Here is a 72,089-nt window from a genome sequence, read left to right on the forward strand (position 1 = left end):
AACAAGTTATGAAGTGATAAAAGTAAGATCACGCTATAATTATACGAAAAGAGAAGCATGAAAACCTGAAGCGATTTAAGGCTGAGTTAATAGAAACTCTTAATGAGATCTATACTCTAAGTGGAGTGGAGTACCGAGCTACGGGAGTACTCTTGGTAGAGTCACCTATGTGAATGTGGAAGTGGGGCCGCTTCCTATGAAATTTTGGGCAAAATTTAAAGAGTTCACTATACTGGGATAGACGTGCATGGCCATTAATGCATGGGCTTTTGATTACACCCTTGAAAAGGTTGTTGCGTGGTACAATGTTAGAGATAGAGTTTAAGACTATGGGTCACTCTAGTAAAATCTAAATCATATTCACTATGCAGAGGTTCAAATCGAAAGATACCTTTGTTTATGCTCAATCTTATTGTTGAATGATACTAGTAGATGGAAATATTTTTAAAAAAAAAAATTCAAGTGGGGGATTGTTGGAAATTTTGTGAATCTTTTAACAAAATATATAAGTGTCTTAGTGTGTGTGAGTTGGAAAGAGTCCCACATGGGATATGAACCCTCATTTACAAGGGTATAAAGAGTGCAACTTTGGCATTTGGGTTGGGGCCCCAAGGGGTACCCAGTTTTGTGCGAATGGGTGAGGACACACACATTTGACCCACCACACACGCGCACCTTCCGTCCGAACTGGGCCGGGTCGAGTTGGGTTGGTTGGTTGGTGTGACACTATATTATTTTTTACAGAAAAATTATTTAATAAAATAATTATTTTTTATTTTTTAATTTAATTAAGAAACGTGTTTAATTAAACTGATTACTTAGTCGTATCAATTAACGGGACACGTTCAAAACCAACTCACCCCACGATTCAAAAAACGTTATTCTTCCCGTTATGTTTATTCAATCCATTCGCTTGTATAATGCGATTAAACTGATGGGAAGAACACATCTCTTACGTATCAGAAAAATACAGTTTTCATAAAATTAAAAATTCCATCTACGATATCAAATATTTTTTCTGGTGTATTCGACGGTGCTCTACAATGCAGTGGAGTTCCGATACAATGCGACGACTAGACTGTTTTATCCTGTGGACGACCGGCAAATTCCGATTGCTTGCACACTCCTGGGCAGTGCCGCGAACGTCTTAAAGAGAGCGACTTATTCCGCTACTCAATCCAAAATTTTTCATTCGGTAATATCGTTCCTCTTTTATTTTGCTAGCAGTTTACTCAACAACAGGTGATTAACTATTTTCTTTCTTTCTTTCTTTGCTGCCTATATGAAATATTGTATTCTATTGACGATTTTTGTTGTGCTTATTTTAAGAGAATTTATCTAATGGGTCAATCAGCTGGTGCACATATTGCTGGATGTGCTCTCGTAGAGTTGGCAATTCAAGAATCAATTAAAGGAGAGAATGCTTCCGTAAAAGTTTCTGACTTGAAAGCTTATTTTAGTTTATCTGTAGGGTAAAAATATGTTACTTTATCATAATTTATTATGAATGAAAAGTGTAAAATACAAAAATTACACTATTGTCTCTGTCGAAGCAAATGAAGATTTAAATCCACCAATGAGTATCATTAGTTTTCTTATCTACAATTTTTAGACACGTGCTATCTTCAATTATCAACAATTTAGAGATTGATTTTTAATTTTCTTTTTATCTTACACCCATTTAAGTAATGTTTCCTTAAATATTGGAACATCAATTTTTAGTTTATTTTTGGATTAACTTAAGAATATATTTTAATTATCAAGCTTTCTTAAACACTAATATATTGCATTCGATATTCACTTTTAATTGACAAAATTATAAACTATAATATTTAGATACACATAATAATAATCTCACCTAATAACTAATAATATTTTTTCTTTAATTTTTAATTGTATCACTTTTAAATAACATATAAAAAAACTAGCATAAAATTTAGTAGCTTTTTGCTAGTCTATGTATATATATTTATATATACTAGTTGATTGTTACGTGCCAAGCAACGTAGTGTTAGTTTTATTTAATATTTTAATTTTTTTTTATTTTAATTAATAATTAAAATAATATAATTATTTGACATTATATTATCTTTTCTAGACATTTTATCTATATTTTTCTTTTTTAAAAAATAAATAAAAAAAATTATTAATATTTTCCCAAGATAGGTTTGTTAGAGAGATGTGGGTAAGATGATTTTTTTAATTTAAAAAGAGATTATTAATATTTAAAAGATTGTTTAATTTAGGTTTGTTAGAGAGAGATGTGGGTAAGATGATTTTTTTAATTTAAAAAGAGATTATTAATATTTAAAAGATTGTTTAATTTTTTGGGTTTAATTATTGGGTTTATTTGTTAACGGGAGATCAAACGTAATCGTTAAATTTAACAGAATATTCTTTTATTTTTAAGTATATTCTGTTAAACCAAGAAATGCCGTTAGATAGACACTTTTAATATATAAAAATATAAAAGAAAAATATGAGAAGGTGATGTGTCAGTCTAAAATTGCTTTATTTAACTCTATCTGTTCTCTTCTTAATTTTCTCATTTTTTTTATTTTTTTTGTTTGATAAAATTACTTTATTTGCCTTTATTTATTATCTCCTTAATTTTCTCATCTTTATTTTTTATTTAGTTTAAAATTTCTCTAATTTTCTTTTCTTTTTTTTTTTAAACCACTTATATAACATTTGCTTTTAACGTATAGTCAAGCTGAAGTATTTAATTTTTAGGTTTTTTAATAAAAAAAAGTAAAAAATTTATATATAATATCAACATATTTAAAAGAAAATATTAATATCCAGTGTATAATTTTTTTCTATGAATGTATTTAGTTATATATATCAAAAAAAAAAATATATATATTTTTATATATTAAAAGTGTCTATCTAACGGCAATTCTTGGTTTAACGATTCTTGGTTTAACGATTTCTTTTTTTTATTTAGCCTTACACGATTAACTTAACAGACTGTTAACGTTAAACGTTAACAAATAAATAAACCCAATAATTAAACCCAAAAAATTAAACAATCTTTGTTTAAAAATATCTTACCCACATATCTCTCTAACAAAATCCTACAATTTTTGAAATTTTTTTACACTGCTTCATTCAAATTTCAAAAAATAAACCCAATAATTAAACCCAAAAAATTAAATAATATTTACGATTAACTTACATATCTCTCTAACAAACTACAATTTTTGAAATTTTTTTTACACTGCTTCATTCAAATTTCAAAAAATAAACCCAATAATTAAACCCAAAAAATTAAACAATCTTTACGATTAACCCATTCATCACCCATACAGGCAAACACAACAAAAGCCTCTCTCTCAATTTCACCTACTGAAACAGATTTCATATTTCTTTCTCATCGATTGCAGTTCTGTTATTTTACAAGAGTGTCCAAGCTAAAGGTCAGAATATACTTACTTTTTCTTTTCATTTCAGGCAAAGATCGCTCCTTATATAGGTTAATCTGCTCTAACAATAGGGGTGTTCGAGGAACAGAATGCAATCATCAGTTGTTAATTCTCATTGCTTTAGATAAAATTTACACCTTTAATACTTCTTTATTACTTTTTGTTGTGTTATTTTGAGTGACGGTGGTTTTATAATGAGCAGATGAAATTTTAATACTTATTTGTTACTTTTGTTGTGTTATTTTGAGTGACGGTGGCTTTATAATGAGCAGATGAGATTTCAGTTAGCATTGTTAAAATTCATGACTTCTGGTAGGCTGACAGTGGTAGCTTCTTAGGAATATACTTGTACACATTAATTTTGATTTTGCTCTGTTTTTGACTCCATATCTAAGATTTCTCCTTGGTAGTGAGAATGTTCCTTCAAGTGTTAGTTATTCTTAATTTTGTAATATTTGTAATATATATCTAAGATTTCTTCTTGGTAGTGAGAATGTTCCTTCAAGTGTTAGTTATTCTTAATTTTGTAATATTTATTTTTTCAGGTCAAAGATGTTCTTGCTGCTATTATTTTAAGAACTGGAACAAATGCAACATATATGGAATGCGCACATCTCATTCTAAAATGGTATGAACTTCTACCAAAGTCAGAAGTTATATGTAGTTCCAGAGAAAATGAGAAGTGTGAAATACAAACATTTTACCATTCTATCTACAGGAAATAGAAAATTAAAAGAATCTTCATAAACATTTCGTTTTAGTTTTCCCTGAGTAATGTTTTGTTTGAACTTTGTATATTCTTTCTATTCATTTTTTTTAAAACACAATAGAATTATTTCTATTAACTTTCAAAATTAGAAACAAAGATATCTATTATTTAATAATATTTCAGGCTACTCTTTTTAAAAACTTACAAAATTTATAGATTATTATACTTTTATATTATAATCTTATTCATTTCACAATATATATATATTATAACCTTATTATTATTGTTTCCAATATGTTCTTACTAACATTTGTAGTTTAATTTAAACTCCATTATACTGGACATAAAAGTTTAATTTAAATTTATTATTCAAATCTCTCTAAATTAAATATTATTTATTTTTGATTCATTTATTTCCTTCCGAACTCATAATATAATACTTAATATAAAACATAGCATACGTGCATCGCACGTAACAATATACTAGTATATATATAAAATATCTACATATTTGAAAGAAGACATTAATATCAGTATATAATTTTTTTTTTTCATGACTGTATTTAATTACAATATATATGTATTTTAGTTGTTAAAAGTTGTACTTCAAAATTTCAAATCACATGATAGCATATATATATATATTTCTTCAACAATTATATGTATTTAATTTATTAAATTTATAAATACCGAATAATATATTAAAAATATTTTAAAACTAAATATATATGCTATATTATCATATAGGATAAACACAGGATAGCATATTAAATTTATTATATATGTATTTGATTTATTAAATTTATTAATATGTATTTTTTTTTTTTTTTGTTTTGTTATGTAAATATTTTTCAGTGATAAGTTTGGTTTTATATTTTTGATGATGTATGATTTAAGAACTATTATAGCTGTTTTCAAATCTTAAAAATGTGTTAATATAAATATTTGAAATTTAAGATGGAATTTAAGATTAATATTGAAATTTGTGAAGGACTATCATAAACAAACCTATATAAATGTAAAACAAAAAAAAATTCATAATTAACCACTTAACATTATTAATTTATGTCGTAAAAAAGTAGATTCTTATAATTTCTCCTACAGGTACAATGTAATTTCTATTATTTAATATTGGTTCACACACAATTTATTTTAACAGCTAATATTAAAAAAAAAAAAAACCACTCCCAACCCACAGCATATCTGTATAGCATAGTGTGAAGCACCTTCAAATTATAACAATACTCATTTAATTATGCATGCCAAAATGAATAAATAAAAAAAACGTCCCAAGCGTAATTAATTTAATACTATATAAAGCAGCGATCCGGTGTTCTTCATCGCTGAAACATTACGATAGTACCTATAATAATACGCAGATAATAATAATAATAATAAGAACACAATACACACAAAGACGTACGTAGGTACAACTGGCTATCTATAAAAGAAAAATCCAGATAAAATAACAAATGCAGATCAGGGGAAATGCCATAACGGTTCCTGTTTATCTTCAATTCGTGTCAATTACAATGATTTCTCTTGTACTTGGAACATGTATTAACAGGCACTTTTTTTCCACCATCTAGGCAATACTGAGCACCAGGCTTTGTTTTTCCACAGGCCTCTACCGGTTTGTCCGGATCGCCTGATCCGCCAGTACCCTGTTCATGATTCTTTGTATCAGCCAAAATTCGACTGACGTGGGAATCCATCAAAAATTCCAACTCCAAATCCTCCGCAATGAGGCAGTTGTCGTTGAGGCAGTACCGATCATAAGTGACATTGCTCTTCAGAAGCATAGCTGCATCACAACAGTGATTAATCGTGTTCGTCATCAGCACTACTACTACTACAACCGCCGCCGCAGTCGTTAACATTGTTGGCTGAGGAAAACGAAATGATGATGATATCATTGCTCCCCCCTTACTACTTTTTGTACTGTAAAACATCAACATTATTAATGTGTTACTACTCCAACTCAACTCTCTCTCGATCACTTTTATCCCAACTTAACATGATCCGGCTCACTAGTACTTAATACTTATATAATGGTTAGTGGGAGAGAGTAAAAATGAGTAAAGCATAATAAAGAGGTCAATTGATTGAATAGGATTTTCTCTCTGAACTTTGATATGTACCAAATCATGTTCCTGAACTTTTTTGTTGTTAAAAATTCCCCTAATGAGATTGTTAGATTTAAGTACTTTTATCTAATTTCATTCAATTTTACTATTTTAGTGATTGTTTATGTACTAAACCATGCTCCCGAGACTTTAATATCTACCAAATCATGCCCTTTAAACTTTAATATGTACTAAATCATTCTGAATTTTTGTTCAGGGGAAATTAATTTTTAACGCGCATAAAAGTTCAGAAAGCATGATTTAGTACATGTCAAAGTTTGGGGAGAAAAATTCATCATTATCTAAAATTATATTGTTTATACGTGTAAATGACTCAGGTTATGGTTATGGAATAGTTGCCAGAAACGACTCAGGTTCTCTTATTGATGCCATACCTCATTGTTCTAACGGTGCCTTCACACCAGAGGTTGTTGAGATTATGGGTATCAAAGAGGCTCTAAGTTGGATCAAACGAAAAGGTTGGCAAAATGTGGTTCTCGAATCTGACAGTTTAGTCTCTATCCAAGCTATTCGTAGTCGCTCGTCTCTTTGTTCCATTTTTGGAAATCTTGCTCTAGACTGTCATTCTTTTATGCTTTCTATGCCTTTAATAAAAGTTTGTTTTGTTAAACGATCAACAAACCGCCTAGCACATGTTGTTGCTAGGATGTCACAGTACTTATCTGGTCGTAGTATTTATGTGTCTGATGCTCCAGCTGCTACTCTGGATGTTTTGTACTCAGAATGTTAATTTAATGAAGTTGATATTTCATATAAAAAAAAAAAAAAAGTGAATAATATTGTGTTGGAAAAAATGTGAATAAAATATATTTTGAATGGTGTTTTATCTTGTTTCCTTTTTCTTTTTTAAAGTGAATGTTGTGCTCTCTTTAAACAGAAAAAGAAAAAGTAATCTCCACTAAAGTAAAGCTTATAGGGAAGGAGCTTGTGCGTGAGCAGGTACCCTACCCACGTGAATCATACCCATGCTCATTCATGGGCCCGCCTGTGTGTAATCAGCTCCATATCATTCCTCAAGGGCCTCTTAATTAATTTCCACTATATATTTTGTCTTTAAAAAAGAAAAATAAAGGAGCTCTAAAGTATCCACGTGCCATAAAAACTATTTAATATCGGAACAATTTTACTGACTATGTTTTTGTCTCTATACTATACTTACACTTTCTTGACCATTCATCTGTATGACTTTTAAAAGTCAATATTGTGTAACATGTATTTGTTAATAGCTTATTAAATTTTTTATTTTTCTAAAAAAAAAACACCAAATTAAAAAAAAAAAATTAACAATCAATCAAAATTAACTTTATCATTCAAAAAAATAATTATTTAAATTAAATAATAACCTTCCACGTGTTTTAAAGTATTATTTCATGTAAATTTTCTAATTTTTTTTAAAAAAATTTATTACAAATCTTCTTCTAATCATATATTTTTTTCATTTAAATTATTTTCATTTCTCAAAACAATTCAGACAATTATTATTTATTTTGTTAAAATAATTAATTAGTGAAAACCCATCTTGTCCCAAAATTAAAAAAAAAAAATGAAATGGAACTGAGATACCATAAATTTTAACAAGTAAAAAACTTTGATTTATATCATTAGTACTTACCAATTACAACATCTTAATTAATTAATTAATGAAATATTTGTAGACAACCAAAAAAAAATATGTAAAAATGTAGATGAATAAATATGGTTCCCAAGCGGAAGAATGGGAAAGAAATATTGTATTTTTGAAAGTTTGGGTTTTTGAATGAAAGAAAGAGAAAGAGAAAGAAAAAAAAAATAATTAAATGGAGGAGATAAGAATAAATTAGTAATTTATTTAAATCATTATTATTTAATTTAAAAATATTATTAAAAAATAATTTTATGAATAATCTAGTACATTCTACATATTAACCATTTATATACACTCATCAATTTATTACCATTAGATTAAATATCTATGGCTATAAGAATATGCCTACCATACGGACAAAACTAAGGTGCTTACCATAGACATATCCTTTAATATCGGGGATTTTTACACTTGGTGTCTCATTTTACCATTTTTTTTTACATTTTTGTCTTTATTTAGTTATTTAAACATTTTTAAAAAAATTGTTTTTCAATTTTATATTTTAAAAAGTTTGATAATTATAAAAATACATATGCATGCCTATGTCATGGGTTTTCTCTCATATTACACTCCATCTACTTTCTTCTCTTTCATTCATGCTTATGTCATGGGTTTTCTCTCATATTACACTCCATCTCTACCACCTTCTTCTCTTTCATTCTTTTTTTTTTTTAATTTTTCTTTTATTTTCTGTTAGTTTTTTTTTTTCTTTTTCCATAACCCATTATCATTCCCTGTGAAGCCCTAATCCACGATCTCCCCTACCTTCCATAGCTGCATTTCTTTTTTCCTCTTACAGTTAATTTTCTTCTTCTATAAATGGCCACCACTAGGTCTGGTTCCAAGTCCCTTTCACCTGCTAAAAAAAATTCAAAAAATACTAAGAAACCTCCTTCAAAGTCCTCTAAAGTTGATCCTAAAATTGGTTTGAAAGACATTGCGAACAAGGGAATGGATGATGATGCAGAGCCATTTGGTCCAAAAAAAAGACATCTTCCAGCTAAGATTGAATCTCTAAGGCAAAGAGAACCAAATCTTCGAAATTTGTCAAGGATGTAAGTTGGGTTCCGTTATTTTTCGATTTTTTTTTAGTTTTTTTGTTGTTGTTTTTTTTATTCGTTTGCTGTTTTGTGTTTCAATTTTTTCCCCATAATATTTTAGGTTCTCTCCGATTCTGACTTCGAGGATGAAGTTCCTGATTTGGAAGTGAAGCCTAAAGTTAAGCCCAAGGGTTGTTTACCTTGAATTTTTTCATTTTTTCATTTGTTTTTTTATCTCATTTTTTGTTTTTTAGTTTTGTTTTTTTTTTTTTGTTGCTGCTATTAAATAGTTTTTAGCATTATTTAACCAAACTATGTCCTGTTTCTATTTCTCAATTTGGGCTTTCTTATTAGTTATTTTTAAGTTTTAAATGTGTTTTTTTAAGGTTTATTGTTGTTTTTATTCTCATTTTTTGTAGGAAGGTTTTGTGTTTTCATAACATTTTTTTTCTTATTTTTAATTCGTGGTTTGATTGTTCTTTTAGTGTTCTATTGACTTTTTCTGAACAGTTGTTTTAATGTTTATGTTTAATAGTTTTAGTGCTGTTTAATTTTATTTCCCAGTTAGCAATTTTTTTAGTAATTTTTGTTTTTCAAATTGTTGTTAATATGTTTTTTCCCAGTTGTTCATCTTTTAGGTTGTTTATGTATGGGTGATTTTAAAATATTATTTTGGTTGCGTTCTAGTTTTTTTCTGGAAGCTTAGATGATGTTTGTTTTTTCATATTTTTGTACCTTAAATTTTTTCTCTAATTCGATTATGGGTAAGATTCAATGTTTTTTTGATCTCCTTCTTCAAATCCTCTCCTCTGTACGCTTTCAGTTTTTGTTTGTATGTTATTTTTGTATTTTTTTTACAGCAATGGAGGTCGATATCTCTATTTTTTTCTTTTTCCCTTTTTTGTATTTGGATTTTTTGGGATTTTATTGCTTTTTCCTTGAGATCTACACCTTGATTTGAGCTAATTTACCTAGTTTTTGAAAGAAAATAGTGGAGATATGGTGGATTGGGATGTTTCGGCTGGCTCACGAAGAAGGAGGAGTTTCCTCCGTGTTTCTTGTTAAGCTGGTATTTTTGTAAATAGAAACTTTTGTTTTCTATTTATGTTTATTTTTCCTTTATAAGGTATAAATGTAAAATATTGCTTTTATTAGTTTATTATAGACAAATTCCCTTAATATTGATTATTAGATCTATAAGTTGAGTTATATTTTGTACAAAAAGTAGTGTTGTAATATTTTTACATTAACTTTTATTATTGTATTCCAATGCATAATTACAAAGTAACTCTTTCATTCTTTCGCTCATCCTCTCTCTCAAGGGTTAGCAGGTGGAACTTAGATCCTCTTTATGTTTTGGGATGGGCCTCTGTGAGGTACTCATTTTGTCCCATTAGTGTGTGACTTCTCACCAAATCGAAGAGATAAGGTCTTACATTTGTCTCATTCTTGGGAGGAAGCCATAGGTGAGGTGCCCCTTAGCCTGACATATTTTTGATGAAGTTCTTCTTTCACGTTGTGGGGTGTTCCCCTTGGCATGGCCCTATGAGGGGGATTAGCTCAAGCTGCCTTAAATGACTAAAAGGGCACCGGTTTAGTGATAGGTCATTCTTTGGTTGATCTCGCAAGGGGGATCACTAGCGGAGAACATGGAGTTCCCCTCGTTAGCATGTATGGCTGATTTCCCCTTCTTTGATTGTTTTCCTTTGCACTTAAAGAGTGAGGCATGCATTTTTCCTTCGATTACACCATTCAATACCCTTTGCATGTCGGCCACTTTTGTCTCCAACCTCTGGTTCTTTAGACTGAGGTCGTTTATCTCCTCCTCATAACAACGAGTTTAGAAGCTCTAACTCGCCAAATAAACTTGTGCACACACACTCCAAATGGTTGGGGTCTTGATATTCATAGCGAGGTGGGATGTGACATCGTGAAGGTGGTAGTGGTTGTAAATGTGTCTTACTTGTTAATGGTTTGGCAAGTGATGTTAGGATCCTAGTTGAGAGGAGCGCTCTGGTTGGTAGCACTTGGCCTACCGAAAGAGTAGTACACATTGTCGGAGATCCTACCAGAGGTGATGGCCTCATTAAAAAATGTCATTTTTTGGGGCTATATATGGTTGTATCCTAAGGGAAGAGACTTCTTTCTCTTCCCCTTCCCTTGTGCATATCTCTTTGGAACTGTTAGCCTTTGATGGTGGTAGATTTCTCCTCAAATTCATTGGTTTAACTCCATTGAAGTGCATCTTTATTTTTCTAAGACGCCTCAAATTCCTTGGCATGATTTCTTAGAAAAAGTTTAGGTTGAAGTTTTGTCTTTCTCACAAACAGTGCCAAATTATTGACTGTAAAAACTCATCAAGTAAATCTTAGTCATAAAAACAAACGTAAAGAGTTTAAGATAAAATATCTAAGAAATATTCATAACACTCAAATGATAATGGAGTGAAGAGAATATTATTCTATTGATTATCAAAACTCTTTTACAAGTGATCATTTCCCAACCCCATTACAAGAATTCACATGGGGTATTTATACTTGAACTCTAATGGCTTTGAAATACAAGTACTCTCAAAAATTGAGGAACAATGACCTGACAATATACTAGGGATCATTGTGTTAAGGAGGGTAGTGGAGGTTGTGTTGTTGGGGTGTCAGCCTATATTGAAAACTTGGTTGCCTTCACTACTTGTACACGTTGTACCTTCTTGTACAACCACTTTCTCTCATCGGGCTTTGGGAGAGGTGTGATTGTCCTAAAGGACTAGTGTTTACTTTCACGTTTAAACTCTTTGCATTCCTTGTTTAACACATAGGACTATTGCTTGGGAATTTTAATAAGCGTTGGGAAGTTCAAATCGTAAGAAATATGTACTTAATGTTAGAGAGAGAGAGGGGTCTAGGAGTAGCATGGAGGTCTTGCAATTGAGATGGGCTTATGAGGAGCTCTTGGAAGGATGAAGGTTGATACTGGATTGGCTTGGCTTGGGGCGGGATGCTGTCCTCGCCTAGGGCGAGTAAGGCTAGTCATGCCTTCATTTTATGCTATTATTCAAATGTAAACCCCTCATTATGTGGTAAAATACAATTAATTAACTGTAGGACTTTGCTAATCTAACCTGTGTGAACTTTCGCCTATAAATGGAGTGAAACGTCTATTTACGCCTATAAATAAGGTTTCACTCTATTGTAAAAGGCTCTCTCTTTTCAGTTCTCAAGCACAAACGTTACTGAGATAAAGAATTCGCCATTGTTATAAGCTTCTAGAACAACCCCTAATACAAAGACTTGTGCACTAAAATTTTTTAACACCCGAACCATATAAAATATTTTATCCTTCTTTATTTCTGAAGTTCTCAACATTACTATTTCTTTTATATTTGTTTAGTTGCAGAAAAATTCTGTCAAAACAGCTAAAAATATTTTTACCCATCTATTAGTAAAGCAAGAGAGACGTTGCACCAATCAACTTTGATGGATTCAAATAGAAGGGAAAGAATATCTACTCCCCATTATTTACGTATACATATTTTTCAACCAAATTAAAGAGAAATAAAAGAAGAAAAGTTAGATGCATGTCATTTTATAAGCTTCCAAGTTATGTGGTTCTGGATCCTTGTAACTGCCTACGAACAAGTGCAGTGTAAAGGCCATCATCTCTTCTGAGAAGTTCGTCATGAGTGCCACTTTCTGCAATCTGACCGTCTGATATGACCGCGACACTGTCTGCAGTTTTTACAGTTGAAAGCCTGTGCGCTATAACAAGAACAGTTCTGCCCCTCATCAAAGAATCCATGGCATCCTGTAAAAACACATCACCATTATTACTAATATCACAATTCTCTCTTTTACTTCCACAAACATGAAATGGTAACTAAGAAGCTAATAACTATATGGAATTTTATATCATTTTCTGAAGCAATATATGTATTACCAATCGGTCATGTTTGGATAGCGAGATTGAATACCATTGGATTGGATTGGATTAAAAAATACAAAGTTGTTAACTTTTTTAATTACCAAAGAACTACATAAAGATGAGGATTGGATAGGAAAAATTATCTAAATTTTTGAATGGTTTAAGTTAAATCCTAAAATAGGTGAATTATGTAGGGTTGTTGGGTTTAATTTTTCTATTTCTCTCTAATTTGATAACAAAATTACATTGTAAAAACTATGCAATCATATCTAGTGTAATACTCTCCAAAAGTGACCTTAGGATTATAGCAGATGATCATCATAGTCTCCAGTTATTACACAGCAGTGGGATTCAAGCCTAGGTGTATTATTACTTGTACTGTATAATATATCAATTTTATATTATGTTTGGTATATTGACTTGTATGTGCATATAAATGTAAAACATAAACAATAAAAGCATTTGAAGTAAGGATGTCTATTTACCTGAACAAGGAATTCACTCTCGGCATCCAGAGCGCTTGTGGCTTCATCAAGTAGCAAAACTCTTGGGTTCATTAATAGTGCTCTTGCAATTGCTATTCTCTGTTTTTGGCCTCCTGACAGCCTCAATCCACGTTCTCCCACAACAGTTTGATATTTTTCAGGAAATTTGTCAATGAAGTCATGTGCATTAGCCATTTTCTGAGATCAATCATCTTTATCAGCATGGAAACCAGGGGAAAGCTTTAAGCTTTCATTTCAATAGAGTTACAAACTTTATAATTGAAACTTACAGAAGCATTCTCTATTTCAGTCAAGCTAGCTTTTCCATTAAATCCGTATGCAATGTTCTCTTCCACCGAGCAATTGAAAAGAACAGGTTCCTGGCTCACTATACTAACCTGTAGTTTGAAAATCATGATAACATGAAGACTGTTTCAAAGTCATTCTATTGGCTTCTTGATAAAAAGGCCAACAAACAACAAATATTTTAGCTTTGATATGAAAGAGAGAAATAAAAGCTTACCTTTTTATGAAGATACTCATGGGATATTTCGACTAATGGAACTCCATTCAGTAAAATTCTTCCTTTAATAGGGTCATAAAATCTCTCAATTAAATTTGCAATAGTTGTCTGCAGTCAAATCAAGAGTGAGACTTCAATCAAAATTGAGATATCTATTGAAAGATGATACAGGAGAAACAGGCAGCTCTAGCAGAGAATGAGGAAAGCAATTCAAAAGATATCAAAATATTACCTTTCCACCACCACTAGGACCAACCAGAGCGATCTTAGAACCAGGACTCAGTTTCAAAGTTATCCCCTGCAGTTTCAGCATACTTGTCAGAATACAAAAAGAAATTGTGAAAACTTATGAACACCTTCCAAGAATGTTACAAAGTTGATTTTATGGGACTAAATAACCATATTATAACCTTGAGAATCATATGACTTGGGCGAGAAGGATAGGCAAACCAGACATCATCTAATTCCACATCTCCATCAGGGTCGCTGCCATCGAATACACAACATCACAAGTGAGAACATAAAACATGCATTAGTGTACATTTAGGTGAAACTGACCCTGTGGGGAATTTGAAATTTGCATGACACCAGGACACCAAAGGCATAGTGAAACTGACCCTGTGGGGCACTTATCTCCTGCTTTTGGCATGACTGAGACACGATCTAGTAGCTGGAAAACTCTTCTACTTGCTCCTGCAGCTTTCATTGCTGTCGTGTACAACCCTGACAAGGAGGATACCGATCCACCAACTGTTGAAAGAGATTTCATGAGACATAACAAGCAACCAAATACGCTAGTGTTTTGGATGGTTCAATTAAGAAAAGCAGCAAAACAAAATATGATAATTGATAAGCACGAGTTGAGTATGAAAATCTTTAGTTAGACATTCTTATATGTTTGACAATCTGAGGTAGAAAGTGGTGGCAGTAAACATTAGGAAAGTACCTGTAAGGCTATAAAGAATGAAAGATGTAAGGGCTCCTGCAGTTAGGGAGCCTGTAATTGTCAAGTATGCTCCATAAATAACCACTACAATAACGGAGAACATGGACGCTGCATTTAGCCCTCCGAAAAATAGACCAACTACTTTCTGAAGCCAAAAAGAGTAACTTCAAGATCAGAAACTACTACATTACTTTAAGAAATTTTGTGTGTGAGAAAATATTAACAAGAAAACTCACAGCTTGTCTGAGCCCAAGGTTTAGCGTCTCATCAACCTTTTCTGAGTAACTTGATATTGCATGGTCCTCTTGAGCAAAGGACCGAACAGTTCGAATAGCACCAAATGATTCCTAAATATTAATATTACTTAGAAAACATAAGTTAATGGAATCCTCCCAATATCAATTAGAATAATCATTTACATAACTTAATTATCAAACCTTCTGTATGTAGTTTTAGGAAACAGTACTTCATTCTTTTTTTATTTAGACAAGATAGATTTGGTCTGGTTAAAGAGTTATAGTGATTAAAGGATTCAAGTAAAACAAACCCTATCTCGTTGTGATTTAAAAGGTGTTCAAAGAATTTGAAACAGATGTGAAAAATAATAGATCAAAATATAAAGGCCTAATGTTATCAAAAAACAGACAAAATTTCCATATACATACGTATATAAATAATATTTTCCCTACAAACCTCTGCAATTGAGGCAGCTACTGCAGCTGCAGCCTGGGTTGTGTGCGAAAGTTCACGAAGATAGCGTCCAAACTTCTTCACAGCAACAGAAATAATTGGTACAACGACCAAAGCCAACACTAAAGGGGAGGAAAACAAAATCAATTGCAATGAGTATGATTTCTCCCTAACAAAAGGAGTCTTTTTATGGGAGAAAAAGTCAGCTCAAAATGAAATAAACTTACATGTTAACTTCCAAGAAGACGAGAACATGAAGAAAACACCAATAATTGCAGTTGTTACATTACGAAGTGCCTCAGAAAGATTGGTAGTTGCAGCATTTTTTATGATCTGTGTGTCTTCAGATAGCCTGCTAAGAAGTTCCCCTGTCCGAGTTACATCATAGAACGCTATCTCCTGTTGAATATTGTGGCATCAAACATGAGAAACTTATCCAGATTATTCTTGAATACCAAAGTGAAATGATAAGCACTGGAGTTGATTATATATAGAGCTAGTCTTTAAAATATGTTACCTGATCAATAAGGTGACTAAATAAGCTTTTTCTTAAACGAGCAACTACCCTTTCACTGGCAGAAGAAAACAACCATGCTCGAAGTGCTGTGCATACAGAACTTCAAACAAGGACAATAGGAAACACTATAGACAAGTTAAAAATCAAATCACTGACATAAAAATTGAGAAAGAGAAAAATACTGCAACTATTATAACTTATTAAAAGATATTTACTGGTAGAATCATCTATGTAGGTAACATATTAAAAGACAGTGAAATGCAAAATTATAACTTACCCAACTGCAACTATTATAATTATTTCTAAAATGGTATTTTTAACAGCGTTCAAAGCTTCAGTTTGCTCTTCAGGAGTTCTTATTTCTTGTGATACAATGTCAATTATCATTCCACCATATTTTGGCTGCAAGAAAAAAAAAGTAAATCAAAGCTTGAAATTTCACATTTCAATTGACAACAGTTAAAGAAAATGTAATCTTGAGGTGAGTCCTGAAGCCAAAAACACATTGATTCAGATGTTATTTGTCTAATAGATTCTCCAGAATCTCCAATACAAGATAGATAAGAAAATGAAAATCAAGCTATGATATATGCTGAAGGAAAGTTTTCAATAGAAAGATTTTTCTCAATAAATTGAAGCATCTATCATGAAAAACCCCAGTTCAAATTTGAACCAAGTAAGCCAAACTTTGCTAATTATCATTGGCACATTAAGAAAATTTCAACACCAGTCACCTCAAAACAGGGAAAGAAATAGAGATAGAATAAGCACATAATAATCAATAGCTGAAGAAACATACAATCAAAAGACTTGTGGTGGATGCAATCAGCAGTGCAATAGTAGCAATAGTTAACTTGCCAGCATCAGGTTTTGCCTATTCAATGAGTAAAAAAAACAAAAACAAAAAGTTAATCATCATGACCTTTTACTATAACAATAAAAAAAGTAATAAAAGAAATTATACAAGTGCCCACTTACAAGTGATAATATTCGAAGATATCCAACATTTGCTGCCTGAATTTTCCAGAACAAAATTAACAATTCTTGAAAAACAGACTGAAATTAAGGAGACAAGTATAGAGAGAGAGATCTATAAATAAAACACGATTAACAATACCTCTACCGCATCTCCATGTTCAAGGTCCGTGGCTGGACCATTAGCTGATCCCTCTTCATTTTCATTCCTCTTTGGCTACACAAATTAAAGAAAATAAACATCCTTTGTTTTCAATTAATCAATAATCTTTTCCCCATATTAAAAACCACAACCCAACACGAACATTAAGATTAAATATGATACTTTTCTGGGCATGTAGAACAGTTTGTTAATCATTTCAAAAGAAGAAAAACATAGACCATGTATTAGAAGAAGAAGAATAAACCAACATGTTTGTTAAGAAGAGGAGCTCTGTGAGAGCCAGAGACAATAGAGCTGGAGGTCCAATTGAAATCCCTCTTGCCCATATAGAAAGAAGCAACTGGAACCGTAGTGAAGGCGGGAAATAGAAGTGAGAAGCCCCCAAAAGCACAGGTGAAGTGGTTGTTTGTGTTTGTGTTTGTTGAGTTAAAGAAAGATTGGGTTTGCTTTACTTCCCCACCTATCACCTATGCCTATGATGCACGTACTCACTCACCACGAGTCTTCCTTCCCCACTAACGTCCAAACAAATACCTGACTAATATCGATCTCATGTCTTTTTAGGCCTCTCAGGTTTCGTCTGACTTTTTTTCTTGTTTTTTTTAAGGTCTTTCTTGGTCGTCCATTTTTTATTATGAATTAGTTTAAGCCACCAAGATACGACATGTTTTATTCAGCATGTTCTACCCCATTTTTCTTTTGTAATAAATAAGGTTAATTTTCCTAAGACGTTTTTTCTTCACAGTGTTTGAACATCTTAACCACTTGTTTAGATTGTTCTCTATAACAAAAAAATATTTTCTTGATTTGATTGGATCTTGCTTAACCACGTCTACGTACGTACGTAGTTATTTCCATCTTTTTAATTCCAAATTATATGAATTTATTATGTATAGAATAGGATGAAATATTGATCGTTACATTTTAACTTGTAAATTGCTAAAAGAAGACATAGTTTGCCGACAATTAATATTTCTTAAAACAAAAAAATTAAAAAAAACTAAGAATTTGTCTCAGAATATTGAACGGTTTCAAAAAGTAAAGAATTTGTTGTTTGCTATTTTTGATCAAATGGGAAATAATCTTTTGGAGGCAACACTCGAAACAACTATAGCTTAATTCTAGAGATCAAATTAAGACTGCAAGGTTTCGTAAGCGTTCGAACCATATTCATAAGCTTCAGCATTCGAATGGGAATTGAGTTGACTAGGATAATGGGTTAGCTACTTTAATTACTCATTATTTTCATGATCTTTTTAGTCACTCACATATGAATTGGAAAGAGGTGATAGATTATATTCCTAGCTCAATTACGGCAGCCCATAATTTAGAACTCATGAAGTCAATTTTAGAGGAGGAGACTAAGGAAGCTTTGTTTCAAATGTACTGATAAATCTCTTGGTCCGATAGTATGACCCCAATGTTTTTTTTCAGAAGAATTGGGTGGTTGTTGGAAGTGATGTGGTGGTTATAGTGCAGACATTCTTCAATGAAAGAATTTTGCAAGATGGGTTGAACAAGACAAATGTGGCTCTTATATCGAAAAAGAAAAATCCAACCATTATTTGGTGATTTGAGGTTGATATCCCTTTGTAATGTATTAGTGAAAGTGTTCACTAAAGTCCTTACTAACAAAATGAAAGGTTGTTGGATGCAGTTGTATTTGATGCTTAAAGTGTATTTATATTTTGAGCGTCTCATCTCACATAATATTATAGTTTCTTATGAAGTGATGTATTATTTAAAGAGAAAGCGTCGAGGTAATATTGGTTTCATGGCACGTAAAATTGATATGAGTACGGCTTATGATAGGATTAACGGGTCCTATCTCCAAGAAATTCTAAAAAAAAATGGAGTTTTATGATTGGTTGGTTCACTTGGTAATGACTTGACTACAAATTCCTATAGCATTATTTGTGATGGACATGAGATGGGCCTATAATTCCTATGCGCGTTATTCATCAAAGAGATCATTTGTCTCCATATCTAATTATCTTGTGTGATGAGAGATTGTTTGCTCTTATTCGTAATTTAAGTGTCCATGTTGGTTGCATGGTATAAAAGTGTGTCGTCGTCAGTGATATCGTATATATTTTTTTTTTTGCAGATAATAGCTACTTATATTACAAAGCCACCAATGTCAAAGCTTTGAATGTTTTGGAGCTTCTTTAGAAATTCGAGACTGTTTTAGGACAAAAGATGAAAAGGGGAAAATAAAATAAAAAGGAAATAATTATTTTTGAATGGATTGTAATTGTAACTGTAATTGTATACAAAGAGAAATATGACATATCCAAATCCAACGCTACTCTTGCTCCTTCATGAATCATGCATTCGTGCGAAAAATTAGAAAAGTTGGTATACAGTTATAAGGTGCGTTAGTCTTACACTCAAAATAGTGTGAATATATTCTCTTCTTCTTTTAACAACCAAAAGAAAATTAGACTACTAATATCTACGAGAATATGAAGACATCTCTCTTTTTCTTTTTTCTTTACTTTTTTCAATTTTCCCACTATCCTAATATAATCTTATTAACTTATTGATATTGGTTAATCTTTTTAGTTATATTTCTAAAATTAGTTTTTCTTTTTTTTTTTTATTAATAAAAGTAGCATTAGTGTAAATACATGTAGCCCACTCTACCTAATATTTATGATAAATGTTTTGGAGAGCATCTTAAAATACAAAACGTGACACATATCGATGTTAGTTCATTTTGATATCGAGTTCTATACATTTTAATTTAATAAATAATATAAAAAACCGCTAACTAATTATAAGATATCATATCAATATAGTATTAAACACCTTAAGCTGCAAATAAAATAAAAATGCTCAATATTTATAGTGAGTTGAATAGAACATTTCCTAATAGGCACAATTAGAAATGTTAGTGATATTCCATTATAGTTTTAAAATTAAAATAAGTGTGATTTGATATTTAGTTACACTAATAACAATATAATATCTTATAATAGTGCTAGACACCACTGATATCTTTTAACATTTCTCAATCGAATAAAAAAGCTTTAGATGTTTAGGTTAAATCTTGGATCTATATATTTAAATTTATTTTTCAAAATATTTTAAATCTGATGACACTAACTAGATACAATAAGAAAGGTTATAATGAAATACAATTTTTCTCAATTTGAGAATCACAAACATGTAACCAATTACCACTCTCTCCAGTGATTTTGTTTTACTTATCATTCAGATAGGGCCCGACTAGCACCAAATAGGGCTACTCGACAATGAGTAAACTAACTTACTGAATAAGAAAAACCTAGTAGATTTCCCACACTTATTACGATTTTCTTGCTTTCATTCATATAAACTATGTATCCATAGAGAACTTGACTAGTGAACTAAGAACTGCTCAAAACTTACTTCAATAATTAAATAGCCTTTGGTTTGTGATCTCACTGCAACTTTACAAATAATTGAGTACTTTCCCACCAAAAACAGCCCCTTGGTGTTTTGAAGTGAGAATAACATGCCCCAATTATTTTACTCTCCATAGATGGACGACACATAGCTCAAACTCCCCTTTCAAGAGTCAAGACTACCATACGTTACAATGATCTAAAATGAAAGGTTGAAAAATGCAGGTGCTATGCCAATCCGTGGCGGTGAGAAAGATTGTCAGATATGAAACAGTGGGCCCAAGGAACTATATTGTAAATTAATTAGGCGTTATATGAGCTTGAAAATTATCAATATGCTAAAGGGAAGGTAGTGTCGCTTGCCATGTAATAATCAAGAATTCACCCATTAATCAAGTGGCAAGTTCGAAGGATCTAACAAATATCAAAAGACTATTAATGAAAGCCTGTCAAAATTGCCAATATATTGATGTGTTCAAACTGAATGAAACAAATGAGGACAATAAATTGTAGCACAGCTATCAATCAGTCTCTCAACCCTATATCTAGATAACGATGGTGGTCTAAAAACAACAAGAAAATATAGATTGGAAGAAAAAAACTCTCAACGAATCATCAACCCTTGTGTTGCCTGAGCAACGTCTTCGGTAGGCTTGTTGGCCTGAATAGTGGTGATAACATTGGCCACATTACCCTGGAAATGAAGATTCAACCAATTGAGTTATACCATACAAAAGATGGATGAAAAGAAAATAACAAGTAAACAAAAATTCATCTAGCGCAAGCAGCTTACCCTCCAAGTTGCTAGCTTTGTTTTAAGTGTTTGCCACTGATCTTGACCAAAAATGCGATCAGTGCAACGACTGCACATCAAACGAAAATCAGGACAAGGACAATTGATTGACACTGGTAAAACAAAAGAACTAACCAAATGCATGTTTTGGATTAAGAGGTGTAACCAGCCCTCGTCAATTAAAAATTACGATAAAATTTCAAATGATAAGTGGAATTCTACCAACACAAATATACATGTCTATGAGCCCAAAGAACTATTATATTACAAGAGAACTGAAACTACCTCACGATAACTACTTGATTCATCTGATCCATTTTACAGTCCATCAATTTAGCAGCTATTGCCTTGACCACCCACAATTCCACCTCGTCATCATTAATCTGCAACGAGAAAACTTTGCACATGATTCACCAAGATATGAAATGCAATACCAAAGTAAATAGGCAAAGAAAACTAACTCGAAGGGTGTCTTTTATAAGACTGTATGGTATTTGGCCACTTTCATCAGAGCCAAGATCCGCCAACGATATCAACCTCATTTTAGTTATACAGTCTTCGTGGACTAGACCTACAAAATTGTAAAAGTATATTTTTTTTAAAAAAAAAAAAAACAAGAAACTGATTTTTTGTCAAGAAAAAAATCTTGATACTAGACTAAGCTTTTATATTACCATAACTTTTGAGCAAAGTAGAATTTGCAGCTTGGAATTCCAAGTAAGCATCCAACCTCCGAGTGAGAAAGATCTTCAGAAGCTGATATACCAAGGCATATTTAGCATCCTTCTCCAATTGTCCAACAGCAGGCATGTCTAGCAAATCACACTACAATAACATAACGTATATCAATTTTCTAAAAACACCATCAATTTAGTAATCAACATCATAAATAAGTTTAAGAATATAGCTCCACATCAAATGAAAATTTAATTGGACACCATGATACCTGAAACATGTCTGGTGCCTTCACAAATTCAACAATTGTCTGAACAGCTTGCTCCTTAGCTTCACTCAGAGTATGTGAATCTTCAGCAGAAAATGTTTCCAGGTACTTGGTCAGGAACTTAAAAGTATCTTTGGCTGAGCTGAATTAGAAAAAGCACAGAATCTCATTAGATAAGTATTTAAAGCTAATTACCAAAAAAATCATTTATATATAATATAAATTTATAGACATCAAAATGTATGCAAATTCACCATACCTTTTGTTTTCCTTTAAAACATTTGAGATGGCAAGAAAAAGATTCCTCTCTTCCACAATCCCAACATTCCATTCTTTTAAGAAACTATCAATCTTTTTAAATGACGGCACAACATTTTCAGTGACCTTTCCACCAATTGCAAGTAGAAGGGCCTTCATGTAAACATGGTATTGGCTGAATGGGTTCTCCAATAGATTGTACAGATTGAACAAACTGTAAAAAAAATACTTAAAGTTAAAAAGGCACAAACCTGAAAATAGAAATCCAAGATTTAAAAGCTAAAATTACAAACATATTGTGTAGTACATCTTTAAACGCAAGGCAGACTTGTCATTTGGTTGTTGTGCAATCTTTGTAGAAATAAGCTCTGCCATCTCATGAGCTTCATCTACGCTTTGTGCCTTCGTAACAATGTTGCAAATAACAGTGTAGATGCACTCAAAATCTAGAGCAGATAAGAAACAACAACTTCAATGACTATAAACAAGAACACTAGGAAAACAAATTGAGTAGTTAAATGAGGTATCATGCATGGTTAAATATTCTGGTTCCTACTTTTCCCATATTAAACATTACGTATGCATCAGTATGCATGCTTACTCTAACCACACAGTACAGCGATTCTTTATCAATTTAAGTTCTAGCAAAGAACAATTAAGACAAATAAATTTTTTTTTTTTAAAAAAAAAAAAGAGGTGTTTACCTTTCTCAGAAACTTTTGAAACAATAACTTCAGCTGAAGTGAGCATCAGTGAGACCAAATCAAACCACCTGCCCATTGCCACACATTCTTGTGCTTCAAGACATAGTCTAGTCACTTGGGGCTCGGCAACCTTGCTCATGGGCCAGAAAAGTCTAATCAGGTAACAAATTATACCAACAAACAGCCCAATTGGAGAGAATTATTCATGTTAAAAGAAAACCTAGTTTTTTTGGGGCATACGATTAGGTATCAGAAACAAAAGCAAGAAGGGTCTTTTTCCCCCTCAAAATAGACAAATTAAGCTCCCACAAGGAAAAAAGAAATGAACACCTAAGACCTAACTCGTTCACACTCACTATGTTCAACCACTCATCTAAATAATGTATGACCAATTGCAATTACATAAGAACAGAACCAACTTATAAAGAAAATAAATGAATGATTCAAACTTTCAAATCAGACTATTTTACATAAGAAAAGTTAGTCTTGACAATCAATATACATAAATAATGCGCACGCATGGGCATAAAAGCCTGAAATCATGAATCGTAATGGGTTAAAGAGGAAGGGAAAAGATTAAAAGAAAAACCTCAGGACCGGCGTCGGCCCAGGAGAGCTCGGAAGTGAATCGGACGACGGTGAGGTTAAGATCTTCTTCGGAGGTAGGAACCACAGTCGTCATTGCTGGGGCTCTCTGCAGAGGGAGTGGTGGAGAGAGAGAGGAAAGGAAAGGAGAAAGAAAACCCTAATAACAATTTTAGTCTATTGTCTGTAGTGTGGCTATCGGGTTGCTACACGACTCTTACGCTCTATAATTCTTCATCAATTAATTTTATTATTTTCATTAGATGAAAAAAAAATAAACATAAGTAATTAATTTTAACTTTTTTCTAACTTTTTCAAATTAAAAATTATTTAAGAGAAATGTTAAAATAGTGTCTACTACTCTCCTATATAGGGATGCATATTTTCCTCATGGGGATGGGCCCGCGGGGATTCCCCGTCTAAATGGGGAACGGGGCGGGGACGGGATCAAATTTTATCCCCGAATGTTAAACGGGGCGGGGACGGGGACTCCCCGCCCCGACGGGGACCCGTTTAATTTATTAATTATTTTTTTATTAATATTTTATATTTTATATATGCGTTTGTATTTTTTTAGTATATTAATATCATTTTTACAATTTTTGAAGTTTTGTCTTTGTATAATAATACTATATTGAATAGTAAATAATATGTAATATTTTATCTTTTATGTAATTTAATAATTTTATACATTTAAATTTTTAAAATAAATTTTATTTTACAATAGGGGATTCCCCGCCCCATCCCCGATGGGGAATAAGCGGGGATGGGGCGGGGATGGGGATTAAAATCCTTAACGGGGATGGGGACGGGGAGAGCACTCCCTGCTAATTTCCCGCCCCATGTGCATCCCTACTCCTATGTGTTAATTTTACTATTGGTCCAATTAAGTATCAGGTTTTTATATACTTTAATGTAATAATTCTTAAGAAGTATCCCTAGTCAATTCTAAGGCGACATGTCTATAGCAATGCTCATTATTTAAAGTGTTCTTCTAGTCTAATTTGCACTATTTTGTTTATAATTCATTTGATTGGCACTAAATGCCGGTTTTATATTTTGGATCCAATCTAATTTGTACAATAACTTAAATCTAATCTAATCGTTTATTTTAGATTGGTTACTATTTTACAACTTTGTATACATTATTTTAATAAATTACAAAATATGTGCAAACAAACTTATTATTATTTTCTCATACATTTTTATTTACAATTAAAAAAAAAAAATTGCGTAATTTTTTTTACAATATATATAGTTATAATTATTGATTATTTTATATTTTTTTTAGATTCCATAATTCTTGTTAAATTTAAACATAAATGTACTTAACATAAATACATAATCGAACATAAATGTATCCATATATGTATATATGTGTTTATTTTATTTTTTATTAATTAAACATACTAATTTAATAAACAAAATAATAATATTCATAGATTTATTATATTACTCTATGTGTGTCATGTTTATTTTTTAATAATTTTTTAGAAAATAAATAGTATATATAAAATTGTTTATCTTTTTCTTTGTTTATTGTGTCATTTTTATTTTTTCTAATTAAATAATATTTGGAGTTTATAAAATTATGTTTGTTTATTTATTTTTTAATGTAAAAATTGTATTTCAGTAGAAAATTCGTTTCACTAACTAATTAGAAAATAATCAATATATAGAAACAATAGAAATAAAATATATTTATTTTAGTATAATATAAATTGGCTATGTCTGTTTACAATTATAATAAACATACTAATAATATAAAATACTTTATATATATGTTTATTTTGTTTTCTATTTATTCAACATACTAATTTAATAAACAAAATAATATTATTCACATATGTTTATTATATCACTTGTGTCATGTTTATTTTTAATAATTTTAAGCATTGATTTATATTTATATACATTAATATTTATAATTTTGATATTGTATTTTATTAAAAAAAATCTTATTAAATTATAATAATTCATACTAAAATAGATAATAAATATTTATTTTTTAATAAAAAATATTTAACTTGTTTATTTTTATAAAAATGTTTATTATTTATTTAATTAATTTTATGAAAATATTTATTTTGAGTTTTAATAAACATATTTTATTAGTAATAATTTTTAAAATATTAATATAATAAACATAAGGATAAAATATTACAAACATTAATTACGTTAATCTATTTATGTTAATTAGTTTTATCATTAATGGTCTATATTATTTAATGATTAAAATGGTTTCATGTAATAAGTTTTAAAAATGTATAAGTTTTTAAAATAATATTTTTTGCACATTTTTGTAATTATGTTATTTTTGTTGTACATTTATGAAAGAACCCCAATTATAAATCCGTCAAATTAGCATATCAGGGTATTGGTGAAATGTACATAGAGTTGCACTGAGATACCGATAGATTTATGATGGGCTTTTGTCAAGAACATTCGTGACCCAGTTTTAGACTTGTGAGTAGGTGTATAAGCGCCTAGTTACAGGTCGGTTATATGTTTATGTTTTATGCTTTTCCACTGAGTCTATCAACTCACATATATTCCTTCATGTGTATGTAAAGGCCAGGACTGAACTGCTGTGAGTATTAGAGCTCAGTGAAAATTGTATATATCTGGATGGTTATATCTGGAGTATTCTGATCTTCGGAACAATATGGGCTCATATTTGTAGTTGCTAGGCGACCTATTTAATATGTCCATTAAAAAAAATAGATTTCGGGATTTTAAATTTTGTAATTTATTTACATTGACAGTATTTATTTATGAAAATATTTAATTATTATAAAATTTTGATTAAACACAATTTTATTTAAAATCCTTTAATTAGTAAAGATCAGTATAGTAATTAAGAAATTATAGTAGCGTGTCTAAACTAATAAAGCGTTACAGCATTTAAATTAATGTTGACATGAGCAGAGCCCGAGCTGCCCATAAACCTCTTAAAATTATTCAAATTATGATCCACCACCTCCAAAAATTATCCACCAATCTTCCTTCTTCATTCACAAAGGTAGCTATTCTGTTTTTCTATTTCCTTTTCTTAAGACAAGCATGAAAATAGGAATTATTTTCATCTCCTTTTCTCAACCAAATAATTTTACTTCACTGACTAAAGAAGCTATGCTACATTTTTCATGAATACTAAAATCAGGTAGCTTTAGTTTCAAGATCTTGATGGAAAATTACTCTAGGGTTAGTTTGAGCTTTCATTTTAGTATCACTATAATTCTATCACCTATAGTATGTATCTCTATTAAATGAAAATAAATTTATAATATAAAATATTACTTAAAATAAAAAAAAAAAAAACTAAACTAAAATTTCAAAATATTGTATAGAACTTGGTAAAAGTAAACTAAATAAAATTGAATCGGTTTATGTATATAGAGGGGAATTTACACAATACACTTAAAAATATATATTTTTTAATATTTTTATGGATATATTTTTAGTTACATTTTTACGGACCTTTTTTATATTTACTTTTTTTATATAGATTTTTTCTTGCAAATTTTCACTTTTTTTATTGAGAAAATTGTTATTTTCCCGTATCAGCAATGTCAAAATAATATTGTTTTAAAACAATAAAAAAACAATACTTCGTTTGTTGTAAAAAAAGAATTGCATTATTTTTTCGGTGAGCGACGTCAAAACAACGATTTTTTAAAAACAACAGAAAAACAACACGTCGTATTTTGTAAAAAAAAAAAATCATTACAAATGTAATAAATAAATAAAAAATAAAACCTAAAATTTTTGCCATTTTTATATACTTATAAAAATAATCCTTCAAATGAATATAAAAAATTACGAGCAAGAAGAAAAGGCAAAACAGACATTAGTAATCCCACAACTTAGATGTACAAATTCATCCAATATTTTATAGTATCTATGAAATTTTCAATCCACAAGAAGGCCATGGTAGAAACAAAGATCACTGATCAAAACATGTAAGATCTTTTTACTTTTTAGAAATGGTTTCTAAAATATATTGCCAATAACATATTATTGATGGGTTAATTGGAAGGAGATGAACTTAGTTCCCAACCCCACCAAAGAGGTAACCCAAAGATGATCCACCTCCTGGAGCAGCATGAACCTTGGTAGATGGCCGATCCTACACCAAAAACATTATAACAATATCAATATTGAAAACAAAAAACAAAAACACAACTCATCACAGCAATCCAATGCAAAAGGACACCATAAATATATTTTGTCAAAAAAAAAAGGACATCATATATATACGTTAAACAAGCCCATTCAACCTATACCAACTATTGTTGTCACTTGTCATATTGTTATCAAAAAAAAAAAAAAAAACTATTGTTGTCATATTGTCATTATATAGTAAGGAGATTTATTTCTTAAATATTTTTACAAAAAAAATTATGGACGGTTTGTTTTTACAGAATATAAATTCGTAAAATAATTAATTATCATTTGTAAAAATATTATGAAATCCTTATATCACTCAAATATATATCATGCACTTTTTCATAAATAACCATAAAATACAATAAAAATCACAAAATTCAAACCCAAACCTTTAATCAATTTCAAGCTAATATATAAAAACTTCTGAAAATGATTATATGTACTGTTTTATCAAGTAAAACAAAGAGATTGTGAGAGGGAAAATTTACTGTTATAAAATTTCCACAGTTCTGGCCATCAGCCCTGAAATAATTGTTGGTAGTGTTGCCATGAATTCCTGCTGGGATTTCTTTGTCAATTATCTTAGGCTTTGAAGCAACAACCACAGGTTTTTGAGGAGATGCATTGTTTGCGACTGTAACTGGGCCTGGGTTTTGAGAGGTTTGGGCTTTTTTAGCAGGCTCTCCACTTCCAAATAGATAGCCCAAAGAGCTTTGTCCTCCACCAGCACTGACTCCCCGGCCCATTCTTAACCCTGCCACCCTCATATTATTAGTAAATAAGAACATTACAAAAATAATTACACATTACAATCAAAACAAAACAAGTGGAAAAACACAACTGATTCAACTAGTAACAGATATTCGAAACATAAAAAGGAGAATTGTGTAATGTAACAGAGATTTTGTTCAAGCATTACTGACCTTCTTCTTCTTCTGGCTCTGCTCCTCCTCTTGGGACCAAGTTTGAAGCTTGAAGAAAAACAGCAGAGATTGTTGGGAAGTAGATACTACTTGTACATCCAAACAAAGCTTTTATGTGAAGATTCAAATATATTTTAATGCAAATAATATGTATGGTACGACTCATACGTAGACAATTAATTATAATAAAAAATTGGTAAGGAAAATATATAAAAAGAGTAAATATATTAATTATGTGATGGAGAGAAAGAGAGAGAGAGATTTGTGTTTAGGCTTTAGTGGCATTAATATGGTGAAGTTTGAGCTGGCATTATTAGTAGTATATTGGATTGGGTTTAGAAGTTAGCTAGGCTAAAGAGTCGGACTCAAGTTTGGCTGTCAGAGACAATGGAGTTATTGGATTCACGTGGGTTTGAGTTGTAATGCTTTGGTGGTTGCACGCCTACTCTATTCTCTATACTCACTCCCAATACATTCATCAACAAACAAGTTTGGTGTAAACAGATAAGGCTTTGAGAACAAGAAAATAAAATGATTTTTTTCTTTCTTTCTTTGGGTGTTTGGTAAGGAAAAATGAAATGACATACGACTTTTATTATTATTGGAGTTTTAATAGAGAACAAAATAATAATTTTACATGATTGATAAGTTAGAAAAGTTCCCTACTACCAAACGATGCATTATATATATACACATAAATTTAAGGGCAATACTACATTATATTAATTTCTTACTTACCTATTATTAGAGTTAATCTCACATTCTCACATTGTTAATGTGTGAAAATAAATTGTCATGTATAAAATGAATGAATCATTCCTCCCATTACTAATTGTTTTTGAGATGGACCTCATTCTTCTTATTCCAAATTCTAACACCTATTGTAACGATATCGAGTTCTACTTATTTTATTTTAATTAAAATTATTAAATAAAAAATATTGCTAACCAAGGATATTAAATTGATAAACATTTTCTTTCAAGTATACTTAAGTTCCTATTCAGCCATATAAACCACTCCAACCAAAGCTGCACTTTTCAGTTTTACTGCTAAGCATCTATTCTGTTGTTGTTCCGCCCATTGAACCCAACTTTCAAAGTCTCTCGGCCAAGAATTTGATCCCAACCACTATTCTACTCTTGTAATCACCATAAATATAGCACACTCAAAGAATAAGTGACCATGACTTTCTTGTGTACTCACAAACAAGGCAGTTCTCATTGTCAATAATAATATTTCTACTAGCAAATATGTCTATAGTAAGAAGATGTGATTGGATTGCTTGCCAAAGAATAAGTCTATGTTTGGGAGCAGCTACGCGACACTACACAACTTGGTCAAATGTGATTCTTAGAGAATCTGCCAGAAAACACTCATACAAAGAGCTTATTTTGAATTTCCAGAGTTCCCCTTGACGATATCTTCCTTAGTGAAACACGTTTTTAGTTTCATGAGCTTCCTCCAATACCAGCTAGCATCTAGCTTAAGCTCATGAGTCCATACATCAATATTCTTTAAGTAAATGATATTGATCCATTTAATTCAATGATTTTCCTATTTCATAGTTAGTGCCCACGAATACTTAGCCATCGCAATTTTGTTCCATTTTGTTCCATTCTAAAACCCTAAACCCCCAAAAAATTTTAGTTTACAAACCAAATCCCATGAAGATCAGTGGCACCTGATAGTGTTACCTCATTCTCCCCAAAGGAAGTTTCTGCAAAGCATATCCACCTCTTCGATCACACTCTAAGGGAGCATAAAAATGCTCATCCAATAGCACCTGATGCCAACCAAAACAGAGTTTATAAGTTGGATTCTACTTGCATAAGTGAGATGTCTGCTAGCCAAAGTAACTAATTTATGCCTGATTTATTAGTTATAATCTCACAGTCAGCAAACTTCCATTTAGTTAGTCTCATGGTGACACCTAAATACTTTAGAGGAAAAGCCTCTTCTCCAAACTGTATTAACTCTATGATTCCTTTTCTCACTATCATCCACTCCAGCCAAATATATATTCGATTTAGCTATACTTTCCTTCAAGCCCGATCAATTATAGAAAACCTTAAATGTCTTAGAAATACATTGAGCTAATTCCACCTTTTCTTCACAAAAAATTAAAAGATCATCTGCAAAATAAAGTTTCACCAGTTTAAGCTCCTTGCATAAAGGATGAAACATGAATTCCTTAGACTTGGACTGGGGAGTTAGTAACTAAGTTAGGTACTCCATTACTAACACAAATAATAAGGGTGACATGGGATCACCCTGCCACAATCCTTTGGCACTTTTAAAACTTTTCTGTATTCTTCCATTCATAACCAGTGAATAAGAAGTCTCTCTTACACAAGTCATGATCCACTAAATGAATAAAGATGGGAATTTGAAGGCCTTCTGTTGCTATAATTTTAAACACTACGCAAGTATACGCAATCAAGTAGTAAATCTCACACAGGTGAGGTCGATCCCACAGGGAATTGGATTAAATACCACTAAATTATACTTATGATTCTATTCGGTAAATCGAAAACAATTATGATTTAAAAACAGTAAAATATGAAAGAAATTCAGAAAACTTAATAACACAATTTAAAGTTGAGCAAGATGAGACAATAGGGAGGAGAATCCTGTTGTTGTTTACCCAAATCGTTAATGCTTAATTACTATCCTATTCTTGGAGTGAATGACAGATTATGAAATAACCTAGCTCCTTTCAGATCTTCTAGATTCTAAATCACATGTTATCTAATTAATTCCTTAATTAAACTAACATGAAATCAGCATTAAGCAATAATCTACTCGTCACATAAGTCATGCAAATACTTTCGTTTCACATAGAACATTGATTATCTTAATTTTAGCATTCTCAATTCTCACTTTTCAGATTTTGAATTGAGATCATAGAGCATGCACAAGGTGATCAATCTTAAACATGAAATTAAGAACAAATTAAGATAATTTCACACACAAGAATTGAGGAATGGTAATTAAACATTAACTAGGCAAAACATTAAACAACAATCATCATCCTCCCTAAATGGGAAATTTAGTTCAGAAATAAATCCATAACCATTCCTATGACAATATTCAACATAAATAAATTAAAGAGGAATAAAGAAAAGAACTGTTGGTGGATGAATTCTGGATCTTCACTTGAATCTCTATGCTCTTCCTGCCGCTCTCAGCTGTGTTTTAGGGTTCTAAATCGCTCCCCTTGACTTCCAATCGCAGTTTTCTATTTATATCTAATTTTTAGGGTTCGTCGGACAAAAATACCCCTGACCGTACGGACGCTCGCCGCGGCCAAAAGTGGTCTCGCCGCGGCCAAAAGTGCATCAAAAAACCACGTTTCTGCCCAGACTTTCTAGCCGCGGCCATGGAAATCTCGCCGCGGCGAGATGGAATTTTCTGCTTCGATCTGTTTTAGTAAAATGAGCATAACTTTCTCATCTGAACTCCAAATGAGCTGATTCAAGATGCGTTGGAAAGATAAAAAAGAGATCTAAAACTTTTATGTTTTGACTTTTTCCAAAATATGATCAGAACATAGTCGAATTTAGGCTTGAAGTTTCAGCTTTATTCTCTTTCAAAATTTTCTCTATTTTATAGATCACTGTTTTCTGAAATTTGTCCAATTTATACATTCCAAGTGTTGAAACCTGAAACCAAAGAAAACAAGCGTAATTCTATTCCAAAAACAATAATAAAGAAGAAAAATAACTATAAAATGTGATCCAAAACTTAGGCTAAAAATAGCCTAACACCTTCAATAATTTTTCTAGAAATTTCCAGTCAATTGTATCATATGCCTTGCCCAAAACCACATTTAAGAGACAGCTAAGAGAAATGTTCTTCGTTTGATAACCTTTTAATAAGTCTTAAAGTATCAAAATATTTTGAGCCAATGATCTATTCTTGAGAAATGCACCTTGATTTCTATGTATCACCGAGGGGAGGACCTCAGCCAGTCTCTTAAAAATTAGTTTAGAAATGCACTTGTACAATGTATTATGACATGCTATAGGTCAGTAATCAACAATCGTAAAGGAAGGGGAAACTTTAGGTATGAGTGTTGACCGAGGTTTTCAGCAACCAGTTAAATAATATAAAGAAAAGCTGTAGGAAGTTTAATGAATGAGATTTTTACGTGGTTGGGGCGTTAATGAGCCTTAGTCCATGAGTCTTTTTTATTAATGAGAGTATTTATTACAGAGAATGTTCTTGGTGGATTTCTCTCCTATTTTCTGTCTTTGATTCCTTTGAACCCAAAAATTCTCGACCCTTTATCAGTCTGTTTATGGGGTATTTATAGTACTTTTCTGGGGTGATCCCTAGGAATTGATCACTTGTCTTTCAGTGTTAGCTTTATAGGGGCACATAGTCCCAACAGATACAAAATAAGAAATACATGACCTATACCGTAGGTATCTTAGGAGTTAGGTGGATATAATCTTTTATTCCCTCTTGATTGATGTGATTCCTCACAAAATAGCCGTTACTAGCCTTATTGATTATAGTGTAATAGCCGAAAAAGGGGGATTACGCCATCTGTCATGTCATTTATGGAGATTTCAATACGTCTTCCCCCATGCGACATTAAATGCGAGGTGACTGTTCAATAGATCTCTGTACCTCCCGGAGCAGCCTTAGCATTTTTTTTGGCCTCCCGGAGAATGATGATACTGTTTATGCCTCCTCCGGGAGATACCCTCCCTGATGCACTCTTTTTTCGTCTAAGACTTAGTTAATTTCCATAAGTGCTGGTCCTTACAGCTCACACGTGTCATCTTCATCCAGGTCCACGTATTTTGGGCAAAATCCTGGGCAACAATGAGCATTAGTAAAGCTTTGTTAAGAGGTTCAAGAATTTTACCAGTTGTAAATTAGTTCATGATTGCAGTAGACAAATCTAGTTTAATTTCCTTTCACATTTCTTTGCAAAATCGAGACCCAAACCCATATGGTCCCGGACTTTTTCATAGAAGGAATGCTAAACAACACATTCTTGACCTCTTTCATAGTGTACGATTTAATCATCGAAGTCTTCCCCTCATTCATGTACTGGCTTTGGAACTACATTGTGATTGTACTTTTACTCCCCATGAAGCTACGAAAATGTGTCAAAAAATGATCAACCACCGATTTGTAGTCATCAATAACTTTAACCTGCTCAAAAGTGAAAGTCGCAATACGATTCTCCTCTCTTCTCTTCTTTAAACAAGCATGGAAGTGCAAACTGGTACCTACATAGATGGATTTAGTTTGTAGCTTCACCAATTCTGTTGTGATTGTTCAAGAAATGATGTCCCTGCTTCCTCATATTCCATCGCCCAAGAGTTTCCCTCTGCCAAGCGAGTGCGAGTTCCTTTCAGTGACGAACCAATTTCCTCTAGATTCAGCGAAATATCATTGTCGTGAGCATCGACAAACACCAATTGATCATCAACTAAACTTTCAGATTCTAGGTCACTGAGATCCGCTGTCATACTAGGATAGACCTCTTTCGTTTCTAATTGGATAACATGCTTCCTGCCTAATTCTTCTTTTTCGCCATGAGAGAGAGTGAGAGAGAGATACCGCTTCATGCGCTTCTCTTTTGGGAAATATAAATCTCTTTGGACTCGTTTGGAACGTCGTATTAGGTCGTATTGTATTATATTGTATTATATTAAATTGGATTATACATCATATTTTTATATAATACTATGTTAAATTTTGAATTATACTAAAATATTATATATTTAGGTGTCCATAAAAATTAATACGGCGTTCCAAACAAGCTATTTTATTTATATTTTTTGAATACTGAGTATTATTAAAAAATGGTTGATAGTCATTGGAAAATTAAATCTATCATATTCTCATTTAGAATAGAAACCTAATCTTTTTGCACTCGTTGGTTGCTTGATAGCTTCTAATTTTTTTTTACACAAAATAGCTTCTACTTTATTAGACTTTTCTTCGTTTTTATTGTTTCAACTTGGTATGTTATTGTTGATTGGTTTTGCTCTATCAACATTATCTTTTCTTAATGAACTATCCCATTTACCTATTAATAAATATTTCATTTACTTTTTTTTTTAACAAATTTACCTACATTTTCTTTTTTCTCCCAACCAGCCTAGGGAAACTAACAAAATTTCTTGAGAAAAAGACAGTAAAATATTTGGTTTTAAGTTCCAAAAGTCCCACTTTGCGGAAAAAAAAAAGTTCCAAAAGTCCCAAATATCTGGTTAAGAAAGCAACAAGACGATGCAATTGAGAAATCTTAAGACAGGGTTTGCTTGGGCGTTGAGATAAGATTGTTGCTGAACTCTGTGGCAATGAAAAGTAGAGAGATGAGTATAACAACACACTGAAATGTATTTGTACAGACAGAGAGAGACCCAAATGTAAAAGCAACCAAACTTTCTCAACCAAACACAGGATTTTTGGCAGCTTTTTCTTTCATATGTTAACACATACACACGTAAAGTTTCTGCCTATATAACTCTGCTGTTGCACGCTTTTTTTAGTGGGTTTTCCTTATCATCATTTTGCTTCAAGAATGGTGTTCATTGCTGGATAGAAAAAACAGGGAACACCTTGATTAAGTTGCTATTATTGGAAAGATCTTGATTTCAGGGCAAAAAAAAAAAAAAATTGTGAATCAAGGGTGAAGAATAAAAAACCCCTTGTCAATAAAAATGGGAAGAACATAATCCGGAACATGTTATATAGAAGCACTACATTGGCAATTTCGATTCCTATGCACATTTATAAGTTTTTAACTTGTGGTCCATCTTGTTTGGAACTTGCAAAGCACCAGTAAATGATTCCTGCAGTGCTGCTATTAATGAATTTCAGCGGAGCTCTAACCATCTAACCGGATTGGCCTGTCGTCTTTTTTAAGCTGTTAAACTTAACTTTGAGATCTCTATCAGGATCTTGTGAAGAGCTTGGGGCTTTGAGAAAAATGGTGAGTGATCGGCGCCTTTCAGGCGGAAGACTCGTTCTGGAGGGTCTGCATTTATCATGCTCTGCTGGTGTGTTATGGATATGGCATTGTCTTCTGGAGTTTCTATGTAAAACCGCCTCACTGTCCCGTATTTCTTGTCAGAAAGAGAGAGCTTCTCCAAGGCTGGTGCAAATGGAATTGGCCTCATTGAAACGGATGCCAATGCGACATCCTTGATCGGGAGAAGCAAAAGTGAAGTCAGAAAAAGTAATAAAATGTAAAGAGTGTTTGTATTTAGGAAAGATATTAAAGTGCTGATACAATGCATTCTCATAATTTATTACTTAAATCTCTTCAATGTGGTAAGAAAAAAGATAAACAGTCATACCTTGGAAGGACTTTGGTTAAATAGCAAATCCTTCAGCAGTGACTTATCTAGATCAATAGCAGTTGGAGGGTGATCATTTCCATTTGCATACAAAAATACCTGGGCCTGGCGCATTAGATCATCTGAACCAGTGGCAGCCTGCAGTGTCTTAAGCTTTAGTCATAAACCATATTTACATGCACTGCACACTTTCTTTATAGAAATTACAAATTCACAAGTGGGTCACTCCAAATTGGATTGCCATGTTCTACAATCTACATCTATGTTCATTTGAACAGAGAAACGATTTTACTCAGAAACTCCATGGATACTCCAAACCAAGCAAAGAAACATGGATATGAAAGAAAGTAGTCTTAGTATCAGGAATGTGTGGGTTTGGAAAGGGGGGTAGGAAGGGGTGAGTAGCCCAAGTACAATGAGTATCCGGGCAGATCAAACATAAAAAATTAATGTCGAATAAGCACAAACGATAAGATATAAAGAGTGTAACCTGTTGGGAGAACATATCTAGAGTACTTTGTCCATTTTTCAACATTGCTGCCGCAAGAAAAACAGCCTTCGAAATTTTAAGAGGAAATAGCTCCATAGCATATGCAATGCACGCACCACCAAAATCATGTCCCACCAAGATCACCTGCACAATTTGTCCAAACAAATTTCTACATCAATATACATCTAGCTAGACCCAGCTAGAAACCACTGTCATTATAAAAAGGCCAGAAATATACAATATGTGCAATCACATAAAGTATCTAGTAGTAAAGCATTTTTTTAACCAAAGACGACATGTGAGTAGATTAGACAAATCAAATGTCTAGGAAATACCTTCTCTCCCTCAGCAAGTTTTTCAAGAAAATCAGTAAGTGGCTTCACATATTGTGAAAGGTTTGTAATGCTATTTGCATCAGATGAATGAATTCCAGAGCCAGTCAAGTCTATGGCAGTGACTTTAAAACTGCATTCTTCTAAGAGAGCAATAGTTTTATACCAACACCAAGCACCAAAGCCACCTCCATGAACAAGGACAAAATGGCTGGTTTCTAGATCATCATGCTTTACATCCTGATACCACAAAAGAGGATCGTCAGGATTCTAGGAAGCCAATGAATAGGCAGAGATGATTTTGAAGGAAAGATGCTTGAGCCAATAACATGTACTAGCATTTAATAAAGGTATCAGCCACATTGAACTATGAAAGAATAAACAATATTACGAAACTAACATCTAGATGAAATAATACATGAAATAAAGCCTGAGAAAAAAGAAAAAGAATACAAATTTTTAACTTGTAGTTTTATCCTCTACAGATAATTTTGAACATCTAATAGAAGTGAATCTCAGCAGCATTCATATGCTGTAAATTGTATGTATCTGCATCTGGTAAAAAGGTCCAAATGTAATAAGATTGAATCAAATCAATCACTGTACATATTTATTGATAGTCCAAAAATGTGACAAATTTTGTGCAGAGACATCCACCTATTTCTGTTTGCCAAAGTATCATGAACCAAATCAGGACCATGAATCTCTACTCATACAGAATTGTTATACATCTAGTCTTCCACTTCAGGGATATATGTTTACCAATTTGGGTTAACTTTCACATCATTTAAACCAAACTACTTACATATTATATTTATGTATCTATACTTAATAAATCTACAAATGCGCCTAAACTGCATTCTTGCACCCATCAAGAGCAGACATAAAAATAATGAAGCTATACTACTTCAAGAATGACTTTTTGTTCTCTTAAAGTTTGAGGTGGGTATTGGGGCCTGGCAAGGAAAAATAACATAATTTCATAAATGATTGGAGCCCACCAACTCTTCAATTTTGAAAGAGCTTACCAACGACTAAACATTTATTCTATATGGCCACCTTAAATAAAGAGGGTGCAGTCCGTAAATGTAATTAATAAAGATAGAACAGACTTCTAGATTTGATAATCACCCTCGTATCCAATCTACATTGTTCTAATAGCTTATAAAAAAAAAGGATAAAATACACAGCCAAACAGAGCTACATGTACTATTATATGTGTGTCACTCTGTGTCCATAACCACGGTTTGTAGTCGTGTTTAGAAGACACAGATGCCATCAAAAATCAAACTTTGAAATCATTATTTATCAATGAATCAATGAGAATATGGCACAAAGTTACCACATCAAGAATCTAGAATTCATGAGCACAAACCGACAAAGTCAATAAGACCAAAAAAAAAAAATGTGGAAAGAAACTCTAAAGCGCCACATTATGAAACTTTAAATCATTAATTATTTCCTTTCCTTTTAATAAAAAGGGATCAAGTTTCAATATCTGAATATGTAAACATCTCTCACCAAACTAAAAGCCAAGCAAAACAATTGTGTATACTATCAAAGTCATAACAAACATATAAGAAGGGACTCAAAAGCTAATATTTGAGATATACCCAACCCAAGTACAAATTTGATGTTTTACTTCCATAACCATTTTCAAACAAACAAAAATAGAAGTAAACAAAAGCCCATAAACTCGAACCTGGTTAACAAGCTGTTGCGGCTGCAGCAGAGGGTCAGTGAGGGACCGAGCTCGGGAGCTTGAACTTCTGGGCAAGGTGTTACTGCTTTTCTTGGAGTTAGAATTCGGGTACCGAAGCGAAGAGGAACGGTCAAAAGGTAGAGACCCATTTTGGCTGTGGTGCTGCTGAAAGAGGATCGCGGCGGCGAGAGCTTGTTCACGAAGCAAACCGTCGTCGAGCTTCTCCTTCCGGGAGGATCGGATCCGGGCCCATCGGTTGCTCGAATTGGCATGCGGCGGCGGGTTTTGGAGGCGCTTCGTGGGTTTTTTCTTCACTGATTTGGGTGCGAGGCAAGCACATAGATTGCCCATTAATGGCGGTTATCATGTATATAAAAATAATAAATATAAATAAAAAAAATCCCAGATAGGATAAAAGCTTTGGAGGCGGCAGAGAGAGAAAACAGAGGTCGATGATGGTGATGAACTGGGCCTCACGAGAAAGGAGGAGAGATTGGTTTGGTGATGGACATAGTCATGAGCAGGTAACGACTGAAGAGGAGGACTTTATATATAATACGTATGACTATTTTAGAGAAAAGAGAGAGATACTGTAATGGCAACTATAGTAAATATTGTATTATTAAATCTGACTTCATGAAAGCCAATTAATTAGTTTTAATTAATTGAATAAACCTCATAAGTTTTGATGGACTGATAATTATAACTTCTTATTACAATTTTAAGTCAACTATTCTATATTAAATCATATGTGAAATATTTTTTTATTTTTTTTATAACCGTATTCATTATAATAATAGTATTATTTTTGTAAATTTTTAAAATTTTTTAAATAGTTACAATACCGATTTAAAATTTTTGATATTCTAATTTATGAAGTATATTTAAAAAATTTTAAATATATTTTTGACACGGTAAATTATTTAATTTTTTTTTCAAAAAATTTACATAAATGATGTTGTAAGTATAATGAATACCGCCATAAAAAAAAAAATTCCAATATGTATTTTCGAACATGAAAATTAACTAAAAAATTATAATAAAAAGTTGACGGTAACACTCTTAAAAAAAAATAAACGTATATATTTATTTTACATTAATCATCTGTAAGTAAATTGTGCAGTTTATATTATAGTGATTACCAAACTGATTTTACTAATTGAATACATTTGATATGATTTTATATAAAAATAAATAATAATAATAATTATAATTGAATGAACCCAAGTTTCAAAGTAAACATTAATTAAGTTTTCATCTTTATTTTTTGTTTAAGACACTATATATGTTTTTTGCATACATTTAAATTGATTGAAATCTATAAAAAAAAAAAAAACCGAATTTGCAATTTTATTTTTTATATTAAGTGAGATACAAACTAACCAAATACATAATTATTTGAATAAGATTACCAGTCAACTGATAACTATTTATTTATAGTAAGATAATATAAACACTACAATTTATAGTCAATATAAAGCCAAAATTAATGGGAAGACATGATAAAGACTTGAGAGGTAGACTAATGTATGTCACCACATGCAAGTCTTTTATATAATTAAAATTTAAGTAGCAAACTTTTTAATTGGCGTAATTAATTACCTAAAACTTTATTTTTCTAATTGATTATGAAATAGATTTATGATGATGAGCTACATAGTTTTCTAATAACAAGGAGTTTCATTATTAATTAAAGCTAAGAAGAGCTATTGCTCAAGACTACTTTCACTATATTGAAATTTTCTTTCTAATTTGGTGTTGGAACAACCATGACCCCACCAACCAAATACTTTTTTAGTCTCACTATTCTCTTATCATTGTCTGTGCTTATAATTTTTAGTTTTCAATAAAGAAAATTATCATATAAGAAAATTCGACTGAAATAATGGTATATGCAAAAGACGATTTTTGGCATTTAGATAAGCATTTATAACAATTTGCTTTGTTAGGTTAGTTTAGTTTTTTGTTCTTTACTTTTTTCATTATATATGTTGGGTATTAATTTTATTTTTTTGACACAATGTTGGGTATTAATTTGATACAATGTAAATTTGTGTTTGTTTGTGGTCCACATATATTCTTTTCAGTTTATATTTACTATAATTTTATCTTTTTCTGGTAAAATAATTTAAATATTAATTGATTCTCTTCTCAAAGAGAACAATCTCAATTTTTTTAAAGGTGCAACGGGTCCAAAAGGGTGTGAAAAAAGAAGCATATTTTATTGGTAAATGACATCTTTTGATTTGGAATCTTTTATAGCTTAACAACTCCCTACTGTTCTTATAGATTTTTACATGATATAAATACACTTACCTCACTAATTTAGGTCGGACCTAAACATATAGCAGTTCGGATCATTACAGAAGGTTTTTATATTAAAAGATTATTTTTTTATTATCTCTTTATATATATAAAATAATAAATATTTTTTGTACAATTTATACATACATAATAAATATTTATAAAAGTAAATATGCACTTAGCGCTTAAAAAAATTGATAAATACACATGAACTTTAAAAAAATTGTCTATTTTAGAATTTATAAAGTATTTTTTTAAAAAATTAAATTTATAAAGTATTGATTAATATATATTTTTTAATAAAACGTTTATTAATTTTAATTTTTCGTGGAAGGGCTCCAAACAACTTAAGTTGGCCCTAACTAACTATGAGGAGGGCAATATATTTTGTAATTTGCATAATTCTCAATTACCCTATATTTCATTAGTGCACTGCATCCCTTCCAAGCATTTAGAATATTTCAATAGTACTTTTCTGGTTGATTTATAAATTATAATTTTGAAATTCTGTATGTACATATAAATTAATAATAATTATTCATTTGTATAATTTTTTTAAGGGTATAAATTTAAAATTTTGATATCCAAATTAATTTATAAAGTAATGAATCGAAGTTATTTTTTGAACTTCCATAAATATTGATATGATGGGTGGGGAGATAACCATGGACGGTGGGATGATAACATAACCTATTCTCAGGTTTGTTAGATGTTATATATTCAATCATAAATATTATGTTCTTTCAAAAAAAAAAAAAAATTGTAAATATTATTATGAAAATATGAAAGAAATTAATTAGGTGGGGAAAGATAAAACAATAAATATAACAACTTTTAAGGCCGCTTATTATAATAATAAGTTAATAACTACAGTAACTAATAACTACGTACATATTAATTTTAACTTTGAAGAATCACATTTAGCTCCTATTTATACAATCTATCTTAATTCATTCCTATTCAAATCTTTGTTTTCCAAGCTTTCTTCATCTTAAGTCATACATGATATATAATACATAATTAATGCATATATTTTCAATATATTACTTTTTATATATAGGTGATTTATTGGTCTTCAAATTAAATATTCTTACTTTAGTTTTTGTTTGTGTTATTTCTCAGGATATACAAAAAAAGATCTCACATGTATTGTTAAATTTTATATTAGACTCTTTGTTTTAAAAAAATAAATAAATAAGACTTCCTAATAGTTAAAATGGTAAAAAAATATAGTCCCCTCAGTCTCAACATGTATTGGTAAAAAAAAAAAACTAACAATGTTATCTCTTTTAAAATACTTAAAATTTAGAGTAGTAACATTTTTTTGAATTAATTTTTTAACCTTTTAATTCAAAAAACATGTTCTATAAATATTTTTAATTTTTAATTTTTTAATTGAAAATTAAAATTATGAAAATAAAAGAAAAATTCACTACAAAATTTTTTACTTTTAGTCCCAATAAAATTTGTGACTAAAAGTAAAAATGTTGTGACTAATTATAAATTATCATTACTATATTATGACTAAAAGATCCGTGACTAAATATTTTAGTCACAAAAATTATAATTTGTTGTGACTAAATGTAATTTTAGTCATAAAACTTGTTGTGACTAAAACTAAATTAGTTATAACTTGTATCTAAATACTATATTTTAATCACAAGTAATATTTTGTTGTGACTAAAAGTCATATTTAATCACAAAAAAATTATGTTGTGACTAAAAAGTACGCTATCACTAAATATAAGAGTTTTTTGTAATTACTTTCAAAAAAATTTCAAACAACTTTTTTTTTTCTTAATTAATATTTTGAATTCCAACTCCAACCTATCTAGACCCCGATCGTCAACCCAAATCTGGACCCAAGTCCCAGCCCCAAACACGAACTCGACCCCCTGACCCAGACATAATTTAAATAAGATCAGCGAATGAAAATAAAATTTACAGAATACATGCACTTTATTTTTTGTTTTTAAAATTAAAAAACAAAAGTGGCTATAAAACACATTTTTATTTTTTCCAAAACAAAATTTTACTTAAATTTTTGTGATTAAAAAATTTAAAAAGTAAAAATGTTACCAAACGACACCTTAATTTAAACTCAATTAAAAAAAATAAACAAAATTTGACTAAAATTATATCCAAAGACCATGTTTTACCATTTTAAAGGGTCTTTGTTTATAATTTCTCAAAACAAAAGATAAAAATTGAAATTTAACTAAAATAGAGGGACCTTTTTTTGTATCGCTTATTTCTCTAATGTTATTTTTATTTCTTTTCTAACTTCCCCAAAACTTTTTTTTATTTTTTTTGGAAAAAAATGGCTAATGAACTAATAGTTTGTAATTCTTTTGGTTAGGCAATAACTTATGTCATTGAGAATGACATTCTCTATGAAGGTTCATTTACCTTAAAGTAAAGGACAGACAGCCAGAGATCAATTTCGCAAAATGGTATCTCTTTCTCTAATAAGTACTATTTATTTGTTTATGCAATGTATGTATATAAATATATGGGAGTAAGATAGTGTGTTTTTATATTTAAACTGGTATTTATATTTATATTTATATTTATAAAGGTAGATAGGTAGATGAGTAGCATGATTATTTGGTTGTTAGAATCCTGGGTTTTGTGATAATAATTCTACTTGATAAAGCTGATCGGATCCTGAGTTATATGAAAAACATATTTCGACTTAAATGACTACTTTGTTTCAATTAAGGCTTTGCCTTTGGTACTTGGATTGAAGTTAGCCATATTTATTAATGCTCCCACCAACTGTACCAATAATTAGCTATTTTCATATAATATGTTTTCTCAGTTCCCAACTTAATTAATTACGTTTCTTCTGGTTACTGGAATAAACTAACTATATATATTAGTACTCTATATTAGTACTCTTTTACTACCCAAGAATTTATGTTTTTAAGAGACTATGCAATAATTTTAGTCAATGACATCATGACAAATCATATGTGATATGTGATTATATATGCTACAAATTAATATAAATAATATATGCTTATTGCTTCGGTCAGCAAAAAGAGCACACATATATGTAGATATATAGAGGTTAAACATGAACAGTTAATAATTATAAAAACCGTTATAGATAAAAGGCATGTGTGAGTGAGTATAATCATGTCATGCATGATAAGCACATGATCCTAGTGATGCTTAAGCAAAGCAACACGTTGCAAAGGAAGAAACTTTTGCACGCTCGGATTTCAAGGTTCGAAAAAGCTCAACAATTGATATGAACAACTTATATGCACACACATATATATATGCCATAAGTATACATATATTAGTTGGCCCAAAAAGGGAAAAAAATATGCAAGTTTATTATTTGAGGTAAAGATGCAAGTACCCACCTTTAGTACCGCTACACACCATGATCTCAAGCTATAGCTATATAGGCTTTAGCTGATTTCTTTTCAATATCATATGTATGAAAATTATCACTTTTTCTTTTTAATTAATTAGTATTATATATATTGATTGATCAGTAATTTTAACGTTAGCTTAAGCAACGTGTGAATCACCAAACCATCTTCTTTTCTTCTAATTCTTCCATTTGACTTGTGGTCCAAACATACTTTTCTAAAATGTGAAGTTAATTAATTCTTATATAATGTATAATATATATAAAGCTGGCCGGACTGTCATGCAGTCATGCATATATAATTATATCTTTTGGAAATTATAATATTATGGCATGCTTCAACCGGAAGTGGGCTATCAGTGGGAATGCCCTGATAAAAGAGTTTTTAGCGTAATTTAATCAGTAGAGTTGGATCGACTTTGGGCTTTTCTTATTAGGACAATGCTATCAGACTATCAGTATTATATATTATAATCACTCTTACTCCTCAATATGACTTAGGGAATAGTAGTTTTATGAGAAATTAATGCTCCAAGATATTATTGGTACTTAGTATTCTTTTCTTATGTGTTATATATGTAATTAATAAATATTTGATTCATATAATTTAGTATAATAATTTTTAAAAAATATAACTAATCAATCATAGTGTGCTACCTCTAAAAAATACTAGCCATGCACATGTCCAATAGCAATGCTCTAATTTTATTGGGATGTCTGTACATGAGTTTAGCTAGCTATGAAGTTTGGAAATCACCTCCCAATATAAACAAGATTGAACATGAATATTAATTTATGCAGAATAAAATTCAAATAAGCTAGCAAAGTTTAAAATATAATAAACTCAAATATAAAATTATCAGGGTTTCTCTCTCTCGCATGTCGTCTGTGACGATACAAAGAATACGAAACGACTTCAATCGTCTCTGTAAGGCTTCATTGCGATTTCAGTCACTGTGGTTTCAATCGTCTCTATTCGTTGGCGACGACTGACGGACGTTTGTTGACGGTTTCTCCCCTGCTCGTTGTCGACGACGGACGGACGTTTCTCCCCTGCTCGTTTAGGCGCTGACAGAGGGCAACAACTTAGGGAGGGGTTTCTTGATTGTGCTATTGCAGACTAATGATTTTGTTTCTACTATTGCAGAATCGAGAATTGTCTTGTCTTTTGACATGGTTATGTAGTTTCTTTGGGGTTTCTTGGTGCTGTTTCTTCATGGTGTTTCTGTTCTGTTTTTGTTTTTCTCTGGTCTTTGCACGGTAATGGAGAACTAAAAGGGGCGGACATAACTATTGCGGATGAAGAGGATGTTGTTGTCCTACGATGCAAGCGCTACGAGGGCTAATGACTATGACGATAGGTGGTGTATTATGAGCAGATTTTTGATTGATAAGCCAATAGATTTTGAGACTATGAAACACTTGACGGCTTCATTATGGCAGCCGGGGAAGGGGATGTTTGTGAAGAAATTGGACACTAATCGGTACTTGTTCCAATTTTATCATGAGATTGATATCTAAAGCACGATGTCTCGTAGTTCTTGGACTTTCAATAAGTTCTTGTTGATCTTTAGAAGGTTGCAACTGGGGGAGGATCCTAGGTTGATTCCGTTGAATGAAGTTGATATGTGGGTGTAATTGCATGATCTCCGAACAGGATTTAAAACTGTAACTATTGCTAAGGATGTGGTTAATTACATTGGTAAGTTCGATGAATCGGATGAAAGAAATTTCATGGGTTTATGGAGGGATTATCTTCGAGTTCGTGTCACTTTAGATGTTACGAAGCCTTTAAAGAGACGAATGAAGCTTCGTAATTCTAACGGGATAGAGTTCTGGACTAATTTCAAGTATGAACATCTTTCCACTTTCTGTTTTATTTGTGGAATAATGGGGCATTCGGATAGATTTTGCCCACGTCAGTTTGAAGTTGGAGAAGGTCAGTTAATTAAGTCGTACAGGGAATGGATAAGGGTGAAGCCGCAACGTAAAAACCACATCATTGAGGCAAAGTGGTTGAAGCAATTTATGGTTTCCATGGATGATGGTCCACGTGTGAATGTTGCTCCACCAGTCTGGATATCGGTCGATGGAGATGTCGACGATGAGTGGTGTGAGCCCAGGTGCTTTGGCGACATCGGGACAATCTGGTAGAGAGATATTGAGATCCAAGGAAGTTAATGGGATTCCTATTTTTGTGGAGCAAATAAGGCTAACAGATAAAAATCAGGATTCATTAAATAATAATATCAATGAGGAGGCTTGTTTATTGGTGGTTAATTCAAAAAGAAGAATGACTGATTTGGAAGGTGATGATGGGCCCCACGGCATCGATGATGTGGCAGTGGGTCAAGATGTTAGTGGGTCAAAAAACTTAAATCTGGTGGGTGCTTGTATCCAGGCCCACCGTTCATTATAAAAATTTTATCTTGGAATTGCCATGGGCTTGGGAACCCATGGGCTTTACAATTCCTTACTGATCTTGTGATCCAAAAGAGACCCAGTATTGTGTTTCTCTGCGAGACTCTTTCTAGTTGTTCGCAGATGGAGAGAGTGTGGGTTATGTTGGGCTTTGAGGGAATGATGGCTGTGGATGTGGATGGTAGAAGTGGTGGTATTGTTTTGTTATGGAAAGCTGAAGAAGAAGTATATTTGCTTGGTTTTTCAAATGCCTATATTGATGTGCGAGTTACTATTGAAGGGATGAATGAGTGGCGGTTTATTGGTATGTATGGCGAACTAAATAGAAGTCGTCGGTTTTTCACTTTGGAATCTCTTGCGTACTCTGGCTGCTAACTCTACTTTGTCATGGTGTGTGATGGGTGATCTAGATAATGTTCTCTCACATGATGATAACAAAGGGAGTAATAGATATCCTGAATTTTTAATTCAAGGTTTTTAACAAGCTTTGGCGGATAGTGGTCTTCAGGATATGGAGTTATGTGGCTATCCTTTTACCTGGGAGCGTGAAAGGATTGGATTAAAGTTCGATTAATGGATAGGGGGTTAGCTAATCTTGCTTGGTTGAACATGTTCTCATCTGCTAAACTACTTCATAACCTTGAAATATCTACTTCGGATCATGCCCAGATTCTTATGGAACTGGTTCCTACTGCTGGCTACCATTTTGCTAAACGGTTTCGGTTTGAGAATGTGTGGTTAAGGGAGCCTCTTTGCTTTCAAGTGATTATGGATAGTTGGAAGCTTTGTGGGAATGATGAGATTATAAAGTGAGTTTTTGTGGACAACATCTGCGTGTGTGGGGAAAGGAGTTCAAGTGCAACTTCAAAGATATAATTAAAAAGTGTCGCGATGAGATGCAAAGGTGGAAGTTGGGTCGAGATGATGTCTCAGTTGGAAATTATAAACAGGCAAGGAAGAACTTAACCGAAGCTTATATTCAACGGGAGGTATTTTGGCGCCAAAGATCGAAACAATTATGGTTGCAAGAAGGGACTATAATAGCAAGTTTTTTCATGATGAAACATGTTAGACATTTATATATATAAACTGTAATGTATATGTTTAAGTATTAAGTGCGGAATTAATCAAACATATATACACTATGAAAAAGGATCGAAATACCTCCAGCCATTGAATCTTGAGCTTCAAACCCACATAAGCTTTGATCTGCAAAGGAAATTGACTACCATGGGTAATCGGGCTTCCTCGCTCTCTCAACTCTCTTTAGATGGAATTTGCTGTTATGAACAGAATGAGTTAGGAGCTCGGGGACCGAGACCCTATATTTATAGGTGAGATACTCCATCAGTATCTGTGCCACATTAATTGTCAGAATATTTTGACAATTAATTCAGGAAATCAAATCAGGTAATGAATATAGAAATCTGACCATATATAGAATATTACGTAATTGATTCTCGTCTGCATTCAATGAATATAAAATATTCATTTATCAGAATCAATAATATTATTTTATTTCCTTAATTAGAAATATTCTAATATTCTCCCACTTGGTCAGCATTTAAACTAAAACATTCAAACCCAAACGTTCCTCATTATATAATAAACATACGAATCATAGCGACATGTCCTCATTATAAGTCGAGTATTATCTTCCATGTATTACGATATATTTATTATATAACAATGTACTTTATGTGGCAATGTACTTAAGTGAATAAACCCTAACCCTTATGTTTATTCAGGTCCTCTTACGATAATTTTCTCAGATGAAATTAAGGTGCACATAAATATGAGAAAATATCGAAATTAGAGTTTCGTTAAATAATTTTTGGTTGTACAAATAAAAAAAACTGCATATGGGTTAACTGAATCCCATATTTACTTTATGATCCTTGAATTTGTGTTGCGGCATGCCTTTAGTCAAGGATCTATGCGATCACCCAATTCAGTTTGCGTGATTAATGACCACTTATCACGCCTTTTTATGGCTAAATACTTAATGTCGATATGCTAGCTTCGACCAGTACTCTTAGAGTTATTAGCCATAAATATTGTAGCTGAATTTATCGCAAAATTTTCTTAATGGCCTAATGAAACTGTAATTCTGAACTCTAGGCCTACTATGAAACTCTATAATACATCATACGAGATGTATCCTCAAAACAATAAATGAATCTGACTTCTATAGTGAAATAACAATCAAGATTCTCTACAATATAACTTACTGGTAATCTTAAGGACGTAATAAAATATTGATTTACGTTAATAAATACAACCAGTGAAGTATGTTAGAATCTAATTGGTTAACTATATTTCCAGATGGTCAATTCATCTTAAAATATGTATGAATATAATTTTTAGTATCTTAAAGATACCTCATCACTTTGTATGAAAAATAAAGTGGTCTTAACTTTAGTTATTCTGATACTACTTAACGATCCTGAAACAAATGTAATGCAAAGTCTTATTCAGACTCTTAGGCATACATTAGGCTTCTAAAATAGAAGCAAATGAATGTTCTTAATTTATTCTCACTCCAGATCATTTTTCAGATGCTGGTTCGAGTTGAATTTATCACACTTAAAGATAAAAGTTATATCAGATGAATAATACATAATTTTATTTAATCAGAGATGCTGTGGCTACTCTCTAATTAATTAAAATTATATATATTATTTATATTCCTTATCTCAAAATAATAATTTGAGATATGAATTATTTCAACTTATATAGAAAACTTTTATCATCATTTGCAAGTAACATATTGTCTACGTATAAAACAAACATTACTCCCACTAACCTTCTGGTATATAATTATTTTCATAATTCTCTTTTCAAACCTAAAGGAAAAGATAATTTAATACCAATTTGTGAGATGTTGGTTTTAATCTACAGGTAGACACCTTAAGCTTGCATATGTTCACCACTATTAGAGGAAAATTTTTATGGCAGCTGTATACCTTCTTCTCTAGTTCACTGTTTGGAATTGATTAATGAATTGAAACAAGCAACAAATGCCAAGGTCTATAATAGAATCTTTTATAAAAACAAGTGAGAATGTAAATCTCATTTGTTATTGATTCTTAGTTCAAAATGAACTTCTTAGCAATGAATATTCTTTTATATCTTTATGTTTCTCAATGTTGCCTAATGAATATTATTGGTGAAAAAACCTATGCTTAATTAATGTTCTCCACCCCATTAGACAACTTTACTAAAGATAAACTTTATTGCTATTTAAGATATTCATTTCTTCATTCATGGCATATTGTACTACAACTTCAATTCTTTATCATTCTATAATTTAATTTGTGTCTCAAATTAATATTGTAGTTGAACTCTTATTGTACAAAATGTAATCACTAGAAAACATTGATCTTACTGTTCTAATAAGTCATCTTAAGGATGGACCAACAAACTCTTAAAAGAGCAAATGGTTCAATAACATGTTATTTTAGAAATTGTAAGCAATTACTAAATAACATAACTTATTAGAATTTTACCAATGACTTGTATATTATTAATGATTAGTTATGAATTCTCAATAACCATTAATCTTAAGGGATGTTGTGAATCATAATTAATCTAACACTTGAGGTGGAAGTTTGAGAAAATATGAATGATCTTTCTCGAAAACTAGGTTCCTAGATTGATCACTCCCACTGATCAAGTCAATTCTTAATTCCACAATTCTAGTGTTGTGAGATGGATAATAAAATATGTAACCCTTAAACCTTATAACTTTTCAAATGAAATATGCTCATTTATGGTTTAGGGCCCAGATCTTTTCTTTGACAATTGTACTCTAACTATATATGGGTATTTATAAAATGCGTACATGTCATCAAGTTAGTTTTCAACCTTATCACAACTCAAAATATGTTTGAGAAACAACTTTGGTTAGAACACGATTCGATATGTACACCCCATTGTTGAGTATCAATAGACAAAGATTTAGAAAAGATTGGAGTTTGCTATGTAGGCTCCACCCCATGTCCAAAAAAATGCTTAGTTTCTTAAATCTGTTACACACTATAATTTGGGTGTACCAAGCATATGTATCGGGCAATGAACCCATGCTTTTAAAGAAACTTTACAAATACACTGGGAGTTTATCCATACTCACGAATTTTGATGTAGTATTCTCCATTTTATATTTGATCTCACTATCTTAATATGCAAAATGCACCATTTCTCTACTTAAGATTTAAATGTCTTTGAAACATATAAATCCATACTTTTGTAGAAAAATTATTTATGTGAGTAATCGTTAAAAAAGAGATGCAAAATTTGAGTCCATGTCTTCAAAATTAATTGACTTGTATGATTTCTAATATGATAGAATCCTAGTATGCACCGATTTTGACTTGTTGGAATACATATTCTTGATGAAATTCACACAAGTTCTAAATAAAGTTAGTAAAATCAAGTGTAATGAAGATCCCCACCATTTACTAACATTTATTCTATTTATGGAGATATGTTCCATAATTTTTGGTGCTATAATGTAGAAGAATTCTTATTAATAACACATTTCTTATTGTCAGATTGAACTTGCATATCTTTATGAGTGACATCATTTGTAGTAAAGACCTCTAAATGTGTCTAAATCAAGTTTCAATAGAATCTTGGAACATAAAGATCTTTGCCAATTTTAAAACAAAGTCACTACTATATTGCTTGTTCCTTAAACTTCTAAATGTGAGAAGTTATCTTGTCTGTGGATAAAATTTGCTCACAGTTACTGACTTTCTTAGGTTTATTTGTAAACCTTGCAAGAAATTATGAATGTGGAATAACAATCTAAAATAATCCACTATGTGTTAATAATCACATTAACTATATTAGAATGAATTCATACACAATAAATTAAAATTTATTGGTGATAATAAAGTGTGATTTATTTTTCTTAATTATACAGTAAAAACTGTATATGCTAGATGAAATTATCAGAATAAATTTTGAAAATTTCTACTGTTATGGAAGAAATTTTCTACTAGTATGGAAGAAATTTATGAATAGTGATGTAATAAAATTACATATATAGTTTTGAGGTTTAAATGAATCATGTTTTTACCAATATATAAACATGATTAAATATGAAATCTTTTTAAACAAAAATTCCTTGTGGGCTAAATTTTTAAATTAATAAGATTAGATTTAGATGTAGATTATGATAGATTAACACAGTTTATAAAAAACTTAAAGTTTAACATTTCTATCTCAATGAAGGGTATGGAACACTTAATTATTTATAAATGTTTCAAAATTTTATACTTTATGATTAAATTATTAAATTAAATCTACATAATTTCCTGTGGGATAAATTAAGAGAATTTAATTTAACATATTAATTATGTAAATATAATAAAATCCCTGTAGGGTAAGATTATTATGTTCACATAATTCATGTCCATTATGTGATCTTAATCCACTTAATATATATAATTTTATATAATTAAGGATGCTGTGGCTACTCCCTAATTATTTAAAATTATGTGGTTCACTAGACACCAAAGTATAAATCGAAGATTAAAATTTTACTAAATCCAAAATTGCTGTGGGCTAAATTTTAAATTTAATAAAATTAGATGAACTTTATGATAGATTTAATTAAACAATTAGTTTTGGAAAATGAAGGTTTATTATCTATCTTTAATTAAATTTGTGATAACACTATTAAATTAAATCCCCATAACTCCCTGTGGGGTAAATTAAGAGAATTTAATTTAACATATTATCCTAATTAATTATACAAATATAATAAAATCCCTGTGGGGTAAAATTATTATACCTATATAATTAATTACAAGTTATGTCCATTAAGGTGAATTTTAATTAATATATAATTTTATACAAATAAGGATGCTGTGGCTCCTCCCTAATTATATAAAATTATATTTTCACTTTGACATTAGGTATTGGGCTCTACCTAAAAGTAATTTCGTTATTAACATAGTAGACAATCACTGAGATTAATGCTCCTAGTGTGGTCGTCCGAAGATCATTAAAAACCGTTCTAGATATGAGCATTTGTCCCAAATTCATGTTTTCTTATGTCAAACCACAAAATTACTTACATTTTATTCATATTTTATTCATTTTAGGAAGTTTTATGAATATTTTATGAAGTTTTATGAAACTTAATGTGCTATATAAAATATTCAACCTATCTTAATGTTTGAATATTTCTAAATATATCTAGCACTATAAAAGGAATTTATGTATAGCATTTAAATCATACAAATCTAAATTAATTGCATTAAACATAAATTTGCCAAATAAATACAAATTAATACAATTATTGTATGATAATAAATTAAATGCTTAATTCCATAATATATAATTAATTATGCATTTATGACCATATAATATCTTAAATATTTATACTAATAATTAATTTGTATAAATAAGGTAATTATACAAATTAGTACAATTAATTATATGGAATGAATTAAATGCAAAATTAAAGACTATACTTAATGGCAGATTTTTCAAATTTTATTAATTTAAACAATAAATTACATAAATTTGGTAATAAATAATTAAATGCACAATTATACAAATTGCACAATTATTACATGCCTAAATAAATCATGTAATTAATTACCATATTAAAACAAATTTCCATTTTCAGTTTATACTAAATAACATATTAATTCTAAATATATGTATTAAATTAAAAATGGAAATTAATGAATGTAATTTATTGACTAAATTAACAATAGGAGAATAATTTATATTTCCAAATAAATAAAAAATATATATAAAAAAAAAATCGAAATTTTTTCCCTTTTTTTTTTTTTTTTGAAAAATACACTGCCATAAACGACATGATAAAATTTCCTTAAACTTCCAAAAATCATGAAATCAATTCCAAATGAATCTAAATGCAAAAATTAAGACATTCATATAGATTTTATGCATCGAAAATACATAAAACAAAGACTTTAAAAATCACCAAAATTTTCTGAAAAATAATTTTGAGATTTCTTTGTTTTTTCAAAGTGGATTTTCATGCTTAGAACAATCTATATTAATATATGAATGTATTAATACATATACAATATATATATAAATATATATACAGAAAAATAAAAATACTGTATGTATATATATAAACATGAAATGTATATATGTATATATTTGTATATAGCATTTAGATATATAAATAATATATATATATATACAACATATATACGTAATGAAATGAAGAAAAAATATATATATATATGTATATGAATATATATATATATGAACTGAATGAATAAACAAGTATATATGTATGAAAATATATATGTATATATATAATTGGGATTGAATGAATATGAATATATAAATATATACACAAACGAAAATAAATATATATATCAACACTGAATTAAATATATATATAAACACTGTATATACGAGTATATATATATATGAAACTCAAACTAAAATCAAGGCAGAGATAAAAACCGTTCTGATACCAACTGTTAGACATTTATATATATAAACTGTAATGTATATGTTTAAGTATTAAGTGCGGAATTAATCAAACATATATACACTATGAAAAAGGATCGAAATACCTCCAGCCATTGAATCTTGAGCTTCAAACCCACATAAGCTTTGATCTGCAAAGGAAATTGACTACCATGGGTAATCGGGCTTCCTCGCTCTCTCAACTCTCTTTAGATGGAATTTGCTGTTATGAACAGAATGAGTTAGGAGCTCGGGGACCGAGACCCTATATTTATAGGTGAGATACTCCATCGCAATATCGTGCCACATTAATTGTCAGAATATTTTGACAATTAATTCAGGAAATCAAATCAGGTAATGAATATAGAAATCTGACCATATATAGAATATTACGTAATTGATTCTGTCCAGATTCAATGAATATAAAATATTCATTTATCAGAATCAATAATATTATTTTATTTCCTTAATTAGAAATATTCTAATAAAACATAGTCAGCATAACTGCCTATAGATAAAATTAAACGTGCAGTTATGAAGAGTTATTTGTAATTATCTCATTTGAGTAAATATGAAACGTGGGGATTATCCACGTTTCATGAACGGTTACAAGTGATAAGATCACAAGGGAATAACTGTCATCCTAGATTTCTATAAATAGGGACAAAACTCAAGGAACAAGGGATGGTCAATTAGAGAAAGTAAACAGAATTATACTTACCATACATTCTGTAAACAATTAATTGTATTATGTATATAATTCATTAATTCCTGAATAAAATAGACTCGTAGAATATGAAGAATTAACTTCAAAACCACCTAAATTCTTTTGTCATTTATTGTTACTATTATCATCAATTATTGTTGGGGTTCGTTTATTACAAAAAAAAACTTATTTATTAGTTAACGAAAATCTGTGTTAACAATATAAATTTAAGAAGACACGTAATAATTAATAAACATATTTTTTAGTTAAGTTATAATATTGTCATTATTTGTTATAATATTTTCATAACTTTTTAAGTTATAATATTCTCGTTAGTTATTTTTTTTTTTTTGAAATATTTGTTTTATTTATTATTATTGTGATAGCCATTTTTTTTTATCAATTTACACCTAACAATGCTACTATACACTATGTATTAAAGTAATTTCTATATTTTTTTTGACTAAATATAATACTTGCTCCTTATCAAATATATATAATATAATATTTATTCATTTTTAGGTAATTCATTTTTATTTTATTTTTTTTTTTGAGAAAAAATTCTCAACACCTCATAGAACAAAAAATAAAAAGTTTAAATATTATATTATATTTATTTTAGATAATTAACTGAAGATATTTGAAAATATTATATTCTTATCTTAAACAAATAAAGAAAAAAATTGAACCCTAATAACCTCTATAAATAGTGAGAATCGAAGCCATGATCTCGTCATTATTATACATTTTAAGTTCTAACTAACTACTAGTGCTACAAATTTTTTATGCAATATATTAAACTAAATTATATATATTATATTTTATTTTCATATATACAAATTATATAAATTTCATTTTTTTGGGCCTCTAAAATTGTAGAGCCTGAGGCTTAGTCTGCAGTTGCCTCACCCTATGACCAACCTTGTTTAGTGGTAACTCTTGCTTTCCAGTGATAAAAGGTCATGGGTTCGAATATGGGTGACTCCCTCTAGTAAGAAGTATTTAATAAATTTAAGGAGCTTTAAATGTGAACTTTTGGTGCCAATCCAGTATCGAAACTCTATATTTTAAGAAAGACATTTACTATTAGTTGTTTGGTGCGATTTTGGTGACACAGCCCATTGTAGATGAAGGACCATATACTGGTTAATATATTGTTTATAAAAAGAACACATTAAGTAATTTATGTATTAGCTAATCAAAGTATTTGAATAAAGTTAGAGTTATACAGATTGGGGTTAATTTCCCTTGTGCTAGTAAAGCCTTGTTGCTAAAGCTGCCTAATCCTAATCCTAACGTTTTGCCTAATCCTATGTAATATTGTTGTTGGTTTGAATAAAGAACTTCCATTTCAAAAAAAGAAAAATACAAAGAAAAATAGAAAACCATGTCTCTTCTAAATTAGTGTTTGGTTATAATGTTTGTGAGACATAAGAGTTAAGTATAGGTATCAACTAGCCCAGTGGGCTGTGGGCACAAGTTTTTGTGGATATTATTAGACTCTATACTTGTTTTATATTGTCTTATTTTATTTTTATCATTTTTTCTTAAAATCTATTATTTTTACCTTTTTTTTTTTAAATACTGTACTAATTTTACTTATGTCACTTGAAGATACTCTCCATGTGACTTCCTTATGTCATGGTATTTTGGGCACAGTACATATATAAAGCGGTATGTTTCAATTAAATAAAAATTAAAGGTAAATTTAGGTGCTGTTTGGTAACACTTTTTTAATCAGTTTTCTGTTTTTAAAATTGAAAAAGTGAAAATATTTTTTAAAAACATGTTCTATAAAATTATTTTTACTTTTTAATTTTTTAATTGAGAATCAAAATTTTAAAAATAAAAAAAAATCACTTTCAATATTTTTGAAACAGTTTTTTTTTTTAATCAATATCTTGGACTTCGATCATGACCCGGACCCAAATCCCCCCACAGCCCTGGCACTGAACCCGGCTTCTAACTTGAACCCAAATCCGACCCCAGACCTAGACCCGACGTAAATAAAATCAAAAAATAAAAATGAAAATAAACTTTACATAACACACTTTTATTTTCTGTTTTTAAAATTGAAAAACAAAAGTGGTTACAGAACGCATTTTTGTTTTTCAAAAGCAAAATTTTTAAAAACAAAAATTTTACTTTTATTTTTTGATTAAAAAATTAGAAAATAAAAGTGTTACCAAATCACACCTTAGTTAATAAATGAATAAAAGAGGTATTTTTTCAACATAGCCCCAAGTTAAGCGTTTTGTAAATTGTAATGTCCAATCAACGAAAACGGCACCGTTTAGTCCAAAAATGAAGGTACTTCCAAACAGGTGAGAAAAATCTTTGGAGCCTCCAAAAAAGGGTCTGGTGTTTGAGAATCCTGAGCCTGACGCCTGAGCTTCCGATAAAGGACCTCAATCGTACGCTCTCTCATCATCTTCCAGAAGCCCAACCATCGTTTCGACAAGACAACCCAATCTCAAAGGTCAAGCCTTTTCAAATCTCTATTTTTCCCTCTTTCAATAACTATCTTTCTGCATTGTTTTCTTCGATTCCATCTCAATTCACGTTGACAATATATGTATGTGTATATGTTTTCTTGTATCTCTTTATTTCATCTATTTTGTCTTTTATGAGATTCTATTCTGGTCTTCCAATCTTTCCTCATATTTCGGGTTCGCTAAATTTTCTTGGGAGAAAAGTAATGCAGATTTGAGTTTTGGATATTAATGGTGTGCTTTAGTTAAGATAGGAACCGATAACGTTGGTAGCTCAATTAGCTTAGTCCAATGTTTGGAACATTTGTGTTTTGTGTTTCTGGGTTTCATTGCTTGATTCTTGAACAGGATTATGACTCAGTTTTTATTATCATTGGCCAATGTACTATTCGCTATTAGATTACTGGAATGAAACACATGCAAAGTACTTGTTGAAATTTGAATCTTAATCCTTTTTGTCTAATGTTTTTTCTGCTTTTATTGTATTATTAGCTTTTTTCATTAAAATCTACGGTTTTTTTTGGTCCTCTAAAAGAGAGCTATATAGGTACAGGACATGAATATGTTTACTAATTCATAATCATAATATTTACAGTGGAACAAAATTTAGTGACTCACTTTGATTATTAATTTTGTGGGAGGTTCACCGAAATTTGTCTCCTAAATGTAAACATATGAATGGAGTTTTTCTCATTTTGTTTATGGTCATTACTGACTATTAACCATAATAGATATCTCTAGTGGCATAGTTATAGTATTTGTTTTCCACAATTGCAGGGCCTTAACAGGCAGGAGAATATGATCAAGGGTGCGTCAACATTTATGCATATCAATCCAGTTATGGTGGATTCCATAGAAAAGTCAACGGAGAATGTGAGGTCTTTTAAGAACACAACTTCTTTGCCAATGTCCAATGGTGAAGTAAAAGTAATGATTGAGGCCAACCGAACGCTGCAGCCTTCTGTCGTTAGGTCCTTTGAGATGGATATTGACAAAACTAAGAATCCTGAACAATTGACTTTAGTAAAGAGAAAGAAAAGAAGGCGGAGACGTAGGAAGACAAAGCCAAGTAGTGTGGTTCAAAACACTACTTTAGTTCAAGAGCTGTCCGAGGTAGATTGCCCGAGCAGGGATGACCATTTGAGTACTATACTTACGACGTTAAGTCTGTTTCGTGAGATAAACACCAAGGCTGCAGTTAATACTTCAGGCATTGTTAATACTATAAATGGAGAAAATGCCACGGCAGGGTTTTTCCATACTTCATTTCCAAGAATGCCTTTTACACGTTCAAAAAAGAAGCTTCTAGTTCTAGATATAAATGGATTGCTGGCTGATATAGTTACTCCTCCTCCGAAGGAGTACAAAGCAGACACAAACATTAAAAGACGGGCAAGTGAGGAAACTGATTTATTGCTGTCCTTATTTTCTGTATTTTATTGATTATAATCTTACTTTTAATTGTGCCATCATTTCTTAATTTCAGTTTTCAGTAGGCCATCTTGCCGTGATTTCCTAAATTTCTGTTTTGAGCGATTTGAAGTCGGTGTATGGTCCTCAAGATCTGAGTACTGTTCAACCTTTATTCTATGTCCTATTTTAGTTTGGTATATTAGCATGCATTAATTATTAAAAAATACGTTTGGCTACAATTACTGACTTCAATTTCTTACTAACTTGCTGAAGCAAAATCGCTTCAAAGGTGATCGATTATCTAATGGGAGATATGAAACACAAGTTGCTGTTTTGTTGGGTAAGTAACTTCAATTTTTCCCTAGATTTCTGCCTGCATATGCTTTTTCTACAATGCCTTTTGTTTCACATATGTTATAATTATCTGCTTATCTTGCATGTTACAATACATGCTGCTCTGTTTCAGGATCTATCTCGTTGCACTGCAACTGAGTTCAGAACTCTTGAAAACAGACACAAGACCTTGGTTTTTAAGGAACTGAGGAGAATTTGGGAAAAACATGACCCTGATCTTCCATGGGAGAAGGGGGAATATAATGAAACTAATACATTGTTGTTGGATGATTCACCTTACAAAGCATTGCTTAATCCTGTAAGTCCTTTTCACTAATAGCTAACCTTCCATTTTCACATTTTGTAACAAATTCTTGCTGACATCTTTGTTTTTGTTCTTCCTAATTTGTACTTGTAATTTTATAATATCTACCACTGTGATAGGCATATACTGCAGTCTTCCCTCATTCATACAATTTTCAGAATTGGAGCGACAATTCATTAGGTAACTCGTTATCTGCCAGTGTAAAATTTATGAAAATTTTGAAGTACCCTACAACTTTAAATCATTTTTCAATGTTGTACCAGTATGTATCATGTTTGAGTGACTAGTTGAATTTCAATGTCAAGCCTATGTCCCTTATAATCATTTTTTCGGTGACAGCGGTACCTTCTTGGTAGAGGCAAAATCTACAACTATATGTTTAGATAGGTCTACTAAACGAACAGCTGATTAATGAGTGGAAGATAAATAATATATGACTTTTGAAAAATGTGACATGGCAGGTGCTGGAGGTGATATTAGGGTCTATCTGGAAAAATTGTCTGCAGCTGAAGATGTTCAGAAGTTTGTGGAGCAAAACCCATTTGGTCAAATGCCTATTAGTGAAAGTAATGAGTCTTGGGGTTTCTACTTCAAAGTCATGAGTGCAATGTATTCCTTGCCAAGATCAATATAGTGCACTTCAGAATATTTTAAGTATTTATGTTTTTTGATTGAGGTTGGGGCTTAGTAGCGGTTACAGAGGAGCAAGCTGCCATTAATACACAGCAAAAGAAGAAGATAATCCCATTTTGTTTCAGATATACCTTTTGGAGAAACAACAGTATATAATACTGCAAGTGTTACATTTTTTGGATGTTGACCTTTCTGGGTTTTCCAGTCACAAAATTGGCCAATATCTCACTATAGTCATTATTTTAAGATCAGTTAGTTATAGGCTAGTACTTTCATATTTCACAGATGTCTGCTTGGAAACAACTGATTTCTAAATATATTTATTTTATTTGGAAGAAGCAAAGAACAAAATAACAAGCACAAAAATCTCATTGACTGTGATTAACTTCACAATAACACATCATAGAAAATTTGAGTTTCTATGCTTAATAGACTTCATAATTCAAAAAATAAAAATTCATCAATTTTTTTACTATTTCAAAAATATGTTTTTCTTTGCCCAATTACCTATCACATATTTTCAATCCCTAATTTTCTAATTTTTTCTCTCTTTCTTGTACATGCACCCCTATGGGGTTTAAGTGATTAATCAGGACAGCTCAAAAATATGATATTTTGTTTGTTTATCCATATACTAAGTCAAGATAATAAAATTAATCACTTATTCATGAAAGATAAATAAAAATAAATTAAGGATTTTCAAGTTGTTCAAAGAAAAATATATTCATTTGAAAAATGAGTAGACGGCCATGGTTTTTAACTTGACCTATTGCACGATCTATTGCTTTGGTATAAGAAAATATCAAGAATCTTATAGTTAGTCGTAATATAAAGACCTTGTTGCCTGTCATAATACGAGAATCTTGTAGTTGATCATAATACAAAGATCTTGTAGCTAGTCGTAATACAAGGACCTTGTAGTTGGTCGTAACAAGAATCTTGTAGCTGGTCTTGATGCAAAGACCTTGTAGCTGGTCATAATATAAGGACCTTGTATCTAGTCGTAGTACACACTCTGTCATGCATATAGACTTAGTACATACTCCTAATACATTTGGTCGTAGTACACACTCCTAATAGATCTGGTCATTGTATACACTCCTAATGTATCTAGTAATAGTACACTATTTAGTGAATGAAATTTAAATATATATAAAAAACCCTTTTTATAGGTATATTCCATTTTTTAAGTTTTTAGTTTAAAATATCTCTCTAATTCTCCGTATTTTATTAATTAAGAGATTCCAAATGTATGTAAAAAAACCCTAATATTTGTATTTTTTTCTTTCTTTCTCACTTTCTTACACCAGGTTTAAAGTATGCCCATCTTTCATTATTTTAGTAGCCTATACATATACATGATGATTCAAAATAACCAAGTTAGGTTTCATATGGTTCCCTCTATCACCCTTTCATTATCATTTTAGTGGTATTTTTAATTTTACATTTTTTTTTTGGTTCTTTGAGTAATAATGCAAAATAAATTTTATTATTTTGCTATATAATATTGAAACAAGGAATATATCCAATTTTCTAATCCCCTAATTGGGCCATGAAGAAGGCCATTTCTTCAAGTTCAAGACCAAGACATTAGTTGGGCTTTACATATCTAGATATCTTCCCACATCCCCTTATAGCATCCAATGATATAAAGCCCAATTGTACACTTATTGAGTTATCAAGGGCTGTAATAGCATCCATGTTTAGATATGTTATCTCAAGAAATCTATTACAATCAATAAATAAGGTAGGATTTCCATGTGAATGTAAATTGTGGTGATGATCAAGGCTTGCACAAATATATACATAGATTTTCTTCATCTCATAAATGATGAATTGGGACAATGCATGTATTCTCATGCGGTCCACACAACAAGAATCTGACAAAGCCACATAACCACATCTTGTACCAACAACCACTGACTTTGTCACCACCACCACTATCATCATTATACAATACTCTCCTCTCCCCTTACTCCTCTCATCATTTTTTCTCCCTGCAAAAGAGATTTGGTGTTGACTCTTCATCCACAACTAAGGCCCAATGCCCATAATATTCCTACTCCTACTACTCTATTCAACATTTCTCTAATAATATTACAAATCCAATAATATATATTCTTTCTTTTCTACTGATTACTGTTGCAGGGTACTACTCCTTCCTAGCAGTATAGTAGTACCTTATATATTCTCCGTAATAATGTAACGCAGACCAATTTTAAAAGAGTCATATTTATGCACACACTAGTTGGATGTTGAAAATCAATATGACCCTTTCAGAGATATCACTCGTGATAAATAAATAGTACTACTACCACTACTGCTACAAAGACACATAACAAAACATTGAAGGTCCCACTAGAATGATATAATGAAGGAGTTGGATTGATTAGAGGGACCCATGAAAACCTAACTTGGTTTTAAATAATCATCCTCTTTAGGATCCACACTCTCAGGGATGAGATTTCTTTTGTAAATGTTTCATGCCCAAGATATTCAAATTATTATCATTATTATTATTATTATACGGTAAGTACAAAGTATATACAAAGCTATATATATATAATGTATGTATTATTGGATCAAACTTGACTTGGGCATGTGATGTATAGATGACTTTTTGGATCCCAATTACCTGTCAATTGCATAATTTGTATAGATTGACTACTCTCAATATTCTTTATTTTTAATTTAGTTTTAGGAATACTATCTTTAAATATTATTAATCATGTTATTATAATAGCTATATAATTAAATTATTTATTAGGGAAATTCTTAGTACACGTGACTTTGATAGGCTTTTTATGGGTTAATTAATGACTTTGCAGTACCATCATCTAAGCATGCTGAGTTATATTTGGTAATTGTTTATTAATTTCCACTCCCAATCACACTATCTTCTTCCTTAAGCTAGACATAAATGTGCACTTGTTCTTCTCACTTAATTTATTGGGAAAAATATTAGAGCTATTTTTCATATTCAATTCCATTACTTTCCTTACCCCTCAAGGTGATCATCATCATCATTAGATCTAAGAGATCACAAGGCTATTACCTCTTAATTTCTCATATGAAATAATAAGGGGATGGATAAGAGGGAATCTTGACTTAGCCCACATTGAATGAGCCATATGTGTATATGTATATATAAATATGCCTTTAACACACGATCTTGGAACGTCCTTTATGGAATTCCTTAGAATGTGAACAAGGAACCTAACTTTATAGCTTGCTTTTGAATCTCTTTTCCTCTATATGACCGTATATACAGTTTCCCATATACAAATTTTAAAAAAGGCCCTTCTCTTGACTTAATTAGGACCCCATTATATGATATTTTTTTTTTAATATATATATTTCTACAAGTATTGAAATTAAATTAAATGGGGTGCAAACTCACATGGTGCATTGTGAGGGAGAATGTCATGTGCCACTGCCAACGATGGCCAAGTGATATGGAATAATGCATCTTGGAACTTAGTTTAGGAATGATAGAGATAGTTGGCCTAAATGGGGCTCTCTCCCCACATAATGAAGCTAAAGCATCTCTCATGTGACGCTTTATTAGCTTTTTCCATGTGCCCTTCATTCATCTTATCTTCCTCATCGCTTAATAATAATTTCTTCAACATATTCATAATTTCATATATATATATATATATATGTATATATATAGTAGCTAATACTAATACCCACTTTTTTTCTGTCAAAATGTTTGGTATATTATAGTGAGATTAATATTTAAGTTGGGTTTTACAATGTTTATAATTGTATGTGTCATGTATACAAGTTCATGAATGATTGACATGCATATATGTGTCATGTATATAGCTAGCTAGATAGGGGTAAATATGCTTAAATATATGGTACGGTAAATTATATTTATGTACAATAAGTGATTTGCAGGTTGAGTTAAGTTCAATCAATAAAGTTGAAATTTATGGGTTCCCTTTTGAGAAACATGCCAATAAATAATGAGGTAACAAACTTTTGGAGCCACTTCCTTTTAGAGGTAAAGACCTTACACTACAAATAATAATGAAATATAGCTTACAAACAAAGAATTATCAGAGCTGATTTTTATCCCCATATAATAATACTACTTGCAATGATTAAAAAAGAAAAAATGACATGCAGCACGACCTTTATTTTCTTAATTTGTTTGTTACATTTTTATTCTTGATCGTAAAAAGTAATAAGAATTATGTTATGTTTTATTTACAAGATTGAAATTTTAGTAAGTACCTAACTTCAGTACTAAATTTATAATTTTTTTCCATTTGAATCAAGACTTTCTAATTCCTAAAAATCATATACAAACAACGATGACAGAATCTATTATTGGAATAATAATTTAATTTAAAATACAGTAAAAACCATACATTATTAATATTAGAAAACTCTATTTTTTTTTTTTAAAAAAAAAAACAAAAGGCTTTGTCATTACTCTCTTATTATAAATTTCTTTTGTAAAGGAACTATAAATGGATACCACAGGCAAACATAAAACTAGCCTAAATTCTTATTAAATCATTGGTTTTGAAGAATGGGAGAGTGTTCTTATATATTTATGTTTGTGTGTATATATATATATATATATATATATATATATATTAATTGGCCTTTTTTTTCGTACGTTTTGTCCTCGTTGTATGCAACATGCACTTGTCTATGATTTTATTATATAATTTGTTATTCTAATTATTAGTGGTTTAATTTATAATTATTCTCAACATACAAACTTATGTTCCTTTAAAATATGGCTACCATTATAAGATGATTTAGAAATTATTAATTCCCAGGTCATGCATACTGTTGTACTTTCTATTACCCCAATAACTATTCTTATTGTAAGGAATAATTTTCGTTCTAATTTTCATATATAACTTCATAATTTGTTAAATATAATATTTAAAATTAGGATAATTTTCACACACATATTATTAACAGATAATAAGAGCTAGCTTATTATTAATAGTTAGATATTATTAGCTTTCACAGCTGATCCCTTAATGGAAATTAATTAAGGGGGAAGCACGTGACGCCCCTATATTAGCGTTTTTAATATTGAGTTGAGAATGACGCTAACACTAAAATCAATGCAATTTTGTATGATCTAATTTGAATAATAATAATTAAGCACACCAATCTATATAATAAATTAATTAATACAGATAAAGATACATAACTGCTACAGATAAATATCCAATTAAAACTGTATAGTTGATGATGATGGGATTAAGATGTCATCACCACCAAAGCTAGCTAGCTAATTGTAATCATTTTTGTATAATTAATTATTAGCTAGAACAATATTATATATATTCTGCAGATCGAAATATTTATAAATGGAAAAAAAAGAGCAGCCTTGGCTGCATATATAATCGATCGATCCAGATCAAAATTATATGATGTGGATGACAAGGGCTCACTTGTAAATCATCGTAAGCAACAAAGCCAAAAAAAAAACTTAATTATTAATTACGGACGTTTTTTTTTTCCAGGACCACTGACCATACATATGTCACTACTCATCAATAGTGGTACTATATATGTATATATATACATAAACACTTAATTATGCGTACTACTGCATGTACTAATAAAACGTATACAACTGACTAAAAATTAAATTTATATATGGATAATTAAAGCACAAGGAAGTACATTCCATGAATATTCAACTATATAATAAACACATAATAGTTATAGTGTCCATGATTTAATATAATATAAATTATAAACGAACAAATTTGTGGACTTTATATAGTAAATAAATATTGAATAGATTTCTGCCAAAGAAAAAGTATTACATAGATGATCCATATATGAATCGTGATATATGTATGCATAGTATTCTTTTCCTTTTTTTTTTGGGTACATAGTATTCTTTTACTTTGTAATAATAGATAATAATTTGATTTGTGGACCACGTCTTTATTACGAGTTTCTGCCTTGACCAAACTTTTCAGCCAAGTATAGCACTATATAAACTATTACTTACTGTCATTATGGAGGTGGATATGGTAACAATATTTCTTCTAATTTTTTCAGCAAAAGAAAATATTTCTTCTAATTTTATTATTATTATTCTTTTTTTTTAAAAAAAAAAAATAGAAGGAAAATTTCATTAAAAGCATAAAATGAAGGGATCAAAAGATCAATATGGTTGCAATCAACATGATTTAACCGAGTCAAAGCCTGCTATACTATTTTGATTATAGGCTGTTAAATGCACTTATCTCACACGTATTTATTTAAATGTAAAATATGGTTATTAATGAGAAATGGTAAAGGGCATCATGCCTAGTACCTTCCTATGTGTTAATATCGCTATTAGTCCAACTAAGTATCGGGTCCCATATAATTTAATATAATAGCTTTTAAGGAATATCGCTAGCCAATCGCAAAACGACATGTTAAGAAGGTGCTCGGCACCACTGGTACCTAATAGCAATGCTCGTTATTAATCCCTCTTAATGTAACTCCCATTAAGATGAGAATGAATAACCATTATTTTATTCCTATAAATATGAAATATGAATTCATTCAATGGGAAGGGAATGACAAATTCACTTACTGAACCAAATATATAAGTTGTACATATAGAGATATTTAACTGGATAATATTTTAAATTTACTACTGATTTACTAGTTTAGAGAATTTTACTACCAAAATTTAAACTTAGAGAGTTAAATATAACTGAAACGATAATTGAAAGAGTTTAGACACTAAAAACTCATTTTCTTTTCTTCCTAACTAACTCAATGGTTGTATACGAATTTATACGATTTTGATAACTAAATTATGAGCATTGTTATTAGAGGTTTTTAGGTTATCTAGAGGTAAAACTTTATAAATAAGGATAGTTTATATATAATTATAAAATTAAATTTTGTGAAATTTAATATTTAATTAGAATACACTAGAGATAAATAGAAACTGAGATATATATGAGGTAGGTTCATCGTGCATTTTCTTGAATGTGTACATTAATCCTAATTAATCTATATCTCTTGTGTTTTTTAATCCCCTTTCTCACCAACTTGGAAAACGTTACGGACCCTGACTTCAGCATTAATCCACTGTACAAGTATAGGCACTAGGCACACAATTGGTAAGCTAGCTATATAGCTTATTAGCTTCATAAGTTAAAATTATAGTAATTAATAAACCAATCTTCCCCCTACTTCCCACTTATCAAAATAGTTGGTGATATAGAATAATATTAATGTTTAGTTTAATATTACAAAAAATTGGAAATTTTTATTTTATTGATAATTTTTTAGTCACAACATAATTTTTTTTGTGACTAAATGTGATTTTTAGTCAAAACAAAATATTACTTGTGACTAAAACATAGTATTTAGGTACAAGTTGTTATTAATTTAATTTTAGTCACAATAAGTATTGTGACTAAAAATACATTTAGTCACAACAAATTGTAATTTTTGTGACTAATACTTTTTACCACGGACCTTTTAGTCACAACATAAAAATAATAATTTATAATTAGTCACAACTTTTTCAGTTTTAAATTTTGTTGTGACTAAAAAGAAATTTTTTTATAGTGTATAGAATTAGTAGCATGAATGACAATTAATATTGACAATAATTTTATATCCTTATTAGGTATTAGTGGTTCTTAGCACTTTAAAGGTGACACCTTGTAAATAGTTAATGATATTTTATAATAGTTATTAAATTAAATTATGTGAGGTCAGATACTTAATTATAATAATAAGGATATTGCAGCTATAGTGGTGTTCAACACTATTAATAGCATGAGCATTGCTACAAGGCATTAGTGGTGCCTAGTATATAACATGCTGCCCCATAACACACCCACCAGGGGCTATTTTGTAACATAATCAAATCTTGGTGCTTGATCATTACTCAAGTCTTGTACCAAGTACCTCGTGGTGACTTTTGTGATTAGCTTTTCTTTTATAATTCCATTCACATATGTATAGAGAGCTAAAATCATGTATGTTCCTTGAAATTCTTTGAAACCCCATTAAGCTCTTTAGGGGGAGTGACTTATGAAACACCTTATTACCAGCATGATAGGGGCCCAACTGTGTACCCCCTTTCCCTATCAAGGCCATATAATAATAAAGCGATGTTTATCCATACTTCTTGTTCATGCTACTATGTTGCCTATGTGATGACTGTTTGTTGTCTTTGTTCGACCATTGTGTACTGTTTGCCTTTATGTTTACTTGTGAGTTGTGTGAGATTGGTCCTTGGGGATAACTTATGTTTTCTTGCTCATGCCTCTTATTAGCACTATACATGTGTGAGACATGTATCTTGTCTATCCATTGAGCTTGTTTGCCTGCATGCGCATTTAGGCTAACTTGCTAGCATGGTGTGTTATCAAGTGCCGCACATTCTGCCTACTTGAGAGTTTCCAAATAGCTGACTTGTGATAGTTGGTATCAGAGCCAAGAGAAAGGGAAGCTTGGTAACACGTTTACGATGGTGAGCAACACATAAAGAATTTAAGTGCTTGAGAAGCGCGTAGGAGAACTAGATGGACTAGACGCGAAGGTCAAGGATCTATCCTCTGAAGCTTGTAAATTGGGGCCAACAACGGGACAACAATAATAACTTGCCACGTTAGCTCAAGACTATGCGAACTTGTTGGCTAGGGTAACTGCAATCGAGAAGAGAGACGCTGCTACCGAAATATCACGTGCACCTCAGATGGAGGATCGCATCAGGGCGTTAGAACAAGAAACAACAGACATGCAGGTTGCTATCACTGACCTACAAAATGGGCAGATTGCATTATAAGACTCCCTCAATGATATAATAGAATATTGTCATACGTCTGTCACGGCTCTTTAGGAAGAGTAAGCGGGAATGTCAACTAAGCTAAATCTTACCATGATAGCGGCAGAGCGGGCAAATATCGAAGGGCACGGAGGTATGGAGTATGGTCGTCCTAGAGCATCTGAGCCCAAATGCTATGGAGGGGCGAGGGATGCGAAGGAGCTCCAAAACTTTCTGTTTGACATGGAGCAGTACTTTAGGGTCGTGCAGACAGACTCTAAAGAATCAAAGGTAGCGGGAATGGGCAGATCGCATTATAAGACTCCCTCAATGATATAATAGAAGATTGTCATGCGTCTGTCACGACTCTTTAGGAAGAGTAGGCGGGAATGTCAACTAATCTAAATCTTACCATGATAGCGGCAGAGCAGGAAAATATCGAAGGGCACGGAGGTATGGAGTATGGCCGTCCGAGAACATCTGAGCCTAAATTCTATGGAGGGGCGAGGGATGCGAAGGAGCTCCAAAACTTTCTGTTTGACATGGAGCAGTACTTTAGGGTCGTGCAGACAGACTCTGAAGAAGCAAAGGTAGCGACATCTACCATGTATTTATTCAGGGATGCCAAGTTGTGGTGGAGGACGAAGTACGAATACATTCAAAGTGACAAGTGCACCATTGAACATGGGCTAACCTTAAGAAAGAATTGAATGCCCAATTACTGCCAGAAAATATTGCCTACTTGGCTCGACTCCAGCTGAGAGAGTTAAAGCAAGTTGAGATAGTCTGAGAATATGTAAATAAGCTCTCTGGATTGATGCTCGATATTAAGGACATGAACAAAGTTGATAGGATTTTCTATTTCCTTGAAGGACTCAAGCCATGGGCTAAGTAAGAGCTGCAAATGCAACGTGTGTTTGACCTAGCCACCGCTCAAGATGCGGCCAAGCGGCTGACTGATTACACCTCAGAGAATTCACAAGCAAAGAAGTCGAATCCCCAGACCATCTCCAATAATGCTGGGAGTAAGAAGTTGGGGAATTAGTGGAAGGGAAAAAGTGGGGGAAGGGATAAGAAGACTGCCGAATCTAGTTTCTCCTCTAAGAATAATGCTACTACGGGGAAGAAGCCCCTTAAGTGTTGGCTTTGTCAAGGCCCACACAGGGTGGCTGATTTCCCCCACCAGTCCAAGTTAAGTACCATAAAGGCATCCATTTCTCAAGAGGAGCATGGATTATGGGAAGAAGATGAAGATGAAGACTATGTGCACACGAGAAATTGTTGAATGCTCTCAAGAAGCATGGCACGAGAGGAAAGAAAGCCCTTGGGAAGGGATTGATGTTTTTACAAGCCACTTTAAATGGAAAGTAGGCCAAGAGCGTGTTGATTGATACTGGCACAACACAAAACTTCATTTCCAAAACCGAAGCCAAGAGGATGGGCCTGAAACTGGAGAAGGATACGGGCTGCATGAAAGCAGTCAATTCAAAGGCCATGGCAATGATTGGAGTGGCTAAGAAAGTGAATATTAAGATTAACGGATGGGAGGGGCAACTGGACCTCGTAGCGGTTCACATGGATGACTTTGATGTGGTATTAGGAATGAAGTTTCTAGGTGAGAAAAGGGCCACTCCTATTCTAGCAACAGGAAATTTACTTATCATGGGTAAGAAACCTTCAATGGTTCCCGCAAAAGTAAGACAACCCCCAAAAGTCAATCTTCTATCGACCTTACAACTGAAGAGGGGCCTGAAAAAGAAGAGGCCAACATTTATCATCGCTCCCGTTGTGTATGATGAAAAAGTGGAGGAGATCCACTCTACTTGAAATTGGGCAGGTGTTAGATGAATACAAAGATGTAATGCCAGATGAACTCCCAAAAAAGCTACCTCCCAAGAAGGGAGATGATTATCGAATAGAACTGGTGCCGGGTGCAAAGCCCCCAACTAAAGCGGCATACCAGTTGTTTTCCCTAGAACTTAAGGAGTTAAAGAGGCAGTTAACGGGGATGTTAGAATCAGGGTTGATTAAGTCATCGAAGGCCCCATTTGGTGCGCCTGTGTTGTTCCAAAATAAGAAGGACGAGACCTTGAAACTATGCATAGACTATTGCGCCCTCAACAAAGTGACTGTACGCAATAAATACCCCATTCCTTTTATTGTTGATCTGTTTGACCAGCTAAGTGGGGCAAAATACTTCACGAAGTTGGATTTGAGATCAGACTATTATCAGGTTTGGATTGCAGAAGGGGAAGAACTAAATACGACTTGTGTTACTCAATATGGGACATTTGAGTTTTGTGTCATGTCGTTTGGGTTGACAAATACACCAACTACATTCTATACACTCGTGAATAGTCTTCCATTTAATACTTAAATAAGTTCGTGGTAGTGTACTTGGATGATATCGTGGTCTATAGTGCCACTTTAGAAGAGCATCGAGAACACTTGGTTGCGGTGTTCTAGAAGTTGAGGAAAGAAGAGTTGTATGTAAAGTGAGAGAAGTGCTCATTCGTTCAAGAAAGTATCAAGTTCCTGGATCATGTCATGGAGCGCGAGAGGATTGACATGTCAAGAAAGTATCCCTACTTTTCTCTATATCAAATCGAATCAAGTAAAATCCATGAGACAACAATCCTACGTTATCTATCCCTTTTGTCTTCCAAATTCTCCTAAAAAAAACCTTCTATCACTCCCAAAAGAGGGTTATCTCCCAAAATATAACAAACCAGTGAAGATGCCCAATAATTCACCTCATCCTCAATATCCTCTTTGTCTATTTTGACACATTTTTTTTTTGAAACCGAGACAAACCACTCCCTCTCCGATCTTATTTTCCAAAGGATTCAGAATAGGAAGTGGGAATTTAGGAATGCTTGTAGCATCTTCAATGAACACGACCTCTTCCAAGATTGATTTCCTTTTCTGCTTTGAATCCATTATCGTGGAGAAATCATTCCTTATCTCTGATTTCTTTCATTCCATCTCAATGTTTGATTGATCATTGTGCTCTGGATTGTCATTATAGCATCACTGTCTAAATCAG

At 31.3% G+C, this 72,089-nt stretch overlaps 5 protein-coding genes and 1 long non-coding RNA gene across 11 annotated transcripts; 2 read left to right on the plus strand and 4 right to left on the minus strand.

Moving 5' to 3' along the window:
* Nucleotides 1–7,821: 7,821 nt before the first annotated feature.
* LOC133029963 (uncharacterized) lies at nt 7,822–10,251 on the plus strand. The gene is made up of 2 exons (XR_009683892.1): nt 7,822–8,960; nt 9,067–10,251. It is a non-coding gene; the product is annotated as an uncharacterized LOC133029963 (long non-coding RNA).
* A 2,149-nt stretch (nt 10,252–12,400) lies between these two features.
* On the minus strand, nt 12,401–17,793 carry LOC115699735 (ABC transporter B family member 27). Its single transcript, XM_030627272.2, has 17 exons — nt 17,411–17,793; nt 17,142–17,216; nt 17,003–17,038; nt 16,824–16,898; nt 16,302–16,426; nt 16,025–16,124; nt 15,735–15,906; nt 15,511–15,629; nt 15,054–15,164; nt 14,818–14,962; nt 14,489–14,621; nt 14,282–14,357; nt 14,104–14,169; nt 13,872–13,979; nt 13,639–13,746; nt 13,349–13,546; nt 12,401–12,746 (listed from the first exon to the last, which is right to left on the minus strand). The coding sequence occupies exons 1-17, from the start codon at nt 17,486–17,488 to the stop codon at nt 12,543–12,545; spliced, it is 1,929 nt and encodes a 642-aa protein (XP_030483132.2). The 5' UTR covers nt 17,489–17,793; the 3' UTR covers nt 12,401–12,542.
* Nucleotides 17,794–20,990: 3,197 nt separating this feature from the next.
* On the minus strand, nt 20,991–24,136 carry LOC115699547 (uncharacterized). Its single transcript, XM_030627017.2, has 10 exons — nt 23,839–24,136; nt 23,250–23,379; nt 22,853–22,991; nt 22,547–22,759; nt 22,291–22,429; nt 22,019–22,169; nt 21,806–21,915; nt 21,630–21,727; nt 21,345–21,414; nt 20,991–21,245 (listed from the first exon to the last, which is right to left on the minus strand). The coding sequence occupies exons 1-10, from the start codon at nt 23,929–23,931 to the stop codon at nt 21,156–21,158; spliced, it is 1,233 nt and encodes a 410-aa protein (XP_030482877.2). The 5' UTR covers nt 23,932–24,136; the 3' UTR covers nt 20,991–21,155.
* A 3,451-nt stretch (nt 24,137–27,587) lies between these two features.
* On the minus strand, nt 27,588–29,487 carry LOC115701200 (protein SPIRAL1-like 3). The gene is made up of 3 exons (XM_030628922.2): nt 28,928–29,487; nt 28,493–28,758; nt 27,588–27,963 (listed from the first exon to the last, which is right to left on the minus strand). The coding sequence occupies exons 1-3, from the start codon at nt 29,091–29,093 to the stop codon at nt 27,883–27,885; spliced, it is 513 nt and encodes a 170-aa protein (XP_030484782.2). The 5' UTR covers nt 29,094–29,487; the 3' UTR covers nt 27,588–27,882.
* A 6,099-nt stretch (nt 29,488–35,586) lies between these two features.
* LOC115699730 (putative methylesterase 11, chloroplastic) lies at nt 35,587–39,404 on the minus strand. 3 transcript variants are annotated; one of them, XM_030627266.2, is made up of 5 exons: nt 38,780–39,404; nt 37,081–37,317; nt 36,746–36,889; nt 36,256–36,393; nt 35,587–36,099 (listed from the first exon to the last, which is right to left on the minus strand). In XM_030627266.2, exons 1-5 carry the CDS (start codon nt 39,128–39,130, stop codon nt 35,818–35,820), a joined length of 1,152 nt encoding a protein of 383 aa, XP_030483126.2. In that variant the 5' UTR covers nt 39,131–39,404; the 3' UTR covers nt 35,587–35,817. The 3 variants fall into 3 exon arrangements, with proteins under 3 accessions (XP_030483126.2, XP_030483125.2, XP_060958003.1); XM_030627265.2 differs by having other exon boundaries at nt 36,256–36,402; nt 38,780–39,354; XM_061102020.1 differs by having other exon boundaries at nt 36,256–36,386; nt 36,745–36,889; nt 38,780–39,354.
* Nucleotides 39,405–57,315: 17,911 nt separating this feature from the next.
* LOC115700817 (uncharacterized) lies at nt 57,316–60,615 on the plus strand. Of its 4 annotated transcripts, none has more exons than XM_030628475.2 (7): nt 57,316–57,547; nt 58,338–58,956; nt 59,047–59,128; nt 59,247–59,313; nt 59,440–59,625; nt 59,751–59,811; nt 60,093–60,615. In XM_030628475.2, exons 2-7 carry the CDS (start codon nt 58,359–58,361, stop codon nt 60,263–60,265), a joined length of 1,167 nt encoding a protein of 388 aa, XP_030484335.2. In that variant the 5' UTR covers nt 57,316–57,547; nt 58,338–58,358; the 3' UTR covers nt 60,266–60,615. The 4 variants fall into 4 exon arrangements, with proteins under 4 accessions (XP_030484335.2, XP_060958982.1, XP_060958985.1 ...); XM_061103002.1 differs by having other exon boundaries at nt 57,321–57,643; XM_061102999.1 differs by having other exon boundaries at nt 59,247–59,625.
* Nucleotides 60,616–72,089: the final 11,474 nt, after the last annotated feature.

This window comes from Cannabis sativa, chromosome 8 (genome assembly GCF_029168945.1).
Source record: "Cannabis sativa cultivar Pink pepper isolate KNU-18-1 chromosome 8, ASM2916894v1, whole genome shotgun sequence".
In the NCBI taxonomy this organism is placed as follows: domain Eukaryota; kingdom Viridiplantae; phylum Streptophyta; class Magnoliopsida; order Rosales; family Cannabaceae; genus Cannabis; species Cannabis sativa.

Bases quoted from the DNA above. Each gene is read 5' to 3' on its own strand.
- LOC115699730 (XM_030627265.2), bottom strand. From the start codon at position 39,130: ATGGGCAATCTATGTGCTTGCCTCGCACCCAAATCAGTGAAGAAAAAA. The intron at 36,890-37,080 runs GTATTTCCTAGA...CAAATTGTGCAG, and splicing joins AACTTGCTGAGGGAGAGAAG to GTGATCTTGGTGGGACATGA. The intron at 36,100-36,255 runs GTATGACTGTTT...CTCCCGATCAAG, and splicing joins TTAACCAAAGTCCTTCCAAG to GATGTCGCATTGGCATCCGT.
- LOC115699547 (XM_030627017.2), bottom strand. From the start codon at position 23,931: ATGACGACTGTGGTTCCTACCTCCGAAGAAGATCTTAACCTCACCGTC. The intron at 23,380-23,838 runs GTTTTTCTTTTA...CCCATGAGCAAG, and splicing joins GGGCCGACGCCGGTCCTGAG to GTTGCCGAGCCCCAAGTGAC. The intron at 21,728-21,805 runs GTTAGTTTTCTT...TTCTCGTTGCAG, and splicing joins TTATAAAAGACACCCTTCGA to ATTAATGATGACGAGGTGGA.
- LOC115700817 (XM_061102999.1), top strand. From the start codon at position 58,359: ATGATCAAGGGTGCGTCAACATTTATGCATATCAATCCAGTTATGGTG. The intron at 59,626-59,750 runs GTAAGTCCTTTT...CCACTGTGATAG, and splicing joins ACAAAGCATTGCTTAATCCT to GCATATACTGCAGTCTTCCC. The intron at 59,812-60,092 runs GTAACTCGTTAT...GTGACATGGCAG, and splicing joins TTGGAGCGACAATTCATTAG to GTGCTGGAGGTGATATTAGG.
- LOC115701200 (XM_030628922.2), bottom strand. From the start codon at position 29,093: ATGAGTCGTACCATACATATTATTTGCATTAAAATATATTTGAATCTT. The intron at 28,759-28,927 runs GTCAGTAATGCT...TGAGGGTGGCAG, and splicing joins AGAGCCAGAAGAAGAAGAAG to GGTTAAGAATGGGCCGGGGA. The intron at 27,964-28,492 runs GTAAATTTTCCC...TTTTTGGTGTAG, and splicing joins ACTGTGGAAATTTTATAACA to GATCGGCCATCTACCAAGGT.
- LOC115699735 (XM_030627272.2), bottom strand. From the start codon at position 17,488: ATGGGCAAGAGGGATTTCAATTGGACCTCCAGCTCTATTGTCTCTGGC. The intron at 17,039-17,141 runs GTATTGTTAATC...TGGAAAATTCAG, and splicing joins AACATGGAGATGCGGTAGAG to GCAGCAAATGTTGGATATCT. The intron at 15,165-15,510 runs GTTTGTAGGGAA...ATTAATATTTAG, and splicing joins TAGCTGCCTCAATTGCAGAG to GAATCATTTGGTGCTATTCG.